Consider the following 69,496-nt stretch of genomic DNA (forward strand, 5'->3'; position numbering starts at 1 on the left):
TAGAGATGGGGTTTTGCCGTGTTAGCCAGGATGGTCTCGATCTCCTGACCTCGTGATCCACCCACCTCGGCCTCCCAAAGTGCTGGGATTACAAGCGTGAGCCACCGCACCCAGTTGGTCCCTTCTTTATTTTTCCTTTTCTTCCTTTCCTTTCTCTTCCTTTCCCTCCCTTTGGCTGCCTGCCTGCCTGCCTCCCTCCTCCCCACTTTCCCTTTTCTTTCTTTCCTTACTTTCCTTCTCTTTCTCTTTTTCTCTCTTTCCTTTTTTTTTTTTTTTTTTTTTTTTTTTTTTTTGAGACAGGGTCTCACTTTGTTGCCCAGGCTACAGTGCAGTGGCGCAGACATGGCTCACTGCAGCCTCACACTCCTGAACTCAAGCAGTCCACCCACCTGGACCTCCCAAAGTGCTGGGATTACAGGCCACCTCGCCCAGCCCATTTTCTTTTACATTGTGCATGCACTTAGATGAAAACTGGCTTTTTCTTAGTTTTCTCCACCCCACAAAAGCCTTTTTTAAGTGTTTCCCTGGCACTAGAACCTTTTTTAGTCAAGACTGGTATAAGTGGTTGATATTCAGGCCCCTCTGAATATTTCCAGACCAATTTCTCAGATGGGCTTAGAAATAGGGAAATGAGATGGGATCGTATTGTCAGGGTTACTATTCATGAAGCAATTCCTTCATTGTTGCCATATTTGACTTAGTAAATGTAAGGAGAAAAGCTCAATGATTAGGACTAAGTAAGCCTTTAAGGCCTTTGTCCTCTGACTGAATGTATAATACAGTCACCAACCAGCTTTGCTCATTCTGTGTCTACTCCTGGTCTGGGTAAGGCAGAAGCAGACATTTTTGTGATGAGCAGTCACTTTTCATTAAATTAAATTATTTGTGGATCTTTATCTGATCAGAAACACAGTGTAATCTGCCTCTTAGCAGATGTAAAACTATATGAATACCTTAGTGCCAAGACAGCAGCTTAATAGTTTTCTTTGATTGAGTGGTGGTTTGTTTGTATGTTTGTTCTTAACGTCCTGTGTAAGTTGTTATTGGTAGAAGGGTTTTTTCCAGAGCCGAGGAGCCTGATTGGCCAACATTGTACTCTGAAAGCAAATGGTTGATCCCATTTGGAAAAGCCAAGAAGAGGCCATCGAGTGTCCAGCCCAGGCCTCCTGTGAACTGCTCTACAGGAAAGAGCAGCAGCAGCCTTGGTGAATGTACCATGTTCCTTTCCCAACTTCTAAGGATGCAAGGAGTGACAACTGCCATTTTGCCAGGCACACCTCTCCCTGCCCTGAGCCACCTGTTCTTGATTCTTTTTAAACTTCCTTTTTAGTACTTAAAAATCTTAAATCTTAAAAAGATGTTTCCCTTCCGTAAACTTTAGAGCCTCTAGAAAATGTAAGTGGGGAGGGTTTGGTTTTTTGACTTAAAACCTAGTCTTCAAATTGCCAGCTTTCTTGGGTTTAAAGTTCTCCATAGAAAATGAGATTGCTTTACAAGCTCCAAAGCTCCTGGGCCCTCTGACTTGGAGGTTTCTAGAAACACCCCACAAATACAATCTGACATTTGGGATGCAGAGCCAGCACTATCTTGGGTAAGAGAAATGTTCCATGTTTGAGGTAGTTGGCAAATGCTAAGCTGCCTATGTGGCGACAGTTGTCTAGAGCTTTCCCCATCTGATTAAGGGGCAATACTGATTTGGTGGTTGTGGGCAGTTTCTCCTTCTAGCCAGCATCACTGCCATCTTGGAAGGTGTGGCTACCTACCTTTGTTGCACAAAGAGTTGAGGGGAGCTGGCCTTGTTTGAGAGGGCACTCGATACTTTCAGTCACCTGCTGCAGAGTGACAGGAGGAACAAAGGAAACCAAGGTTTTCCCAAACTTGCCAGAGAAGTTGAGCTTTTTGGAAGGATGGTTCCAGGTGACCTCAGCTTAGTCCTCCTTTGGAGGAAGTAAGGCAAGTTGGGGAGGCTGTGGTGCATAACAAGTTATAGGGCAGGTACTATTTCCTGGATTCAACCTCCAAGCTGCATAAAAAAGGGCACTTCCAGCTGGGCGTGGTGGCTCATGCCTGTAATCCCAGCACTGTAGAAGGCTGAGGCAGGTGGATCACCTGAGGTCAGGAGTTCAAGACCAGCCTGAGCAACATGGACAAACCCCGACCCTACTAAAAATATAAAATTAACTGGGTGTGGTGGCGCATGCCTGTAATCCCAGCTACTTGGGAGTCGGAGGCAGGAGAATCTCTTGAACCAGGGATGTGGAGGTTGCAGTGAGCCAAGATCACGCCATTGCACTCCAGTCTGGGCAACAGGAGTGAAACTCCGACTCAAAAAAAAAGGACGGGGCGGGGTCACTTCCTTTTGAAGTTTCAGATGTATATTAGAGGGAGCAGAATTCCTTTGTGATTTCTCCCTTGATACATTGTGTCCCTGAGGTGGTCCCTGTTCTTCCTGTCTCCTGTCAGCCCCCTAGCTCAGAGGACAGCTGAGTGGAGTTGCATTTCAGTGCCCACAGATGACGGTGATGACTGAAGTGTGTTTGCTTACATGGGGAGTGAGATGATGGCTTTGGTGTCTGAGTGGATGCTAGTGCCTTGAGTGGCCAGCAGAGGGCAGTGGTTACCCATAGCTGTGACAACCATGAGGTGTGTGGTCAGTGCATCTGCATGGGCAGAACCCGAGTGGGGCTTTTGTTGGAGTGGGGAGATTCTTTTGGACTTAAGCTTTGTTCGTGGTGTATCCAGAACCAGATGGGCCAGTGCCAAGTTCAGTCAGGTTCTCAGCCTTGCAGTGAAGGAAAAGGCTAGTGACTTGTATTTCAGCCCAAAGCCTACCTGAAGTGTCAAGCTGCCAGCTCCCGTCTGCCCTCCCTGCTGCTACGTTAGCCATATCTCTGTGTGTGAACAGGTGAACCAGGCTCCAGGTTAGGACCTCTGCCCACCTGGCTCCAGGTTACATGGAGGCAAAGACCTGTCCATTGTTTCACGTGAACAAGGAGATCCCACATTTCTAGCAGCTCTCTGGTGCCCACCTGTTACCATTTCACAGAGGCAGCAGTCCCTGTGCTCCCATTCAGCTAGTCCAGTATCACTTGCTTGCCCATCTACCCTGGGCAACCAGCACATGGCTCCTTAGACCTTGAAGATGGAGGCCTGGGGACAGAAGGAACAGAGTTGGGGGCTAGTGATAGGGCCTGGGAAATGTTCTCATCTGTTCCAATCTATCTAATATTTTGGGGCCCTGGTCTCCCCAGTCTTCCAGCCCAACAGCTGTGAGCCTCCAGGACCACCACCTAGAAGCCAGCTGCCTCTTCATGGGGAAATCTTTGAAATTCAAGGCTTGGCCATCTGGGTATGCAAATATCTCCAGATTTGCTGAGCCCACCAAGTGGCTGCACCCCAGGCAGGGCTGTGAGAATTAACTATCACTACCCCTAGATGGGGAAAGCTGCCTGGGTGCTGTTGGTACCTAGAACTCAAGCTTTTGCCCACTGATAGACTAAAGAGAAGGGTGTATTGAGCGCTCCACGAGTCCTGCTGTAGTGCCTAATCATGTGAGGGATTTTGCTGGATCCAAAGGAATCTCAACTAAGAAAGTTCCTGGAATAAGGAGGGAAGCCTTGGGTCTAGCCTCTCTAGAGGGTGGGAACTACCTGCAGGGAAAGCTGCTGACTTATTATTATGTCAAACCCGGGGAAAGAACTGGAGCATAGGCAGTGGGCCCCCAGAATTGCTTATTCTCCCCCAGGCCTCCCTCTAGGGCTGGTTATCGTTCTGTAGCAGGAGGAATGTGTTCTCTGAGTGGGAAAGGAGGCGGGTCAGGGTCAGGGCCGAAACCTGGGAATTTAGATTCCCTGCCTGCCCGTCCCTGTTAGAAGGAGGGAGCCACGGAGAATGTGGCTGACAGGCCCGAGGCATGGAAGAGCTTAGGCCAGCTTGTATGTGTGTGCAGAAGGGGACTGCACATGTGTTCAGGAGCTTGAGAGTGAGAATTGTGAGCATGTACACTCCTCAGTGTTTATGCATCAGGGTGTGACGCATAAACACGAAGGCTCTGTAGCCTTTGAAAAAGCAGGATCAGGTCTGGGTTTGAATCACAAGACCATGGGTTTTCAGTTGGGCAATAAACTTATCTGTCTTTTGCCTTGATTTTCTCATCTAGAAAATGGGCACTTGGTCCCCAGCCTGACTCATAGGCAATGCTTGGTGGAAAATGGCCTTATCAAATTAAAAGGTTGTGACTGTGGGTGCTTATGGTTCAGGGAGGTAGGCCTGGACAATGAGACATCTTTCTTGGATTCCTGTACAAGCTAGAGGTTCGCCCTTCTTTGAGATGGGCTAGCTCCTGGGACAACCAGGGACCTGGGGCAGACTGGCTGGGCCCTTTTGCAGCCTATGGCTCACATGCCCACTTGTTAAGGCCTGCAACAGTGTGCCCACAAACAGGGTGAACAGGCAGATGGATGGACATGCCTAGCCAGCCTGTGTGTCCTTGCCCAGTATCTGTCTGTCCTTCTGCTTACCTTGGGGGACAAAAGGGAGTCCAGTTGTCCTGCCTGGTGAATAAAACCCTGGAGTTGGGGGAGGATTTGCCTCCGCCATGGAGGAGGGGATATGCTGTGGAAGGAGTCCAGATCTCCCCCAGCTGTTTCCCAGCCCTGTTTGAAGGGGAAGGGAGAGGGATAAATGACGGAGTGATTGTGGCACCTCCTACAGCCAGCATCTTTGCTCTCACATTCTAGGTCACAGGCCCACACCTCTCTCCCTAGTCAAAGAGAGCCTCTGTGAGGGGGTTGAAGGGTGTCTCGGATCTGTAGGCAGAACTTGGGATCTGGGCACAGAGAGGTTGGGGAATTAACAAAGGTCACACAGCCAGGCAGAACTAGGGAATGCGGGGAGTCATTCTAGACAGGACCTTTAGGGGGAGCTCCTTGGCTACAAGAGATTTCCTGGAAGCCCCTGGGTGGGCCCAGGCCTGAACTGAGGAAGTGAGGGCTACAGCCCAGCTGGCCTTACACTGGAACCACAGGAGTGGCCTTTAAGGGTGTGCTGAAGGACTGACGAATCTTGGCCCTGCTCCCACACACATGCACCGCTGGGAATGGGAGTGGGGAGATTGCTGAGTTCTGGGGCCAGCCATGCTTCCTGCTTTGGATTTGGAATGGGGAGAGCCTTTCTGGGGACTGTGAAACTGATGCTTCAGCTTCTCTAGGGGGAAATGGGGGAATGAAGAGGGGGACTGACAAGGGATAGTCTTTAAGGAGCTTATTTGGGAGGTTCTGGGACCCTTTGTAACTAGGTGAGTGACCTTTGGGAGGGAGGTGCTTTGTGTTCTACAGCTTTGTGAGAGTGGCAGGAAATGGGGCCGGTAGCTGTGCACACTAGTTGGGTTGCACCTGGTGAGAGACTGGGGGGGTTTCCCCACCAAGGTCTCTGAGCCAGAGCTTTCAGCTGTTTGAGCACAGCCTGCTGCCCCTGTGGAGGGGATTCTGGGGTAGGTGTGGTTGTACATTGGGGGAAGTGAGAATGTGGCCTCTCTGTGGGTGAGTGCAGTGCTGTGAATTGTGTTTGTAACACTTGAGTTGTGTTTCCCAGGTGTATGTGATGGCAGAACTAGTTCTGCTGCTGGGGTGAATCAGGTTCCTGGAGGGACTAGACTAACATGGAGAGAATGATGCTAAGTAGTTGCAGTCATTATTATATAGATATGACTTAGTAGTATAGAACCATTAGCAATGACCAAGACCACCTGTGTGTCAAGTGCTTACCATGTGCCTGGTGCTGTGCTAAGCACGTCACCTGTAGTGGTTCATTTAGTCCTGTCAGAACCCTGCAAGTTTATGCTGGTTTGCCTGGTGTTTGTTTATTGTGCCATGTTGGGTGGGTATAATTATATTCATGTTGGGGGAGGCAAAACAGCTTTATCCCTCTCTTACTGGGGTGCAACTTATGGCAGCATTTGCCATACTATACTTGGGCTCCTGGTCCCATCGTGTTGCCAGTATGGGCACCATTGTGTTGTACAGTGTAGAGACCCAATTTGACAATGTTCTTTGAGGTAGTGGTGATGGATGATATATTACTTTTTTGCTTTATTGTTTGACTGTTGTGCACCCAAAGTATGTAACTCCCTTCTGCTGTGTGGTTGAGACCAGCTAGTGTGTGACTCATTTTGTGTCCCGGTGATATTGTGGGTGTCTAATGTAGGGACATCTGTTGTGGTATGGTGAACTGGTTGTGAATAGTGTGACTGTATGTCATATCATTAGGTGTGTCTGACCCTGTTGTGTCCTGTTCTGACTTGTGTCAGAGACTGTTGTCGTGTAACTCTGTGTGGTGAGCGTCCCTCCTTTGTGGTGTGGGTGGCCTATGGTGGTACTTGGTACCTCCTTGTACAAATTGTGTGTCCGTGTGACAACCCCCCCAGCCGCTGTGCCCCTTTGCGGGTCTGTGTTGTTTGACCTCGGCCGCGGGTGCCCCTACCCCTGCCGGCCCCGCCGCCCCTCCCCCGCGCCGTCCGCCCGCGCCGCGCGGCGATCGATCGCCATTGATTGTCCCTGACGAGCTGCTCCACTTTCCAGCCAATGTCAGGAGGGGGGATCTCCGCCGCCCTGGCGGTGTCATTTCCACACACTCCCTGGGCTGCCGCCAGCGCGGGCGCCTGGAAGAGCCGGCCTGGATCGCCCGGAGCTCGGGCCGGACCGCCCAAACCGCGCTAGGAAGCCCCCTATGGCGTGGCCCGACCCCCGTCTGCCTGCCTGCCAGCCCTGGGCCTCTGCACCCAGGCCCCTCTTCCCAGCGCGGGTGGATGTAGTCGCCACAGGAGTTTAAGCTGGGCCGGGTATGGGGAGGGACGCTGTGTCGGGTGAGCCCAGCGCCTGCCCTGGTGGGGGCGCGGGGCTGTTTCCGGCGGGCGGAGGCGCCGGCAGGCCAACTTTGCCGCGGCCCAAACAGATGCTAATGATTTTCCGGGAGGCGCCGGTTATCTCTGGCCCCAGCCGGCCAGTGTGCTGGGACTGGGCCCCCGGCACAGACACCTCCTCGCCCCCCACCCTCACTCTCGTGAGCCCCACCTAATAACCACTTGGCCCCGAGTAGATGGGCTGGAGGGGCGTCGCGGGGAGTGCACAGGCTGCCCCGGGTGTCCTGGAACTTGCTGTGTGGGATTATTTGCGCCACCTCCACCCAGGATGCTACTGTCTTTCTGCGCACTTCCCAAAGCCACACACACACCCCAGCACGGGAAACAGGTTCACAGAAGCTCGGCCCAAGGTCATGCCGACCCATTCCCTGCTCAGCTGAGTGGGTCACCCTCTCTGAGAGCCATCCCGTCGGAGGCCGCAGCCCCCTCGCCCCCTTCTTGCTCAGGGGCCTGAGCCAGTTTCCAGACTCCCCGGTTGGAAGTGCTGACGTGGCTCTCTGGGCAGCTGTCTGGGGCCGGGAAGCGGGGCAGATGTCACGCAGCCCAGGGGAGGAGGCGGCTCCGCGGGGAGGACAGGCTGGGCCTCAGGCCTGGTGAGACTGCCTCCTCCCCCTAGGGCCTGGCTCTGCCCGCCTGGGGCTGGGGCACAGCCATGGGCCAGGCTGACCTGCTTCCAAGTCTAGCTCCAACTCTTCAGTGTGGCTACCTGCAAGTGCTAGAGCCTTTCTGAGCCCCTTTCTCTCCTGCTAGAGAATAACAGCACCTGCTTTGAGTGGGTGTGATCCTCTAGTGAAAGTAGAGATGTGCAAAGCCCAGCCCAGTGCCGGGCACACTGTTCCTGCTCAATAAATGTCAGCTGCTATTACTGTTGTTGTCTCTGCAAGTGAGAACTTGGTGTGTCTAAATGCAAAACTGAATCCTGAGGGTGCAAGCCAGCTTCAGAGGTCATTCCAGCCAGCCTCCTGCCTTACTGCCCGTGGCCCTATGCATTTCTCATGCCTGTCTAGCTTTGTGCCTTCTTGCTGCGCTGTCAGCCCCTCTTGGTTTGCTTACTGCCAAGCTGACCCCCCCCTCCGTCTCTAATCCATGTGGTTCCCTCCTATCTGGCGGCCACATTGGGTCCCTCGAGCAGCACAGCCCCCTGGGAACAGCAATCGATGGGGCGGAACAGCCTCCCTGACAGATGGACCCACGGAGGCTGGGCTGCTTCAGCAGAGCTCCCTAGGAAACCGGAGACAGGAGCCGAGCCACCATGGCTGCCTCCTAAATAGAAATGAAAGGGGGTGGGGAGATGAGGAGGAGGAGGAGGCCAGAGCTTCCAACCAGCCCCCTGGAGGGGCTGGACGGCCCCCCACCCTTTTCCATAGCCCTAAAATCCCCATATGGGCAGGGGTCTGTAGAGTTTGCCTAGAGATGGGACTTGTGAGCCCCACTCCATGCTCAGGTGAAGAGCTTTGCCAGGCTCTCCATCGTGGACACCTTTTCTAATAAGCCCAAAGGCTGGTGTGTGGGTAGGGGGGATAGGGGGTGCAGGCAGGCAGTTTACCACATTCCTAGGGCCACAAAGGGCCTTGGAAGCCAGAATGGCAGAAGGGCCTTCTCTGCCTGTGGGGGTGGGAGATGATCCCTGGCCCCTGCATGTGTGGTGGGGGATGGAGAATGCCTCCTGCTGGCTTCCATATTCCCAGATCAGCCAGGGAATTCCTTCCAGGGTTTAACCTGGGATTTCTCAACCTCACACTATTGACATTTTGGGCCATTTAATTCTTTATCTTTTGCATTATAGGATGTCAGTAATGGTAGTGACAACCAAAAATGTCTCCAGACATTGCCAAATATCCCCTGGGACGTTCTCTAGTTTAGAACCACCAGTCTAACCTCAGGACCAGTCCCCTGGAGGGAGTAGCGAGGACCCCCATGAGGATGCCAAAGATCTGCCATAATGGGGGAGAGAGGTCTTCCAAAACAGCCTTGTCCCCTGCTGTCTCAGGCCCAGAAGGGTGGGAGATGCGGCCCCCCCCGCACTACCATGGTCCCAACTGCCAGGTTGGAGCAAACCATGCTTGCCTGAGATGGCAGGGCTGTTGGCGTCACTGCTCAGCTGCGCCAGGCCTGGTGCCAACACCTCACTGCTGAGGCTACGAGTCATGGGGGCAGGGAAGCAGGCATGGTCAGTGGGCACTCGGGCTGCCTAGATGTCCTTCTGTCTAGTCAGCTTGAGATAGGGGTAGCCAGCACAGATGACCAGCCTTCTCCCTTCCCGTGGCACCCTGGCAGTGTCTCTGCTTCCTCCCTCTCAGTCAGTTTTGGGCTGGTGTTGGGGCTGGCAGAGCTAGTGGGGGCTACTGCTACTGCCGAGCAAGAGAAAGGATTGTGGACACAGGTCCTGCCGGCCCAGCCAGCTGACAGCTGGGCCACCTGAACACTGAGCAACTGCCCCCTCCTGGAAGGTGGGAGGGAGGAAGGCACTATGGGTTGGCTAAATGGTACAGAGTCCCCTAACTCACAGCCTTTAAACCAGGGGGTTGGGGAGGGGGCTCCCTCTGGAGACATTTTCTTCTTCTTCCTGCCCAGGAAGACAGGAGGGAAAGCACTCTAGTGCACAGTCTCACTGCCGGGAAGTTCCTGCATCTGTCTAACCTACTTCCTTTCTTCCTATAGCATCAGCCCTATAATGGCCTGCAAGCTCTGACCCCAACAGAAACTGGGCCCAGCATTGCAGGCTTTCTGGCCAGGGTGTACCCTCATTCCTGGGGAATATAACTCATCCATGGGAGAAATCTCAGTCAGAATACAGCTCGATGGATTCCTGTGTGTGGGGAGGAATGAGGGTACCTCAGTGGACAGGGCTGGGGGATGAAGAGGAGCATTGGTGCCAGTTGACAGACTGCCCCAAGACACACTGAATCCTGTACCAGCCTAGGGGGTCCCAGGGCAGGGAGGAAGAAGTGACTGGGAGGTGGGCAGTGGCTTTGTAATCGGAGATGGCCTGGCGGGCTAAGGCGGCAGCTTGGGGCTGGGGTTTAAAATAGTGCCTTGGCCTGGCTAGGACCTGGCCAGGACCTGGCCAGGATCGGGTTCGGGTCACCCGCAAGGCAGCGTGGCCACCACCATCCGGCTCAGGTTTCTTGCCTTCCCGGATGATTTGGCGGTGGAGGAGAGGGCTCACCTAGGCAGATGGATCTAAGGAAAGGAGTCCAGGTGTGGCCACTAGAGCCCCCACAGCAGGCCCTGGTCCATCTCTTTTTCCTGTGCCCTACCCCCCCGACATGGGACAGACTTGGTCCTGCCGCATCCCAATGCCGTCCCTAAACATTTAGCACCAACTGGGACCAGGCTCTGGACGGCATGGAGATGGGTAAGGCCTTATCCCTCTCCTGAGCCCCAGGAGTGCACAGAAGGAGAGAGAGATCAGTCTGCATTGTGACCCTGTCGCTCCCATGTTTCACTGATGTCCCAGACTCACTCTGAAAGCCCCTAGGCCCGAGGAAAAAAAAAAAACCCTCCCAGGCTGCAGCAAGAGCGGAAGGTGGAGCTTCCGGTAAGCCTTCCACCTGAGAAAATGGCTGCAGTGGGAGGGGAAGATGTCCTCAAAAGCTAGTGATCATCCTAGAACATTTCCTAGGATGGTTCACTCCCCTAGTGTTCCCTGGAGGGAGTGACCAAACAGAGTGATCTCCCCTACCCCTTGCCCCTCCCACAAAGATCTCAGGCATAGGTCTGAGAGTGCATTCTGGTAATTCTGTCTCCAAGTAGGGTGCCCACTTCCTCAGGCCAACTCAAGGAACAGGGAAAGGGATCAGGGGATATGAAGGGGGTGTCCCCTCTTTAGTGTTTCAAGGGAAGTAGATAGTTATAGCCCTACCATTCTCCATTATGCCATTTGAAAGAGGAAAAAAGTTACTTGCAACGATAAACAGTTCCATCTAACCACAGCCCCAGTGCTTCACTCTCCCTTGCTATAGTCTCTGGGCCCCTGGACACAGTTGCAGTCTCTGGGCAGTGGTCTCTGGGGCCTGGCAGGTAGGGATTCTCTTCACTTTCTCCTCTTTCCCCTGGATTGAGTGGGTGACACAGGAGGCCAGCCAGCTCAGGGCCAGATCCCCTCTCTCTAGCTGAAGCAATAGCCAGCCCTCCTGACAGAGCTCACATGTATCTAAAACATCGTCTTGTATATCTTAATGATTTCTCAACAGCCCCTGATTGAAGCATGCCCAATTTAGCAATGCCGTAAGTAACTTTTTATATTTCCTTAGGGAATCATTTCACTTATGAATCTTTTCTGAATCTGCAATCTCGATTAAAAGTTGATGTTGTTTTTTCTCATCTCCTCGGCTTCTGAGATGCCTCCCTAGCGAAAAGGGTGGTAGCACCATCAATCCTCCTCATTAGTCTGTCTGGAGAATTTTTCTTGAGGGTGGAGTAGGGGACAGCAACCAAGTCTCCTCTGTGGTGGCACCTGGGGGGTATGACCCGGGGGAGGGCTGCCTTCGGGGAGGGGCTTGGAGAGGTTGCGGGGGGAGGGGGCATTGACTGTCTCCTGCCCACACACACTCCCCCATGGGCCCCCATCTCAGGGACCTCTGACAGTGTTTCCGTTGGAGAGAGGGGTTGTCCAGCCCATTCTGCCTTTAGGGTGTGTCCTCACACCTGTAGCTTAGGAATTTGAGGAGAGGGCTGAACCCCATTCAAGGCTCAGCTTGATAGCAAAAAACTGGACCAAATCCAGGCCCTTTCCTGTACAACTGCCATAGCCTGGGTGAATCAGTCACTCCCCTCTCAAAGCCTCAGTTTCCTTATTTGCAAAATGGGAATGAGATTTCTAAACAGATGACCTAGCATGCTGGTGAAGGGTTCACTTAACACAGTTCCTCTACAAAGGGTCCTATCCCAGTTCTGAACAGTAGTTCTTTTCCTCATCTCATTCACCTTCTAGTCCTGGTGACGCCTTTAAGGTGGAGTGAGTGGGACTGGCATAATTATCTCCAGGAGGAGAAGGGACTGGTGGGATTGGGACTTGCCCAGGGGTTGCCCCAGGAAGCCCACCCAGAGGCCTGACTCTCCTGAGAGGCAAAGGTCAGGGATGCAGGAAGGCTGGGGGGCAGACGAGGATGATTCTGAATCTGCAATCTTGATTAAAAGTTGATCTCAAAAGAAGGCCCTCCTGCTCCCCTCCCTGTTGCTAGCTGGGGGAAGGACTTGCCCAGGTGCTGGGACCTCTGGCTCTGACCTCTAACCTTTGGCTTCTGGGCTGGGATGGGCCTTCTCAGGACCAGAGTCACGACTGGGGGTGGGGCCCAGGGCATCCAGCAGCGGCTGGGCTCTGGGAGTTAACGATTTACGAGGGGCCCTTTCTTGAGGCCTCCCTCCTCCCAGGCCTGGCGGGCAACCCGTGACTGCCCAGGCGGCTAGACACAGAACCAGTCTCACCAGTTCAAAGAGCAGTTCATCCCGGGCCCACCCCCAAGCACTGTCTGAGCACCCCATTCCTTGGAGTCTGAAGGGGAGGGCAGAGTAGGGGGTGATAGCTGGGGTCTTGGGGCCCCAGGTCTGAAGAGAAAGAGACTGGGCCATTTTTGGAAGTCTCAGTGCAGGCCATTTCTGACCCCGCACTGCCCTCCAGGACCAGATTTGTAGAGAGGAGGCTGAGCCCCACCCTGCCTCCTCCAGCAGGCCTCCTCCACACCACCACACCCTAGCCTGCAGGCTTTGGGTCGGGCAGGGCACTTTCAGGGCAGGCTGGCTTCTCCTGCCCAGGGCACCCCTCCTCCAGGTGTAGGGCTCCAGATTGGGACACTGTGCCCTCTGCCTCCCCTAAAGCCCCATTCAGTTACCTCCTCACCTCTCAGCAATGCTCTCCCTCCCTTTTCCTGAAATGGGGCAGGGAGGCTGGAGCCACAGCTTTGGCCTCTGGGAGCACTCAGTCCCACTCCCATAGGACAGAGTTGAACCATGATTATGCCTAGAGAAGCCAAGGATTATTGTCAGGGGCACGAGAGCCCCCAAACTGTCCCTCTCCCCATCAATATCCCATATACAGGCTGAGTTCCCTGTGCCTGCCTGAGAACAGGGCTGTTTTTGGTTGTCTGTGGCACACGTGTAGCTGTGTCTGGGCAATGGGAAATATGACTTGCTTCCTGCTCTCTCAGCCTCTGTCCCCAGAGTCATTTTGTTCTGGGGCTGGAGTCTCCCTTCTGTCCTCATCCTTTCCACTCTGTTTACACAGGTCACGGCCAGGCATCAGCCACCAAACTGTATTCTCAGAAGTGGGCAAGCCTGGGTTACTTGAGAGACCTGGCTTTTTGAATTTTCATTTCACAGCTCTCTGCTCCTTCGGAGGTCATGGGGGTGGGGTGGGGAGGACCTAAAGTCCAGCGGTCAGTGCATAAGGGCTCAGACCCAAAGGCCAGGGGCCACAGTCTGGTGTGGTTAGGCTCCTCCCTGCCTCTGCCCGTGTGTGCACCCCCAAGCCTGCCCTGGGATTTTGGCTGAGGTCACAGTCCAGCATGACCCCACTGAACACTATCCTGTGCCCTGCCCCAGCAGGCAGGGTTTCTTTTTTTTTTTTTTTTTGAGACGGAGTCTTGCTCTGTCACCCAGGCTGGAGTGCAGTGGCCGGATCTCAGGTCACTGCAAGCTCCGCCTCCTGGGTTCACGCCATTCTCCTGCCTCAGCCTCCCAAGTAGCTGGGACTACAGGCGCCTGCCACCTCGCCCGGCTAGTTTTTTGTATTTTTTTAGTAGAGACGGGGTTTCACCGTGTTAGCCAGGATGGTCTCGATCTCCTGACCTTGTGATCCGCCCGTCTTGGCCTCCCAAAGTGCTGGGATTACAGGCTTGAGCCACAAATGCCCTTGCTCCCATCCTTTGTGATACAGGTGACAGAACTGGTACCCAAAGAAGGGTAAACCTTAGACCGAGTTCCAGATTGGCCATCTTTATTGGAGACCCTAACTCCCACACTGTTCTCCATGTGGCCATTTCCAGTCACTGGATGTTTAATCAATGACAGATATTAGCAGATAAATGGCAGTCATGGAAAATGCCTCAGAAAAGGCATGGATTGAAATCCTGGTTTTGCTACTTTGTAACCTCACACAGGTGTCCAAGCCTGTGGATTTAATAAGCCTATGTTCAAAAAGCAATTACAATTGTTATTACTGGTATCTCTTTGGAGGCCAAGCTTCGGGCCCAAGGCAGGTAGGGGACTCCTCCTTACCTTCAAAGGATTTTCATGGCGGGAGGTGGTGGCAAGGGGACGAGTGGTGAGATGAGCAAATAAAAGCTATTTCTGTGCACTGTGGTCACTGTGGCCATAGGAGAGGTCCCAAAGCCAGATGAGGGACCCAAAGCCAGGCCACAGAGTATAGCTGTGCAGTACATGCACTGCAAAAAGGCACCTAGCAAAGGGAGCTAGGAAGCTGAAAGGCAGTCTGTGACCTCCTTCAGGTTTCTTGTATCTGCCAAAAGTGGGTACCTTTTTCTGATTTGCACAAAGGCTAGTGGTGGCCCTGTAGGTATGGCCCGAACTCAGGCTGGAAGTGGCAGTCTGAGATGCTTCCCAGGTGATATGTGCTCCTGGTCTTCCATGAGGAGTTCATGAGCTGAGCTTGATGAGGCCTATCTTAGCAGAGGGAATGGTACATGCAAAGCTCTGGGAACCTGGAGAGGAGTCTTAGGGTGTCAGGGAACTGCCAGTGTTCGATGGCATTGGTCAGCAGGGCCTGGTGGGGAAGAGGGCCAATTAGGGAAGCCAGGCTGAGTAGGGTAGTCTGTGAGGAACCACTGCAGTATGTGAAGCAGATGAGCCTCACTGGAGGCTGTGGAAAGCCTCCCTAGAACAGCACATGGCCTCAGGGGTTCGAGAACAGCTCTGATGCCAATTTCATTTCAGTTTCCTCATCTGAATAAAGGGGATGACATTATTGCAGGGGCTGCTATAAGGACTAAATGAGATAATGTACCTTAACTGTTTAGCACAATGCCCTGCTCAGGGTAAGGGCTGCACAAATACCAGCCATGGGTGTTATCAGCAGGATCCAGGAGAGCACAATCCAGGATCCCGGGTGGACACACCCCTCCCTAGAAGACAAGGCCGGCGATGCAGGGGCCATCTCCCCCAGCGGTGCTGGAGACTGAAGGAACTTCTTCCTGACTTGAAGGCTGATTGTTTCAAAAAACTCAGCAAAAAGTTTAATAGCAAGGTGAGACTTCAATACTCCTTTTTGAGGTAGGGAGAGGTGGGAGAATAGTGAACCAGGCTTCCCTTCTTCTTGGAGAAGGGGGCTGTGTTGGGGACAGTCTCACCCAAGGGCAGAGACCCTCATCCCATCCTTCCTGAATGTCCCCCACTTGTCTCATTGGCATCTGTGGTGGAGAGTTCTTTGTGGATGGCTTGCACGTGACATTTTCTGTTTCTGTAACACTTTCTGTGTGGACAATTCTGCCCTTTTCCTCTGTGGCTCCCACATGGGTTGGATAGGTGAGAGTCTAGGTCTCCCTCCTGAGATGTTAATTTCCAGCAAGGGAAAACTCCAAGATCCACCGTCTAAACTGGGCCAGACATGTCAACACCCCTTCCCTGCGGAAGCCATCACCACTGGGACCACCTGGCCTTCCTCAATTGCAGCCTGTGGCTCCTTGACCTTTGCCCGCCTGAGTTGGGGGTGGGGGTGGGGGCATGAGTATCAAAAAAAAGTGGGTAATAGCAATTCCCTAAAGTGGAATTACTACCCACCCTCCCCCATGGACCCCAGCATAAAGCTTTTTGGGGGGTGTGCATGACCTGACTCCTGTACTGACCTTAGGCTTCAGGAGATCTGTGGCATAGAGTTTCACTTCATGGATCCTAACCCTCTGAGACCTGCTGCTGACTCCCAGGGAACAGGTCCTCCCTCACAGTCTGTGCCTCAGCTTCCCCAGAAAAGGTAGATGGAGGTGGGTTAAATGCTTGGAGATCCTACACCTGGGATTTTGCTTCCTTTTTCCTTGCACGGTCAGTGCCCAGCGCAGTGCCTGATACTCACACTCAGGCCCAGAATACCCATCTTTAAGCAGTTTAGAAGTAATCTTCTGGGGGTGATGGGCATCTTAAAACGGTTTCCATAGCAGGCACCTTACTTTTACTCACATGGCATGTTTGTTTGGAGGGAGGCATTAAAAGGGCTGCTGGTGAGAAGAAGAGAAACTAAACACCTCCCCAAGGGAGCCATTTCTTGGCATAGTAGTTAAGGGAGACCACTTCTCAGCATTCGGAAGGAACTGGTTGGGAGCAGGTGTCCACGATGTCTGGGGAAGGGTCACTTCGTGTGGTCTTGGATATCAGGAGTGGGAGAGAGGCGACACATTCCAGATGAGCTCTGCCCTTTGACACCTCCCCCCTCCACACCACTCCGGCTGGGTCAAGGCCCCAAGGCCACATATAGAAGGCGTGGAAGGTGGGCACCAGCTGCTGCTGCCAGGAGATCCATGCTCCACAGCCCTCGCGCCAGCCTCGGAGACAGCCAGGCTGCGCAGAGCAGAGGAGAGGAAGCAGTGAGGTGGGAGACAGTTTCGCTTCTCCCACCGAGGCCGCGCCTGTGGCTGCAGGCGCCCGGATCGCCTCAGTTAACTCCCTGTTATCTGGGCCCCAATCGATCTCAGGCTGTAACGTTTAACCCTAGGCTGACTTCCCCAACTTGTCCTCCCCCTCTCCCTCCCCTGCTCGGGTCTGGGGACCGCGTTTTCTTCGCCTCGCAGATGAAAGTCGGCCTTGCACAAACACGCCCCCACGAATCCCAAAGAATTGGAGAAAACTTCCACTTTGGGATTATATGCAGTTGGGATTATATGAGCCCGGGGCTTGCACCATGGGTACGTGAGGTGAAGACATCTGCAGCAGCAGGATTAGCCCAAGATGAGCAGATGAAGGGGGGTCAATGATGGAGTGAAAGCGGGATATGTGGGTCCAACTCTGTCCCCACTGGGCGCCGACTCTGGCAAGGCTGAGTTTTCCTTCTGTCTTTCAACCAGTACCTATTGAGCGCTGCTGTTCCAAGCATTGTTTCGGGTTTTGAGTGCGTAGGCCATGGTCTCAAGGTACCAAATATAGGTAGTCATTTTAGCCCCGGCACTCAAGAGTTGAGGCTGGTGCCTGTCTAAGAGACAAACTATCCTTTCTCAGATCAGTTTCCTCATCTGAGAAATGGGAACGGGAATCTCCGCCCCTTTTCTCCCGGGGCCCTAGTGCCCACTGAATCCATTAAGGTGCTCTTGGAAGGGTGGGGTCTTGGAACACGCGACTCCTTCCCAAGAGCCCTAGGCTAGGAATCTCTGGCCCGCCGCGCACCTGAGCTGGGGGGCGCGGCCAAATTCTCCCTCCCGGTCCTCGAAGCTTCTGGCCCCGCTGAAGAGGGCACAGAAAGATAGCAGATTTCCCCGGAGGTGCGTCTCTAAACCCAGACCGCCTCACCAAAGCGGGGAGGTCGTCCTTTTTTTTTTTTTTTTTTTTTTGTAAAGTTGGGGGAAATAGGCGAAGACAGGGCGCGCCAGGGAGCTGAGCCTGGGTGGACCGCGTCAGGGCGCGGGGAGCTCGAGGCGCAGCGGCTGCAGCTCCGGCCTCAGAGCCCGCGGCGTCCAAGTGGCCCAAGCTGCGCTGGGAGGGAGGCGGCGGGAGGAGGGAAGTGAGCCGAGGTGGAAGGCGGGTTGGCGGGGGGGGGGGGGGGAGCGGCGAGTCCGGTCCGGGTTTTGCCGGCAGCCCCCGGGCAGCGTTCATAGCTCCTGCTCGGGCGGGCGCGCGGCGGCGGCGGCAGAGGCGGCTGAGCCTGAGCGGGGATGTAGAGGCGGCGGCAGCAGAGGCGGCACTGGCGGCAAGAGCAGGCGCCCGAGCTGAGCGAGAAGAGCGGCAGAGCCTCACCCCCTGAAGCCGGGCCCCGCGTCCCAGTCCTTCCCAGCCCGCGCCCAGCCATGCGCGCCGCCTGCTGAGTCCGGGCGCCGCACGCTGAGCCCTCCGCCCGCCGAGCCGCGCTCCGCTCGGGGGTGATTAGTTGCTTTTTGTTGTTTTTTAATTTGGGCCGCGGGGAGGGGGAGGAGGGGCAGGTGCTGCAGGCTCCCCCCCCTCCCCGCCTCGGGCCAGCAGCGGCGGCGCGACTCCGGCTCCGGACCCGGGCACTGCTGGCTGCTGGAGCGGAGCGCACCGCGGCGGCGGTGCCCAGAGCGGAGCGCGGCTCCCTGCCCCGCCCCTCCCCCTCGGCCTCGCGGCGACGGCGGCGGTGGCGGCTTGGACGACTCGGAGAGCCGGTAGGTGTCGGGCCACGGCCCTCCCTCGACCCCCCCGGAGGCCGGCCCCCTCCCCTTCCCCGCCTACCTCCCTCTCCTCCCCCGGGGTTCGGTGCGCGGCCGGGGCCGGAGTTCGCTGCAAGTCGGCGGAAAGTTTGGCTGCGCGGGTTCCCCCTAAGTTCAGGTGCGGAGAGCCGGGGACGGGGAAGGAGGGGTCCGTGTTTGGGAGGGGCGAGGGGGCGCCCGCAGCATGAGCCGCGGTGCTTGGGAGCCTGGGAGACCTAGCGCCGGTGATCGCTCGGTGGCCGCTGCTATACCCAAGCCTCCCTAAGCCGCAGTATGCTCGGTCGCAGATCACTGAGTTCAGACAAAAAGAGGGGTTTTAGGGTCTGGGACAGCGGCTTGGGCGCCGTGGAGTGGGGCTGGGACGCTCCCTGCGTGGTGCCGCCCCCCCTCCCCCGCCACTACTCCAGCTCTCCGGCGCTGGGGCGGCGGGCGCCCGGGGTCCTCACCTCTTGGCGTTGGGCGGGCGCTCAGCCTGCGGGGGAGGCTGCTTGTAGATCTCTGGCGCGCACTCCCCTCATCAGACCCCACTCGCAGCCCTGTGTTGAGGGGCGACGTTAACTGCTCTGGGCGCCCTCGACCACGCGTGACTGAGCCTCCCCCACCAGTTGGAAGAGGCGGCGGCTACTTCTGCATTTCTCCTCCGGCTCCTCGCCCCCGCTGCCCGCGGGGTGCCCGGCAGGCTGATGAAGTTTGACCTTTTTTTTCCATCAAAGTACCCCACCACCAGGGTGCCCCGCGGCCCCTCCCTCCCTTCCCTGCCTTGGGGAGTCTTTGGGGCTGTCTCCCGAGCCCCGCGTGGGCCAAGCAGCGTGCAGAGCCTGGAAGGGAGAATGGGGGTGTTCCTCTAGCTGCGGAACTGTGGGGGGGGGGCGTACGTCCCAGGCGCCTGCCACGCTGCTCCGGCCCCAAATTTACCCATGAAGTTCCGCCTGAGCCCCCCTCCCCTTCGCATCCCCGGAGCGGAGTGAGGGGCTGAACCGCCGCGAGAGGAATGTGTTAATTTTCTGGCTGGGGGAAGTTGTCCTCGCCCGTAATGGGCTGCTTTCCGGCGGGGAGCGCGGGGTGCGCCTGGCTTTGTTTATTTGTAGGATCGACGGAAAGTGAGTGACCCCGGTTTTTAAATGAGGGGCCACCTTCGGGACCTGTCAGAAGAGCTGAAGTGCCCAAAGTGGGAGCAAGATCTCTTTTTGTTCTTTATTCCCCCCCGGGAATCGGAAGGGGTGTGCGGAGTTGGACTGGTGCCTCCGGCTCCAAGGAAGCACCAGTAAATTTGGGGGATTCTGTAGTGCCTCATTCGGAAAGACCCGCTCCCTGAAGTCTCCCGCGACAGGGGTCTGAAGGTTTGGCAACCGCGCCCTACTTTGCCCCCTGGACCTTGGGTGGTCTGAGAGAGTCGCGTCTTCGGATCGGGGTTGGGGGGAGGGGAGCTAAGGGGGTGGCCGGCGGACCAGACTCCTGACCCCCGCCTTTCCCCGCGCGGCGGGCGCTATTTGGAGCCCTTGGATTTGTGGTGGGCCCTGTCCCCGCCCTCCGCATTTTCTTTGGAAGTGTTGGGGAGGGGGCGAGTGTGCGATCGCTCGGCCCTCGCCCCCGCCGGAGCCGCCCCAGGGCCGCCGGCAAACAGAGTCCCTTTCAAGTTTTCCGCTGGGGCCGCCTGGCGGGGGCTGCGAGCGCAGTCGCTGCGGACTTGTTTGGAGCGCGATTTGAACGCCCGGCGCCACCTCAGCTGCCCCAGCCCGTGGGGTGGGGGGCGTCTGTCCTTTGCAGTTGGGAGTATTTAAATTGGACGTTTTGGGGGGACTCTGGCCTAAGCATCACCTGGTCGCCCTCCTGAAAGACGCCCGTGCCTTGGTTTCCAACCGTCACTAGAAAACCGGGACCTGAGACCGAAGCCCCCTCTAAACCCCTTTCTGAGAGCCGTGCGGGGAGACTCAGGCCGGCAGGCTACCTACCCGTAACTGCGTATTGTTGATTTAGCAGTTTCCCTAGATGAGAGTCAGGCTGGAGCTTGGGGGGGTGGGGAGTGGCTCGCTCTGCAGCTGTCACCCCCCTCCCAGAACGGAAATTGTCCTCTCCTTGGGGAGGAGGGAGAGGGGGTGACGGTTTGATTTTTGCCCTGGGAAGAGATGGGAACAGCTGAGGGAGGTTGGCCTCTGAGTTCCCAGCCAGCCCCCGGAACTTGGGTAGAACCCCCCTACCCCTCATCCTCGCAGGAGCTGGGTCTCTCCCAGGGACGTCCCTAGTCAGCCTTGGCCTCCCTCTCCATGCCACCTCCCTTTCCAAGGTGAGCCTCTGCAGAAGACAGACCCTTGGCAGGCTGGCTGTCGGGTTGGTGCCTTATTTATGTGTGTATCTGGTCCTGGCTGTTTTCGCCGCTCAGCAGGTGACCCTGGCCAGGGCCTCCTATCTCTCCCGCGACAGAGCCTGTTGACTTACCCGAGGGCCAGTGGCCTCGTCTTTATCACGTGAGGCCTGGAATGTCCACCCGGCTGGGCTGGGCTGGGCTGGGCTGGGGTGGGTGGGGGAAGGGGAGGGGAGGATTCTACATCCAGGGCCCCGGCCAGCAAAGGCCCATGTTCCAAGGGTTCCCACTGTGACCCTAAACTCTTGCTGCCCCTTTCCAGCTCTGCCTGCCTCCTACCCATTTGGCACATGTGAAACTGAGACCCATAGGAGTGTGGGGGCAGGCTTGTATCTGGGTGAAGAAACAAGTCCAGGGGAATTAAATACCCTGCCTTCTTTAGGAGTGACTGCACCTTGTTGTTTATGGGAGGATGGAATGGAGGGGGTCTTGCCAGGAGGGAGAGAGGGATGTGGGCTGGGCTGACTTTCCAGGTTGCAGGATAGGGTGGAGAAATGAGGGAATACGGGTGAGCCAGACCCAAGCCTGGGTTCCTAGAGCCCCTGTCTGGTGGCTTGACGATTTAGTCCGAATTAACAAGCATGATGCTCTGGGGCATGCTCTAATTGAACAACGGTGGGGGTTCACACATTGTTATTACTGTTATTATTGCCCACTCTTTATATGTTATTCATTTGTTGGCCCAATATGTTTGTATTGAGCACCTACTGTGTATCAAACCCCACCCTTCTGGTGGTGCACAAATGAATCACTGCTCCAGCTCTGGAGGCAGGCCCAGGATAGAAGCTCCGCCCCCTTTCCCCGCCCTCTGGGGCCCTGATTGGGGCTTTCCCTCTTTTCTTTTTTCTGGGGCTCTCCCTCTCTTACCCCCACCACCTGGTCCCATCCTAGCTGCGTGCGTGTGTGTGTGTGTGTGTGTGTGTGTGTGTGTGTGTGTGTGTGTGTGGCGCTGTGTGTGTGGCTGTGTATGTGTGTGTGAAGTGTCCTTGATTAAGTGTATTAATAGTTAAACTCTCACTCATAGCTGGAACTCACCAGACCACAAAAAACCTCCCCCGTTACTCACGCGCTACTGCCCAACAAGAATATCCCACTAAAGTTTTTTCCTGCTTTCTCTTACTCCCCCTCACCTCCCCCCAACACTGAGCCCACCCTTCCTGGATTCGAGCAATGAGAAAGGACTGCCCCCTCAAAGACCCAGGAATCTCCAACCCTCCACCTGCCCCCTAAAGCCAGAGGCAGTGTCAGCTGACAGAGATGAGGCTGTGTGGCACTAGTCTGTTGCTCTGGGATGTGGGAATCTGGGTGATGTGTGCTTATGACTCAGGACATGTGTGTCTCTAAGTCGTGTGTCTGTATTTGTGAATCTCTGTGTTGAATGTCTTTCTCAGGGTGACTTCTCAGAGTCTGAACATACATGGATTTATGAATCAGGGCATGTCTGTCTGTCCTGATCTAGAAGTATGTGGATCTGTAGTGTATGTGTACATGTGTGTTTCTGAATCTGAGATTGTATTTCTGAAGATTGGCTATGTCCCTGTGAATCTGGGAATGAATATATTCTGTGAGTTGTGTGTGCTTGGAATTTTGGAGAGTTTGGATTTGTGATTTGTGTGTATCTGTGTGCTTTGTATATGCTTATAAATCTGGGGGATCTGACTGATTAGAGTGTGTCTGAATTGTGAATGTGGGAGTGGGCCTGTCTGTGCTGTATGGACAGTGGTTTCTGTCTGTCTGTGGTGGTGGTGGCTGGCTATGTTTTCCTTTCTCTTTCTGTATCTCTGTCTTACTGAATCTCCCCCTCTGGTTGTTTGAGGCCCTGAATGTGTGTGTGTAGAATTGAACCTCTCACACCCAGTCCTTTCCCCTGCAATCCCTACAACCCTTCCCTCCCCAGCAGTAACTGGGCAGCCTCCCCGTCTACCTGCCTGCTGGGAGTTTTGGAAGCCACAGAGGGAGACAGGGCCGGGGTGACAGCGTATATCCACGGCAATGGTAGCATGTGATTACGGGAATAAAAGGATTTTAAGGTGATGGGTGGGTTTTCTTGAGGGAGGGGTTGTGCCCCCACAACCCACCATTTGGTGGAGCCAGTGGCAGCAAAGGGCTGGCCTGTGTGTCTCCAGGCTGGGAAACCTGCCCCTATGCAGGTGAATGTGGATATATGGGGCTTACCTGGGAGTGTAAGCACATGCTTGCACACGTATGAATGGAGCCTGTGAGAGCATGTGAGTCTGGCTGCCAGATCCCCAGATGAGAAGCCATAGACTTGTTCCCTGGGGTAGGATTCCCAGGAAAACTTCTTGCTTCTGGGTATCACGTGGAGCTGGAACCTTGCGGTCCTCTATATGTTGAGAAGCAGTCTGGTCCCAACCTTTGCCTGTACCCATACTCCCAACTCCAAGTCTCGTGTCTCTGGCCAGAGACCGGCTGGGCCAAGTCACCTGGGCCAGGCCACATCTTGGGGTGTCAGTGCCCCTGGCCCCGCTCCAGCCCCTGTAATTGCATTCTGCCGCCTAATCCCCCGCCAGCTCAATTAGATCGCAAATTCTTCTTCATTTCCTGCCTCTGATGCTGGCCTCCCTCTGGGCTCACAGGGCCTAGGAGGGAGGGAGGGGATCCTGTCCTGTCTTCCACAGCACTGGGGGCTCTGAAGAGGTGATTAGTTCCAGGCACTCTGGCCCCGGAGCACAGGTTAGAACCCTGGGGACCAACAACACAGGGCTGCATTGGCCCTTTTTAGGTCAGCCTCAGTATCCTCACACTGGGGCAGGGCCGGTGTTACCTGGTTCAGGGGCTCTGGGTAGACCAAGCAGATTACTCTAGCCAGGACCCTAGCTTGTACCCTCACCTGGAGCTCCTACAGGCTCTGTGCCTCTCCCATCCTTAAAACAGTTGCCATTTCCCCAACCCCCACAGCAGTTGTGACCTTGTTTTTGACCTTTTCTGGGTATCCCTTGTTGGAGCCAATTGAACCACTGAGCTCCACTCCTACCAGGTCCTCCTAACCCCCACCCAGACAAGTGTGTATGAGCAGTGGCTCTAGAGTCCATCAGATCTGACTCCAAATCCTGGCCATGTCACGGCCTAGCTGGATGTATGACATTTGGGCCAGTTGCGTTATCTCTACAAACCTCAGTTTCCTAATCTCTGAAATTGGACAGTAAGAGAATGCCTGCCTCACAAGGTCATTTTCAGATGGACACAGATGGTTGCATAGTGCCTGGCAGGGGGAGGTGCTCACCTACAATCTGTATTCAGTAAACACCGGCTTTTATAGAGACAAGGAATGCACATCCCCCGTGAATCCTAAGAAAATAACATGTGGCTCACACCTAGCACTTCTGTCTCCATTCTGCTGATTACCAGGTGTGTGACCGTGGGTGCATCACTTTGTCTGACTTTCTCTTCCCCATCTGTAAAATGGGACTGATAATAGGACAGACCCCATGGGGCACATGGTACCCTTCTCTGGGATGATGCGTGCAGATTCTTGGCCTCAGTATGTTTTCAAGGTGTTATTTGCCTTCTTTCTTTTCTCACACCAAGCCTAGGGTGGAGTGGAGCTGGTGAAGACACAGGCTCAGGACAAGGGGACTGACCAAGGTCATGAAGCTAGTAATGACGCCAGGCTGGGGAAGGGTGGGAGGGCTGGGGGGTGACCTGCTGGCTCAGCTGAGCTGTGAGGCCCAGTCGTCCCTCCCCGCAGGTCTCTGTGGAAAGTGGTGGCTTGGCTGATTTTTCCTGGGAAGGAGAAGCTGGATGTCTCCCGCTCCTTCCCCAGGAGGTGCCATGGCAGCGGCTGTGTTGACAGGCCTCCTGGCTTTCTTGATAGGGTGGCTGGCAGCTCTGGAAGGCCGGCTGTGCCCAGATCAGCCTGAGGGAAGAGGGAACCGCAGAGGTCTCCCTGCCATCACTAATCCCCACAGCCCCTCCCACCCTCAGCCTGTCCCTCCATCGCAGGAGACTGGCTATGATGGAGGTGGTGGAGAGACAGGCCAGAGGTGGGGCAGCCCTCCGCCTCAGGGTCCCCCATCGCTCCTCGGCTAGTCTCCTGCTTCCTATGACCTCTGTCACTCACTGGCCTAGCTCTTTAATATTTCATGGACCTTCAAGCCGGCCCCCTGCCCCAGCCCACACAGCCCCCTTTGTCTCTGCCTGCCACCCGCCCCCTGGGGCATCCCTGCTGCTGAATTACTGACCCAGAGGCTGCCTCTGCCCTAACTGTCCCCCACTGTGCCCGCCCCTGACACTTTCCCTGTCCCTCCTGACCTACCTCCCCCACACCTCTCCTTGTGACACCCTTCATCTCTTCGGGATTCTCTCCCCTTCGCTGACATCTCTGACCATCTCCCTGCCCTTTTCCTCCATTTTCCTCTTTTGTTGGCCTTCTCCTTCCCAGTGGAACAGAAACCGCGGCAACTGGTCCGCCTGCCTGTCCACCCCCCCCACCCCTGTCCATCCCTTCCTGCCCCCTCCCCCACCGGCTGTGCCGGCCGGCCGTGAGAGCTGGTTTTATTTATTTTTCTGTTTGTTTGGGAAGAGGGCAGTGGCGGCTCTGGGCCCTGGCTGCTGCGCTCTGCTTAGAGCAGCGGGCAGGCGGGCCTCACTGGCCTCCCAGGAATGTGGCCGGGACGCCCCAGCTATATTTACTCCCCTCCAGCTGCCGGCCCCAGCAGGGCAGAGCCAGGCCTGCCTGGTGGCCCCCGGGGAGCCCTGTACCCACCTTCCCCTGTCTGGCAGACCCCACATCGCCCTTGGACCCAGCACTCCCTCCCTCGCCTGTGACCTTTTCTGACCTCCTCAGACGTGCCCAGCCTGCCAGCAGGAACACTTGTGTGCCATGCCAGTACGGGCGTAATGTTTGGGCACTGGGGGCCTGGGTTCCTGTGGGGCAACACCTAGTGGCCCCTATACCCCCAAGTAGGGGCCTAGGCTGGGCCTGAAATCCAATGGCCAGAACTATGCAAAGCATCTTTCCAGGCCTCTCTCCATGGACCTGGCCCCTGCTCTTGCCACAGTCCCTTCAGCTCTGCTGTGATCACTGGCAGGGGTGATGTCAGGTGGGGGCCTGAGTGGGCTTGAGTGGCTGTGCTCCTGGCATCACTGGATCCCCAGGTCTCTCACACAGGCATACATACGTATGTGTAACACACCTGCTTATACACACACACGTGTGTGCAGAAAGACACACTCACCCATGAAAACATGCTGGCTTATACCTTCCTTGGAGGCAGGGCTATGCCTCCTGTCATTGATCCCCTCATTCATCAGATGCTTATTGGGGCTTTTTGAGCCTGCTCCTTGCCAGCCTTGCAATGGGATATGGCAGTGATTCTTCTTGTACCCCCAGTGCCTGGCATCAAATAAGCGTTTGAAGAACTTTAGCTGCTGCTGTAATCAGTTGCGGCCCCCAACTGTTAACTGCTATTTTTTTTGTCGTTTTTTTTTTTTTTCTTGAGATGGAGTCTCACTCTGTCACCCAGGCTGGAGTACAATGGCACCATCTCGGCTCACTGCAACCCCTGCTTCCTGGGTTCAGGCAGTTCTCCTGCCTCAGCCTCCGGAGTAGCTGGGATTACAGGCGCGCGCCACCACACCCGCCTAATTTTTGTATTTTTAGTAGACACAGGGTTTCTCCACGTTGGCCAGGCTGGTCTCGAACTCCTGACCTCAAGTGATTTACCTGCCTCGGCCTCCCGAAGTGCTAGGATTACAGGCGTGAGCCACTGCGCAGGCCAACTGCTATTGTTAGAATAGATTGTAACAAAGTCAGTGATAATGAGTAGCCCAACAAAAGTTCTGTCTGTGGCAGGCACCATGTTAACAGCTTTCTGACTTTCACCTTTTTTCATACCCATAGTAGCCTCGGGTGACATGAGCCCGTACCTGGGACAGATGTGTGTTGTTAGCATCCCCATATACAGATGAGGAAACTGAGGCCTTGGGAGTTTGTGGCTTGCCACTGCCTAGTGGGATGGAGTCCTGGCAGAGCCCTTGACAGGCTGTTGGCCTTTGTATGCTGCTTCCTGAACCTTCCACACTACCTGGCACACAGAAGGGACTCCTTAAATGCTTGCTGGGCACAGGCCTTGCTCTTTCCTCTTTGAGGCCCCCATAACCCTTGGCAATGGGCCAGATGTGGTGGGGAGATGGGCTGATAGGCTAGTTGGGTGGATAAAAGTGGATGAATGAATGACTGGGTGACTGGTGGTGAGGATGAGTACTGTCAGGGGACACTGGGATGGGGGTGTGCTGGTGGACAGGCTGGCATGTGGAGACCCACTGGCCCTGTGGAGGATTCTGGGAAGCAAGGTGGGGGCAAGGCGGAGAGATGTGGCCAGAGAGCAACAGGCTGCTGAGCCAAGCCAGTGGGGCAGGTCCTATCTTCTTCATGGACCACAATTTTTCCATCTGTCAGATGGGCTTGGGAGCCTTTGCCCTGGCTGGCTGCCAGCTGGCCTGGGCTGGAACTGGCCTGGGAGGTGAGGGGACTGTGGCGGGAAGGAGGAAGCAGTGGGTGGTGAAGACAGGAAGATAAAGCGTGGAGCTTGGCTTGGAACCTGAGAAGCAGAGAGACCAGCCCTGACCTGACGCCCGCCCTCCCTCCCTCCTAGCCGCAGGATGGGGTGCAGGTATGCAAACCCCCCGCCACCCACTCTCTCACTTTCTCTGGTGCGGGCTGACTTCCTGACATCTGTGGCATTAGTGGCTGTGTGTGCCAGGAGGAGGTGGCCTGTCCCCTAGGACTAGACCAGTTTCTCTCCAGGCCAGGGGCCCCACACAGCTTCATGCCAGTTCCTGCTGACTCTGATGAGAGAGACCCAGCCCCTCTCCTGCCTGGCCCACCTCCCCCAGAGCTAGATGGGAAATTAGTTAACTGGGCTCATAGCAGTAGGCAGAAGTGGACCTGGCCCTCTTTCTTCCTGGGGGTGTCAGATCTTGGTGACCTAGAACTTCTTAGTCATGGGAGTCTAGAATTATAGAATGCTTGGAATGGAGGCATTTTTCAAGTCAGGATTCTTGTTGGGATTCTGGAGTCACAGAACCATGGATTTTGCTGCTAGAAGGAAGTGTAAATGGTCATGTTTCAGTCTCCTTGTTTGATGCCAGGGGACATTAAAGCTCTAGGGGTCAGGCTGCCCTGAGGTCACAGGGCCTGGTGCCCTCAGGTGACATGAGCCCATACCTGGGACAGAAATGCCTGTTCTGCCCCTAGCCAGCCCCTCTCTGCCCCTAGCCAGCCCCTCTCTGGAACTCTAGCCGGCGTGGAGAGTGGGCTGTGGGCCCAGTCAGGCAGTGAGGGGATGTGGCTGGCCCACAGGCACAGGAGGGGTCCTCTCGGCGGTGCCCGCCGCCCGCTGCCCACGCTTCCCGAGGCACCAGCGTGAGGAGGAAATGCAGGCTGTTGCTTCCAGCAACAGCCGGCAGGGCCGGGCGGCTTCCCAGCTCCCCCTCTGACTCATGGCCGCCTGCAGCTCCCCCTCCCTTGGGGTCCTCAGCAGCCCCATCTGTGCAATGGGGAGAGGAGGCTTTATTCAAGGTCTAACGTCACCATGACAATACCTTGGGATTGTTTTCAGGACCACTGCTGAGCTGTGGGAGAGTTGGGATCGTCATCTAGAGCAGCCTAACTGGGCATTTGAACCCAGAACACTGAGAGGTTCTGTTTGGAGTCATCCTAATGCCTCCAGAAGCCTGGGAGGGCTCAATTGGCTCCCGAGGCAGAAAGTGTGTTGGGAGGCAAAGGAATAGTGAGGGGACCTGCAGTGAGCCCCTTTCAGGAAGAGCACAGTGTGGGAGGCCTGGCTCTCTGGGCTCTCCCCTGACCTTGGTTTGCCCATCTGCAGAATGGAGGTTGTTACCCATGAGGTCATTCATTCAGTGCCTGTGCTGTGCCTAGATGCTGGGGCTAGTGGCAGATTGGCCGGGAGGGGAGGATTCCTCTGCTGTAGACGTGGGGTGGGGGTGTGATTTGGTGACTCCCAGGGAAGGACTGAGGTGGGGGGAGGTAAGGAGCCAGCCAGTGAGGCGTAGTGTCCAGCAGAGAATCCCAGCTGTTGTCAGGAAGTGTTTCCTCCACTGGTTTCCTGGGAGGGAGACGAGGCTAGCAGGAAGGAGGGCAGTGGGGACAAATAAGGCCCCCAGCCAGTCCAAGTGGAGACATCCCAAGCTTGGCAGCTGGGCGGGTGTGCCCTGCACACTGCAGGAGGGCTGGAATGCACCCCTCATGCTCTGAGGCTGGGCCTATGCTGGGGGGCTGGGACTGCCAAGAGGGGCTGGGCCCTGGTCCAGATTTCAAAGCCTTCCCTAGGGGCCTTGTGTGCCCTCCGCCCTGTCCTGAGCTGCCGCCGCGGGGGTGGCAGATGCTGTTTCATCAGCCGAGGCAAGTGGGAGGCCTCCGGAAGGTCCTCCTGGGAAGTTCCGGGGGGCAACAGGGGTGTCGGGGGGCAGCGGGGGTGTCGGCAGCTGCTGCCCCGCCTGGGCTGGCTCTCTGTGGCCTCCCAGGTCCCTCAGGCCCCGGGGGATGGGGGTGGTGCTGCTGCATTGAGGCTGGTCCCTCCTGCCCTTGCTTTCTCCCACTGCCCACTGAGCTTCTTGGCTCTGGCCCCCTCCCATCTCTGGCTGCGTCTGCAGAGCCCCCCGGGAAGGCAGGGAAGGCAGGGAGGAGGCGCAGCAGGCTCAGAACAGCGGGTGCCCGCGCAGCCAAGTATTTGCGCGAGCTGTCAGAGACAGACAGGCATGTGGGGAATTTGGTGCGTGTGGGGCTGGGGGAAGCAGCCGGGTGGGCAGGCAGGCAGGAGGAGGGAAGCTGGGGCTGCCTCTCAGTCTGTGGAACCCTGCAGAGACCACCTCTCCCCAGTCCTAGAGGCGAGCTGCATTCACGCACCTTCCTCCTGCCTGTGCCAGTGCAGTGAGGGGAGTGGGATGATCCTGTAGGGTCTGATAATAGCTCTGACACGGGGAAGGGGGTGCCTTGTGGAGGGCCTGCAGCCTGGAAGAGGCTCTGGTGGAGTGTGGAGCCAGGCAGGAATCCGGGTTGTGCCCGACCGTGGCCTCCAGGAAATAGCAGCTGTCATGCTCCCGCCCCTCCACCCCAAGCCTGGCACAACTTGTTTCCTGGCCAGGATCCGGCCAGGGCAGATTGGAGGAGCCTGGTATTGCCCGGCCTGGGCAAAGAATGGGCAGGATGGAGGGGCTGTGTTTATAAGCCTAAAGGCGCTTGGGGTTCTCTGGGGAGGGGACCTCAGCCCTTATCTCTTATGCGAAGACCCCAACCCAGTCACCTTTGTGGTCTATACTCCAAAAGCACCCATTAGGTAGGGCAGGGCCCAGAGCTGAGAAATGCTTGTTTTTTTGTAGCTTGAGAGCCCAGAGAGGGGGATCCGCTGCCCCAAGCTCACACAGTGGGCTCCTCAGCCTTCCCCTCTGGTTGGGGTAGGGGGGGGTATGTGGGTGGAGCCTCATGTGGGTGGGGCCGCTGGGAATTGGTGAACATGGGGGGTTTGCTGGGGTGGGGGGCCTATATTTAGTCAGCCCTGCAGAGCCAGGGCGCCTCTGGGAGCAGCTGCTGGGGTGGGGGGGGGGGTACACAGACAGAGGCCTAGAGCTGCATTTAGTCTGGACAGAAATATCCTCCCCCCACCCAACCACCCACTGGCTGGGAGGCCAGGCTGCGGGCCTGTCCCCTGAGGGGCAGCTTGCCTGGGCCTGGTGGCCGGCGGGACAGGCAAGATGACCCGATAGGCTTTTCCCAGCTCAGGTTTCGATGAAACAGGAACCCCGGAGCCGCAGCCTGGGCCGAGGGGGCCAGGGCAGCCGGAGCCTAGGGGGCCAGGACAGCCTCCCCCACCTCCGCCCTCATGCTCCTCCCCATGCTGCAGCCTCCCCTTCTCAGAGGCCTGGGGAAGCAGCAGGTTATTTATCAAGCCAGCCTCCCCGCCGCGGCTGCCCGCGCCACCCCCCCACCTCTTGTGCTGGCGGCCATCAGCCCAGCAGAGCAGGGTGAGCTGGGCGGGCGGGCGGCAGGATTAGCTCAGGAGACGTGAGTCACCCCATCCCCAGCAGCCCCAAGAGGCCCTGCGGCCTGGCAGGGAGAGTGCACACTCACGCACCCCACACGCGGCACACCCGGGCACACACTTAGGACAGACACAGTCACTTGCAGCACACGTAGTTCCACACGACTCAGCACACCCAGCCGACACGCATGGTACAGACTCGGTCACATGCACCATGCACACACAGCTCCCATGTGGCGCTCCAGAAGCACACTCATGGTTCCAGCCACAGCCCAGCCTCTGGCGCACACACACACCAGCACATACCTAGGCGAATGCACATACACAGGCACACACAGGTGTGCCCCCTGCGAGGAGGCCACTCTCACCCCATTGGCCCCACACGCTGGGGTCTGATCATTCTCAGGCCATAGCTTACCCCCAGATGATGCCATTGGGTGGGCCAGGGCACTGGCACACACAGGCACACCTGCTGTGGTCAGGGCTCTGCTCCCCCAGACGCCCTGTGTTTAGGCTTACACAGAAGAGGCCTGGCCTTCAGCCATGTTGTGTCCACCGGGTTCTACAAGGTGTGGGTCGGGAGGTGGAGATGGTTTTTTCCCATAGCAAACCTGGCTCTGCCCTCTCTGGGGAGGAGGCCCAAGTATCAGGCATGAGAGTGTTAAACCCACCTGCCCTCAGGCAGAGTGGGTTGGGTACATGGGGGAGGGATATAGGGGAGCTGGGAAAAGGAAAGGCTGGAGAGGGAGTGCCAGGGAAAGTCGATTTCCCCAGGACCACTAAGTGGCCGGATGGTTCCCAGACCCAGGGCATGGGGTCCTTGGGAGGTGGCAGGGGTGTGCCAGAGATGGGGGAAGAATGATACCTCTGATCAAATGGACCCAGGAGTCTTTCTGCCCACCTTCCCTGCTTACCGCACACCTGCTTCTCTCTGTTCCCTTAGTTGCCAAGGCCCTCATTATCCAGTGTCCCCACTTAGATTTTGGCCATGGCCCTGGTTCTTAAGTCTACAGCCCTGCAAAATGGGTAGAGAGCTGGCTTGTGTATAAGGGAGTCCTGGGGTGCTGAGAGCTGAGGATATGCCCTCAGGGAGCCTTTTTAAGCCTCTGCCCCACTTTGGGGTTGGGACCTACCTTCCTCGAACTGGGCAGAAATAAGGGTATACCCATTTTCCATATGCTGCCAAAAAAGCGACTTTTCAGGTGACAGAAGTGAGTCTGATGGGAATGGCTTCATAGTCATGAAGGGCTTTGGACACAGTCTCCTAACACCCAGACTACAGGTCATTCTGGGCCTACAGTACTGAGACAGCCTAGCAGTGGTCAAAGGGCATATGACTATAAGGACTCAGGCCCAGTTGGGCTCCCTCCTCCTGGCCACACAGGTCTCCATAAAGGACTGGGCCGTGGTTGAGGAGGAGAGAGGGACCCAAGCATCCTGAGGGACACAAATAGCAGTGGCCAGTCAGGAAACTGGATGCCCCTGTGCCGCGGACTCTGGAGTTGGACAGGCCTGGGCTCCACACCTGGATTGGTCACTGCCTGCTGTGTAATCATGGGCAAGTCTGCTCACCTCTCTGACCTCATGTTTGTCACCTGTGAGATCGGTATGACTCTCATCTCTGTCTCAAAGCTGCAGGACCTGAAGTAGAGGGTGGGGTGTGTTGTCATCAGTTCTCATTATGTCACACGTGGATCTCCAAGCGATTGTGCCCCTCCACCTGCTCCACTAGAGCTGGCATTTTTCTGGGGGTGGCATCCCATAACAAGGGCTCCTTAATTAGGTCTTGGCTTTAGCCTTCTCTAGGGCTGTTCTCAGATGGGGATGATGAGGTACCCGAGTGAAGAGGCTGAGCTGGGGGCCAGGGGTTGCGGGGAGGGATGGGAATGGGTTGGACCTAGGGCAGAGGAACCCATGGTCCTTGGGTGGAAAATCCTGGAGGCTTCCTAATATCAGAGGGAACAGAGAGCCGACTAGTTTCAAGGATTTCTCTGTCTCCCACCCCCTACACTCACACAGCAAGTCTACAAGTTAGACTTGAGCAGGGACTTCCAGGTGGCAAATGGAGCCTTTGCAGGGTAGCGAGAGGCTTGGGATGTGCCTTTGTGAGGGCTGACAGGGCTGTGGGAGATTAAGAAGAGCCAACATGAGCAGGCAGGGCTGAGGGCCAGGGAGGTAGGAGGAAAGGCTGTCCAGAAGTGTAGGTAGGCCTTCTTCCTTTGGGCAGAAGAGGAGATGCAAGCCTGACCAGTGGGGTGCTACCCTCATTGTAACCTTCAGGCTTCTACCACATGTCCATCTCCCCATGGTCCTGCAGGCTAGAGGGGGAATGCTCTGTATTTGGGGCTGGGGAAACTGAGGCATGAAGGATTGCCTCAGAGCTCAAAAGCAAACGGTGAGAGAACCGGGGCCATGACCTGGCTTACCCAACATGCCTGGCCTGACTTGTCCGTGACGTTCACGCTTATGCTGGCAGATGATGACAGTAAAAACAACACAGCTATCCTTAGTTGAGCACCTACTGCATGTGGACCCTACACTGACCCCTTCACATAGGTTCTCTCCAGGACCTGACGAGGTGGGGGCTGTCAGCAGCTGCATTTCAGTGGCTAGGGGTTGGGCTCAGCGAGGGTCAGCAACCTGTCTAAGGTCACCTAGGCTGGAGACAGCAGAGCTAGGACAGGAATCCCTACTCCAAAGCCTACTTGGACCCTGGCATGGCCTGAGCCTGTGTCTCTGAGATGAGGGGCTCCCCTTGCCCCATTACACACAAGATGCGTAGTGTTCTAGTTGAGCCAGCCCCCTCCCCCATGCCCAGCGCCTTAACTCTCCTAGGACCCTCTGGTATCTCAAGGCACTTTCCGGTTTGAACCTAAGAGCCTTGGAACTGCTAACCTAACCCCTTAACTCCAGGGGAGACGGTGGGTGGGTGGGCGGGGGACCCCCTGGGGAGCAGATGGATGCCCCTTGGGGTTTCTGGGTTCTTCTGTAGACACGTTCTGGGAAACTCCATGGTTAGGTCCGGGGAAGCTGCCTCAGGGCCTGGTCAGGGTTGCTTACCTTCTCCACCCCCTCCCCAGGGGCTCCATTTCCCTCTCCTGGGCACCCTTCAGGGAGGAGTTGAGCAAGTGCCCTTGAGCTGGCACTTCCTCTTTGGTATACAGGGACATAGCCACAATGACCCCCTATCCCGTGGTCCGTGTGTCACTTAGCACCAGGCGCTGCATGGCCCTGGGTCAGGGCTCACTAAAGTTCACTTCGTTGGGTTGACTTTACTACAGGCTGGTCCCAGCCTCAGGTCATTTCCCCTTTCTGGTCTCAGTTTCTTCATCTGTGAAATGACTGTGCAAGTCTGCCCTGCACATTCTCTGAAGCAGGGGTAAGTCCATTCCCTGCAGACAGACACACTTAGGAGCTTTGTGACTGGTGTTCCAGTTCCCCAGGCCCAGAGCTCCTGTAGCCCTCACACCTGCACAGGGGTCCAGGGGAAGAAGGGTGGGCTGTAGAGTTGGGCCAGCCTGCATTTCAGCGTCACCTCCACTGTCCACACTTGCTTGACCTTGACCCACACCAGTGCCCCACTCAGCTCTGAGCCTCAGTGTCCTCATCTGCGAAACGGGAGAATCATGTTGCCTACTTCTGTGGGTTGCTGTGAGCATCAATCAAGATGATGTGGACAGAGCACCTGGCACAGAACCGACAGAGGGTGGTGACAGCGGAGCGCCTCCCCCCCAGACTATCCTCCTGGTCACTGTACCCCAGCCTTGGTCTTGAGGATTCTGGGAAGGAGACAGTGCCAATCTGCTGGCTCAGCCAGCTTGGCCACTGACCTTCAGAGCACCCAGGCTGTCAAGGCCGCCGACTGCCTGCCGGGCGGGCAGGGGGGAGTGCCAGCCAGCTCCTCGCCTGACGCTGCCCGCTCCTGCTCCCACTCTCCTCTCCCTCTCTGCGCCTGTGTGTGAGCTAATTAATCTCAGCCCCTTTGGGAAATTAGAACGCCGCAGCCGCGGCCTTCTCAGCCTCGCGGTGCCTGTGCTGCTACTGGGCCATGCCAAGACCCGCTGTGGTTTAGGGGCAATGGGGTGGGGGATGGGGCATCCCGATGAGCTGGGCTGACCATGGGTCTCCCTGAGCGCCCACCTTCTTGCTGGAATGCTCTAATCTCTCAGCCCCCTCCCTTCCCAGATAGGATCCATAAGGATGCCAGGCCAGTGCCCAACTGTAGTGAAACCTAACCCCCAGTGGCCTCTCTGACCTGGCCCCAGGGCTGGTATGGCCACCCCCTTACACCACATTCCATCTCATTGCAGGGTCCTCTTGCCTGCCCAGCTTGGACTGATGGAGACAGATGTAATTATGGAATTTTGCTTGGGAAATTAATTTGAAAAAGTTAATTAATTGGCGGTTCCGGAGGTGGCGGGCTCCACGCCCGGCCAGTCTTGCTGACGTCAGTGCTGACCCACTGGAGGTGTACAGCTTCCGGGCAGGCTGGGGAGAGGGACCCCAGTGACCTGGCTGGGCAGCCCTGAGACAGGTAGATGGACAGCGAGGAGCAAAGGGCAGACCAGTGTCCTGGCCCAGAGTCGGCACCTGGGAAGGGTTTGTTGACCAGACCTGCTGAGGATAAGAACTTGGCCACTTGTTTGTGTGTTCAACAAGCCATTTTCAGGCTGCTATGGTACACTGACCCCAGTGTCCAAAGTGCCCCCAGCCGAAAATAGACCAGTTCTTCCAAACCCCTTTTCTCAAGGAAAACCTCTAAACCTATTCTCAAAAACTTTTTCAAAGCGCTCAAAGGACATTATCGGGCCAGTGTGCAGATGAAGCCACTGAGGCTCGGAGAGGGTGAGCCTTGCCCGGCTCCTCAGCAGTGTCCTCCAGCACGGTGGAGCAGGGGCAGGTAGAACTTGGTCTCATTTCCAGAGGATGTGTGCCCCAGCTTCAGAATCCCATGGGCGGCCTCCTCCCAAGTATGGGTGATAGGGGCCTTGAAGTTGACTCTTCCCAGGAAGGAAGCCACAGAATATGGCCAGCCCCCTCACCCCCATCACCCCCATCCCTGTGTGTGCCTGTGGGAGCTTCCCCTACTACCCCATCCAAGCCTCAGAAGACCCCCATGCCCCAGGGGTCTCAGGGTACACAGACACCCCCACTACCTCCTGGACCTCCTGTGGGTCTTCTGACCACAAGCCTCGGCCGGATCAAGTCCTAGTTTCTGGAGGAGCGTGGGCTTTGGTGTGGTCTTTGTCTAGACAGGAGAAGGGTCAGGGTTGGGGCAAGAATGGCCAGGCCTGGGACAGGTCAAGGATACTGAGCCACAAAGAGGCCAGCAAGATGAGGAACGTGGGCCCTCCTGAGCTATGTGGTGTTGGGCAGGTCCCTTAGCTTCTCTAAGCCTCATTTTGCTCATCCGGGAAATGGGGATGATCATAGATGCCATTCAGAGAGCTGCGGAGAGGTGCAGGGATGCATAACCACTTGAAGTGGTGCTGGCCCTGGCACGGGCTGCCCACTGGAGGCAGGCTGGGTGGGAGAGCAGCGAGCTGACTGGGACTGTGCTGTGGCTGGGGCCTGAGGACCAGGTTTTGAGAGGGGAGCCTGGTGCATGTGTCAGAGGAACTGAAGGATACAAGAGATGGTATTTGTGAGACCCTGAGCCCTGCTCCAAGGGAGTCAGGCCACCCAGCATTTACCTTCCGACTTGTTTCATGTGTTCCCTCACCTTCAGGATTTCCAGGGGCCAGATGGGCCCTGCTCAGTTTAGTATGCCTCACCTCCCATAGCTGTTCAGGATCAAAGGGAGCATCATGGGCAGGCTGAGCTGGGCACTTTGCATCCCTGTCACTCCGATGTGGTCTGTAGTTCTGGGTTTCTTCAAGGTCCAACCCCAGTCTTGGGTTTAAGTGGACTACACCCACTCCTGAGCATCCTGTGTGGGCTGGTTATGGGGTCAGAGGAGAGGCATTTCCTCCTCCCACCTCACCTCCTCCAAGAAGCCCTCCGGGTACTGCTCCCCAGCACTTTACCCATTGACTGAGCGCTCAGGGTTCTCTGCACAGACTTTGTTAAACCATGGGGTCCATGGTATCTCCTGTCTATCCTAGTGCCTGGCACTGGGTTAGCACTCAATGTGGGGGCATAGGGCTAATGTGCTCCTATTTTACAGAAGGGTCAGTTAAGACCCTGCGAGGTCGCACAGCCTGTTGAGGGGCAGAGCCAGCCTGGCTCAGGTGGGTGTGGGGCCACTTGGTACCGACTGGGGTCTTTTTTCAGGCCTCAGGACCATTCCCAGGCTTCCTTAGGCCCTGCAGCTCCTGACCCTCCTGGCAGGCACTATTCCTGGAGGGTGAATAGTCAGTCCCATGCTCTTGAGAGCTTGGGGGGTTGGGGGCTAAGGGATTGTGGCATCAGACTGAGGGTCAGAGGGCAGGCCTTTGAGCCTCAGTTTCTTCATCTGTAAAACAGACACTAGTGTTTGGGGGAGCAGGGGTGGCTGAAAGAGATCACGTATATGTTGTTCTCGCCATCCTTATTATTACTACTGACACTGTTATTTTGTTATCATCACATTATTATTCATGCTCCCAGGGCCCCAGCAGCTGCGGTGGCTTCAGGCCTGGATGCAGAGCTCTGGTGTGCTGAAAAGAAGTTGCAGTTCCTAATTAGTCGGCGCTCCAAGGAGAGGGCCTGGGTTTTAATTTTTGCTGCAGGGTCCCACCTGCCCGAGGCTTCCCAGCCCCTCTCATCCCTTCCTGGGCTGGGGCTGCGGCACCCTCCCCAACCTCAGGTAGGGAGCCTGGCCCCAGGCAAAAGCCTCCCCAAATTTCCCCTGCCACTCCCTCTGCCTCCCAGACCTCTGGGGCCATGAATCATTTATGAGGCAAAAATGAAACCAATTAAGGACAAACTTTGAAAGCCTCTAATTGCTGCGCCTGGTGGCACCGAGGAATGAGGGGAGGCCGGCCTTCTCGGTGCGGAATCTCCTTGGCCCAGGCCTTCCCAGGCTGCCCGTCCCGCCGCGGCTCAGGGCGCCTCCCGGCTCCCTGCCGCCTCCCAGCCGGACGCGGACGTGCCTGCGCGGCTCTGGCGGCCGCGTCTGCCGCCCCGGCGCCCGCCTGGGTCCCAGGCCGACTAATTAGGCCCGGCTCCCTCCCGCGCCGCCCACTGCCCGCTCCAGGCCCGCTGCCCGCTCCAGGCCCGAGGTGATGGCGGCTGTTCCTGCCGTTCTGGGGCCTGTGCCCCAGAGCTGGCCGCGTTTCTTGGGGCGGGAGCCAGGTCTGCTCGCCTGGCTTAACCCAGACGAGCCCAGGACGCCCTGTCCCTGAACCCCATCGTGGCGTGCAGGTCTGAGTAGGCTCTGGGCCATGCCGGGGTACCTGGGTTGGAGGCTCTCTTCAGTCTCCAGGAGAGATACGCTTATCCCAGGCGGAGCGGAGAAGGCTGGGGGATGACTGATGATAGGGGGAGTCACGAGGCGGTGTTGAGCCCTGAGGTGTTGCACTGAGCACAGATCTAGTTCCTCTTGGCTTTGCCACAAACACAGTGACCTTATGTAGATTCCTTAGCCTCAGTTTCCCCTTTTGTAAACCATCAGCACCAGCCCATTTTCTCCTGAATTTGGGATTTAGGGAGCTGGGCTTTGTATCCCCCGGCCAGTCTCCTCTCTTGGGGGGCTGCTGAGGGAGTGGAGGTAATGTCTGGACCCAGGAGGGCCTGCCTTACTTCCGTGAGTCCTGGGTGCCACTGGCCAGCCTGCTCGCTGTGCTGAGGGCCAGGCAGGCCCTGGGCACTCAGGCACGTTGTTTGCTGAAACCAAATTTCCGTGCTTGTGTTTTTCCATAATTATATTAGCAGGTGGGATTTTTCCTCGGGGAAGCAGTGGGAGGGGGAGTGCCATGGCAGTGTCCCCGCCCGCTCTGAGCGTGAGCTCACACTCAGCTCTGCCCGCCTGCCGTAATGATTTTTTAATTATGCAGCCAGTGCTCGGAATTGCTAATCCACCTCCAGCCCAGCATCCCCTCCTGCAACTCACCCCAGCCCCTGGCTGATGTCCCTAGAGTGGCGGTGCGCAGCCCCGTGCCCATCACTGAGTGCCTGGGACAACCGCTATAGTGGGAGAGAGGGTAGGTCAGGAAGGGCCGGAGGGGCGCCTCTCCCCCATCTGCAAGTGACAGGACTTGTGGCTCTCTTTGTCTCCCATCCTACCCCTAGACCCAGCACAGCTCGCACCCGCCAGGACAGCTGTGACTCTAAATGAGTTTGGGGAGTGATCAGTGCCAACACCGAGTGATGTGGCCACACCCATTTCAGGGACATGAGCCTGTCTTCCCAGCCTTGTGTGACCCCGAGGACACATGCACACAAGTACAATTTTTGTCACACCAACACTCACGCTTTACTTCCCTTCTCCACACACACAGCCCCACAGCCAAGCTACACACACACAATGGCAGGCTCTGCGTGCTTCTCACACATGTAGCCTTACCTGAGGGCAAGGGCACCCTCAGAAGACCCCACTGCTGCCTTTTGTGCCCTGCAGTGGCCCTGCTCCCACTCCCTTGCCTCCAGACACCTCTACCCCATCCCCCCTACTGGGAGGTGCTCCGAGTCCTTCTGGCTCCCACCTCATGGGGTGGCTGCCTCTGGCTGGGGCCAGCTTGAGCCTCCATCGACCCTGGCCTGGGGGAGGTGCTGGGGGGGTTCTGCAGCACTGTGGCGCAGCTCCTCTCCAGGCGCCCAGCTGTGGCATCTGTCAAGGTCAGATAGCGACTCCGGAACTAGCCGGCTTGGCCCCATGGCCCCTCTCGCCTCATTATTTTTGTGTTCCGGGGCTGCGGCGACACCTCCCTCCCTCCTCCTCAGCCTCCCGCCTCTTGCCTGCCTCCCCGACACCTCTGCAGGGAGGGCCTGCGGTCTGGGGGCTTTTGTTTTCCAGTTTTTTCCACGCTCAGGCCAGGCAGGCGGTAGACACTGGCCAGAGCTGTTGGACCTTGAACACAGACAAGGCAGGTGTCCCCCTTACAGCTGGGACAGATTCTCGGCTAGTGGAACCCTGGGTTGGTTTCATAGAGGCACAAACTGAACCTGGATGGAACCCAGCCCCCACCACAGCCCAGGTGCACCTGTGGGCAGCTTCCTGTTTCCATAGGGGCCCTAGCAGCTGGCACCAGTTCCTGTCTACACCATCCCCGTTCCATTAGGGCCCCAGACTCTCATACAGCCCAGAGCTCCTGACACAACTCACAGTGCATGTGAACACACACACACTGACATTCATGCGGCAAAGATAATGTTGACATGTACAGACCAGAAGAACCCACAAACATTCTCTCACCACATAAACCACCCTATTCGCACACGCGTGCACTTGGACATCCATATACATTCACAGACGTGGGTGGCACACACATGCCTCCACTTTACCCTCAGAGGTCACAGAGTCAAAGATCTCCCCCAGCACTGGTACATGATCCCCGTATATGCTTTAATGCTGTGGTCTGTAGAGGGCGACATCTGAGACTACACACTCAACTGGGCACATTCAGAGTCCACTGGACGCACTCACACACAGTTGTGCAGCACACCTCCCGGGTAGACACGCGAAAACACACTGTATGCAGTGCTTTTGTCACCATACACACTCCAGCCCCCTGAGCTCACTCTCAGGTGCCCAGCATCCTTGGGCAGTTATGCCACCCGAGGGGCTTTTGTCCCCCAAAATACTGGGAAGTGAGCTTGAGGCCTCAGCTTGCTGAGCCTTGTGTGTCCGGGGAGCCTCGGAGAGTGGGAAATGGTTTGACATGGACTGCCTGGCCCACTGCCCAGCTTCACTGTGTGCACCACTCTAGGCCCAAGAGCGCCAGGATGGCGTGGGATGGGTGGGGTTCCAGGTGTGTCGTGACAGGCTTGGTGGCTGCTGGCAGAGGCAGACTCTGGGGGGTGACCTCAACTCTGTCTCTGGGTCCCTCTTCCCACCTTCAGCCCCTGATTTGGGTGTGTAAATGTTGGAGGAATGGGGTGTGGGCAGACTCCAGGCCCCCAGGGTCTCTAGAGTGGCCTTGGCCATCCCCTCTCTTCCTCCTCCAGCTGTGGACTGCTGTGGCTGCCCCCAGGAGGGGAGCTAGATGGAGGCTTAGCAGTGGCTGGGCCCCCACCCCCCAGGAAACTCAAAACCCTGGGCCAGCCGCGGGTGGCGGGTTGGGGCAGGCACAAAGAGGGCCTCTGTGCGGCCGGCTGGGCTGCCCACAGGATTCTGGGGGAGGAGGCAGGAGCCGGTTTCCGTCCCGTTCTGCTTCCTGCGGAGGCCGCCGGAATGCCCGGAGCTCTGGCCCAGCCTGGCCCGTCTGGCCCACCCGCAGCCCCTTCCCCATCTTTTCCTGGGCCATGGGGTACAGCTGCAGACTTCTCTGCAACAGGGCCCTGAGAGCCACCCTCCAGGACCCAAGGGAAACCTAGGGGATTTCCCCAAGCTGAGAGCTGAACTGAACCTCACCCTTTAGCTGAAGTCTTCCCTCCATATGCTGTGGAGCCCTCAGCCAGCGTTGGAGCACCAGGCCCTGGAGTCGTACAGACCTGGATTTAAATCCTGGCTCTGCCACTTACTGACATTGTGACCTTAGGCAGGTGACTTTATGTCCCTGAACCTCAGTTGCCTCATCTGTAAAATGAGGATAATAATAATGGTAGTAGAATCTGGTGAGAAAATGCATGTGAAATGCTTAGCACAGTGCCTGGCAAACAGTGAGTGTGCGCTATTAGGACCTGCTGTTTATTTTTATTTACTTATTTATTTATTTGTTTATTCATTCATTCAAGGTGGAGTTTTGCTCTTGCTGCCCAGGCTGGAGTGCAGTGGTGTGATCTTGGCTCACTGCAACCTCTGCCTCCCAGGTTCCAGCAATTCTCCTGCCTCAGCCTCCCGAGTAGCTGGGATTACAGGCATGCGCCACCGTGCCCGACTAATTTTTGTGTTATTAGTAAAGATGGGGTTTCTCTATGTTGGTCAGGCTGGTCTCAAACTCCCGACCTCAGATGATCCACCCGCCTCGGCTTCCCAAAGCGCTGGGATTACAGGCGTGAGCCACCGCACCTGGCCAGGACCTGCTGTTTATTTTAATGTCCTCTGGGGAACTTAAGAGTAGAAGGGACTGGATGCTCCTTGCCCCAGTGGGTCTCACCTCTTCTAGGGTTCAGTCTCAGCCCTGCGTCCTGCTCAAAACCCTTCTCTCAAATCAGTTTCCTACCTGCAGATCGTATCAGTGACTGATCGGGGCCTCTGGGGCCTTCCTCCTGAGGTCTGGAGGGTGGAGGGGATCACTGTCTGGAATCCTTTTTTTATTCCCTCTGTATCTCTGCCTCCTTCCCCATAGTATGCCCTGGGATCGTGACTCCTCCAGTAGTTTGGGGTGAGGAGCAAGAGCCATTTGTTTCCATTTTACAAATGGGAGATAGGCTTAGTAGGGGAAAGAGCTTGGTAAAAGTCACTAGTCAGGGAGGGACAGGGTGGAGCCACAAACCTAGACCTCAGGACTCCAGTTCCCTAGCCAGTCCTATGCACATATGCCTCCCCAAACCCCAGACACGCAAACACACCTCACATAGGAGCCCCAGAAGAACAGTGCCCCATCTCTGATTTCTTGGCTCATGTATCCCTGGGCTAGCCTTCCCTGGCTTGTCCCATGGTGAGGCCCATCAGGAGGGAGGTCCTGAGGGGGTACATGGGCCCTAATTTCTGATTGGTGTCAGCTCAGAGATCACCACATTGGGAAATGTTTACTACAAGATTCAGGGGATCCCAGATAGGCAGGGCGTCATCACACCTGCTTAATAAAATTGCCTGCTCTAAATGGGGCAATAATAGGACTTCCTTTAGAGATGGGGTATGAGGATAACGTGAGATAAAGCATGGACAGTGTGGCACGTAGGAAGAGCCCCGTACCTGTTAGCTGTGGTTGGTCCTATGTGACAAATGGGAAAACTGTCTCGGAGGCCAGTTTTTTCCCATGGTCAAAAAATGAGGAAGGGTCTTCCTGAACTTTGACTCTTCCAGGAAAGGAACCTGGCCTGAGAGAGGTGCCTATTGAGGAAAGGGCCTGTCTTTATCAGAGGCATACCAGGCATCTCACTCCCTAGAGCCCCAGGTCAGAACATACATCCTGGCCGGGCGCGGTGCCTCATGCCTGTAATCCCAGCACTTTGGGAGGCTGAGGCGGGTGGATCACAAGGTCAAGAGATCGAGACCATCCTGGCTAACACGGTGAAACCCCGTCTCTACTAAAAATGCAAAAAATTAGCCGGGCGTGGCAGCAGGCGCCTGTAGTCCCAGCTACTTGGGAGGCTGAGGCAGGAGAATGGCGTGAACCCTGGAGGTGGAGCTTGCAGTGAGCCGAGATCGCACCACTGCACTCCAGCCTGGGCGACAGAGCGAGACTCTGTCTCAAAAAAAAAAAAAAAAAAAAAAAAAGAACATACATCCTGCCCGGGGCCTCAGTGTTGCTGTTCATGAATGGGCTGATCCCCTCCTCCAGCTGTGTTGGGGAGCCGTGTAAAACAGAACAGAGTCTGGCTGGGTGCGGTGGCTCACACCTGTAATCCCAGTACTTTGAGAGGCTGAGGTAGGTGGATCACCTGAGGTCAGGAGTTAAAGACCAGCCTGGCCAACATGATGAAACCCCATCTCTACTAAAAATACAAAAATTAGCCAGGTGTGGTGGTGTGCGCCCGTAATCCAAGCCACTCTGGAGGCTGAGGCAGGAGAATTGCTTGAACCCGGGAGGTGGAGGTTATAGTGAGCCGAGATCAGGCATTTGCACTCCAGCCTGGGTGACAGAGCAAGACTCCGTCAAAAAAAAAAAAAAAAAGAGGGAGAAAACAGAGCTGTACGTACTCCAGGTTTGCTCAAACCCTTGTGTCCCAGCACAAACCCTTTAGTCCTCGGGCCAAGGCATGGTTGGTACCTGCCCCGGGAGGAGCAGTGTAAGAGGGTCAGGGGTGTGGAGTCAGGGACATAGAAATGCTGTCCCTTGTTCTGTCTTTGGCAGTCAGTCTTGGGGTGACTCTGGTGGGGTTGAGGCCATGTCTCACCCCAGTCAACCCACTGGGTGCTCACAGTGGCCAGTGTGTGGGGGTGTGTGTGTCCATCCATAGCTGGATGTGTGCCCTGTGCTCTCCGCCTGGGGCTGCATTTCTCCCTGCCTCCAAGACCAGTCTCCCTGGGCTTGAGCAGGACTTCTTTTTTTCCCTCTGGAAACTCCCCAGGCTGAATCATGGAAATCAGAGACGGAACACCCTCCCTTCCACCCCGCTGCCCGGCTTGGTTCAACCACCATAGCCTGTGGTCTGCTTTGCGCACCATCAGCCTGTCTGCCTATTTTGCCTCACTTGGAGGCCAAGGAGACCAGCCCACCAAGGTGGTGGGGAGGGGGCAAGTCGGGGGTGTCAAGTGCTGCATGGAAGCGTGGAAAGTGGTGCATTGAGCCAGGATGTGCAGCTCGGCTGGGCTGGTGTTGGTGGTCCTGAAACACAGCCTCTTCCACAAGCCTCCCTGGGTAGGCAGGATGGCTGCAAGGCTGGTCAGCCAGCAAGGAATAGAGGGGGGATGGTACCTTGGTCAAACCCTGCCCTTGATAGTGGTGATGGTTGCATAACTCTGTAGATTTACTAAAAGTCATTAAATTATATGTATACTTTAATGTGGTAGAATTTTATAGTATGTAAACTATACCTCGATAAAACCATTTTTTAAGAATCCTGCCAGCCAGGCGCAGTGGCTCACGCCTATAATCCCAGCAGTTTGGGAGGCCCAGGTAAGAGGATTGCGTGATCCTCATAGGAAGACCCCATCCCTACTAAAAAATTTAAAAAATAATAATAATAAAAATCCTGCCCTTGGTCTCAAGGCTCTGCACAGTTGGGACCCTGTCAGCCTCACAGACATACCTCACGCCCACTTCCCCGCCTGCCTAGGCTCTCTTTCATGCCTTTGTCCCCTCTCGTTGCTTCTCCTTATCCTTAACTCTCAGCCTAGCAGTCCCTTCCTCCAGGAAGGCCCCAGATAGTTCACTGTGTCCCCTTCCGGCTCTTGTTTCACACTGGTTCATGTGACTATGGGCCCAGCTCCTGTGTGCTCCTGGAAGACAGTGCTGGAGTCTGAGTCTGTGCTCTGCTGTCTCTCCGGTATCATAAGGTACAGGGCTGCTCTCCGGGTACGTGCAGGGAAGATGTGTGCAAATGAATATCTAGAACATCCAGCTGTGGGCCACCTGTGTACATGTCTGTATGCAGATGGCACCATCTCATCCCAGGATGTCCCCTCCTTCCCAGTGCTTTCTGGCCCAAAAGTTCAAGATTGAACCCTGCAGGGGGTGAAGTGAGGCTCTTCTAGGGCTGAGGGTTGAATAAGGGCACTGCCACCACCTCCAGTGACCTCACTGCCAGCTGGCATTATGATGTCACTGGCTTAGCATTCCGGGCCCTGGGCATCTCCAAGTCCCCCAGGTGGGGGCACTCTCCTGGGGTCTGTGACAGCTTGCCCCCAACCACGGAGAGGTGACAGGCACGGTAACAATCCTGGGGAGTAAGAGCAGCCTTAGGGGTACCTAGGTCACCTGCCGTGGGCCACTTTGTCAGTTGCCAAGGTGGCCACAGAGCAGGGTGACTAACACTTGGGCTCTGGGTTCAAGCTCCACCCCTGCTAGGCACCAGCTGTTTGACCTCAGACTGACAGCTTGAACCTCTCTGAGCCTAAATTTCCTCATGTCTGAAATTGGCAATTAGTTTTTGTCTCCCCAGGTTCTAGGGAGGCATTCAGGAGCTAAGACTTGTAAAGCATAAAAACACAGGGCATGGGACACAGTGGATACTCAGTAAATGCTAGTTGATAGGATCCATTGGTTAAGGAAACCGGAGTGGCAACACAGGTGGTGGGGGCTGGCTAGAAGGGGGCAGGCTCCCTGCCTTCTGGGGCTGGCCAGAGCCTTAGGGTAGAGGCACGGGGTGGCCTCTACTGCCAGGAGGGTGGCCCCAGGTATGACTCTCCCTCTCTTTCCAGCTCAGCCAGTGAGCTGGAGCCTACAGGAGGCATTGGGCCCTGCAGCCATGCTCTGGGGTCAAGAACCCATTGCCCCACCTCCTCCTCAGTCCTCACCAGTCCTCCTCCCCACCTCCTCCGCAGCCCTCCTCCCCAGCCTCCTCCCCACCTTCCCCCAAGCCCTCCTCCCCACCTCCCCCCTAGTCCTTCTCCCCACTCTCCTGCCCATCTCCTCCCCACCTCCTCTTCTCAGGCCTCGGGCTACACAGTGGGTCTGATCTGGTGTCCTCGGCACTTCTCCTCTACTCTTCCCTCTGCGTCCCTCTCCTATGGGCATGCCCAGCTGCCTTCTGGGACTCCCTCCTCAAGGCTGTTTACTTGTCTTTTAGACCCTTAAGTCCCTGAGCCTAGACAAGGTGTCCTGGGTCCCTGGGTCTCTGAACCCTGTTGCCCCAGACACTGCTTCCCATGACACTGTCTCCACTAACCTTGACCCTCTGCCCCCTCCTCTCGAGCTCTCCTTTTCTCTGACCCACCCCTCTAGTTCTCTGTCTCAAGATTCTGTCCCCACCACCTGTCTCTGTTCTGCCCCCACATGCCCCTCTGCCCCCCAGCTTTCCGTAACTTGTCCCCCCCCAGCCCCCCGTGCTCTGTCCCCGCCCGTCAGCCCCTGGTCCCAGCGCCCGGCTGGCCGGCTCCTGCATGGACAAAGGGGTCCTTTGTGGGCTGACCGCGGCTGGCGGGGCGGCGGGGCGCTGGCTCCGCATTGCTGATGAAACGGAGCCCTTTGTTGTCCCTCCTCAGGCGCAGTATTTCTTTTTGGGGGCTGGATGCGTTCCTGGCAGGGCCGATGATGGATGCGCCCGCCGCCGCCCGCCTGCCCGCCAGCTTTCCCTCCCGCTCATTCCCGCTCTGCTTCAACACAGCCCTGACTCCTCCCCTGCTGCCTGGGCACTGCCAGGCCCTTCCTGGCCTGGAAGGGGGTGGCTGTGCGCCCTAGAGTAGAAGGCTGGGACCTGGGAGAACATCCCCTCTATGTCCTCCCCTTCCATGAGTAGGGCAAATGGGATTTTTGGTCAGTGGTCCACTGGGACCAGGGCATCAGTTTTTCCTAAGATCTGAAGGAGAAGATGAGCCAGGTACCAGGGTCGATTTGGAACAAGCTTGAGGACCAGATGTTCATGTCTGTCCACTCTGGATTTGAAAACAGAGTTGTCCCTGTGAGCCAGTCCCCCTGTGTGCCCACCTCCCTCCTACTTCTGTGACTGAAAAACCATAGTGTTCTGCCTGCAGCACCTGTTTGGTGACATATCACATCCTCTGGTCCCAAGCTCAGCATGTCCCAGGACCTCAGAGGGTGGGGGTGGGTGGGCCCTGAGGAAGGACAGAATAGTGGAAGATCAGAGAAATTCCAAGAGAGGAACAGAACATGAGGTTTGGTCCCCACCAGGAGAGACTCAGGACAGAGACAAAAGCCGAGACACTCGGCCAGAGCGCCAGCCCTGAGCGCAGGCTGGCTGTGTTGGAGGGAGCTGACTTCTAATTGACCTGCCCACCCCGCACGCAGAGCCAGATCCTGGAGCTGGGAGGAGGGAGGGGGCGAGCGAGCAGAGCAGGAGCAGCGTTAATGCAGCTATCGATTTCTGCCACCAGCCAGCAGGCCGCAGAGGCGGGGGATGCACACAGGGTCTGGGGCACAGCCTGCCCTCCTCCCCATCACGCCAGCCCACAAGACACCTGCCTTCTGCCTTCTCCCCTCACCCAGTATCTGGGCTGCCGGCGTTGTCATCCGGGGCAGGGCAGATGTGCTTAGTTGAGCAGGAGCTGGATGAGCTGACTTGATGGTTTCTGTCTCTGATCTCACTGACCCTGGTCCCCAACACCTAGCCAGGGTCACTAATTCCTGTAGGGGTCACCAATCTCTGAGGAGAGGGGCTGAAAAGACCATCCTGGTCTTGGCCCTTATTAAGTGGGAAGGAACACAGCTATCTTTGGACACACATGGTCTTCTTGCTTCAGCTCTGACCTCTGATGCCCCCCAGCCCAGCATGGATTTTCTGCCAGGGCCCCCCGGCTCTGTCCTGGTGGAATCTGCCAGCTTGCCCAGCTCTTCCTCCCCACCCATTTCCCCCTGCAAGGAAGGAGCCCTAGGTGGTTCGGTGCCCACTGGGGAGGGAGAGGGAGTACCTGGCTGTTGATGCCAGCTACTCTTCTTACCCTAGAGACAGAGCTTTTCCTTTCCCCACACGCAGTCCTCTTTGGCCACTCCTTAGTCCTGGGGAAGCCTCCCTCTCCCCTACTTGGGGGCCTCAGTTTCCCCCTCTGTAAATGCAGAGGGTTGGACTAGATGCTCTCTTGGGACAGGCTTGAGTCCTGTGACTAGGGGGGTGGTGGGGTTGCCTGGGGACAAAGATCCAGTGTGTGCTGCCCTCAAGCCCAGGGCGCAATGGGGCCCGCCAGATGTGCGCCTCCCCCTTGAGCCACCAGCTGCTCTGGGGCTGGGCCCTGTCCTCCCACCCCTCTCCTGGGGGATGCTAGGCCACAGCAGGCAGACGGAAGGGAGGCTGGAGAGCCAGGACTGATGAGGAAACCGCCGCCCTGCTCCATCTGGCCCAGTTCCTTCAGCTGAGGAGGCAGCTCAGACGCCTTAACCTTGAGACCTGAGTAGAGCAGGCCCTGTCCCATGAAAGGCTGCCTCGGAAACATGGAGGTGGCCAGAGGACAGGTTCCTGCTGGGCTCCACTCCCTTGAGGGTCATGCCTACTCCTCAGTGCCAGCCTGCCCCAGCCAGAGGCCCCTCCTGGCAACAGCCCACCCCGGCTCTCTGGGTTCTCACTGAGGCCTCCACCCAGGCCCTACTCTGCAGGCCTTGTGAGGCCTCCGCCCCCCCCAATCTGGGAGCGAGGCCAGAGCACCACAGTGAGGCCTGAGTAGAGACAAGAATGGGGTCTGAGACGATAATGATTGTGGTTCGGGGGTTGAGGAGGAAGCGTGTGCCAGGGTGTGCACAAGCATGTCCTCTCACTGTGGCAGGGGACGGTTTGTCCTCTGGCCCTGTGCTGCTCGCCTTGTAGGAGGGGAGAAGATCCCTGAAATAAGTGTTCTGCACTCATTAGCAAACTCTGGGTTACACAAAGGCAACCAGGTTCCTTTGCCTGCAGGACATGTCAGAGCCTTGAAATAACTGATGTGTATTAGGAATCCCCAGATGAGGATTCAGGGGCCGCCTTCCAGACTGTATGATCTGTACCATTAAGCACTCTTCCCCTCGGACAGAGAAGGAAGATTAGGATGTAGAGGTAGTTTTTTTGTTTTTGTTTTTGTTTTTTGTTTTTTGTTTTTGACAGGGCTTCACTGTCCCCAAGCTGGAATGCAGTGGCATGATTATAACTCATTGCATCCTCAACCTCCTGGGCCCAAGCAGTCATCCCATCTCAGTCTCCTGAGTAGCTGGGACTACAGGCATGTACCACCACACCTGGTTAACTTTTGTATTTTTTGCAGAGATAAGAGCTTCACCATGTTGTCCAGGGTGGCCTCAAAACTCCTGAGCTCAAGCGATCTGCCTGCCTCTGCCTCCCAAAGTGCTGAGATTACAGGCGTGAGCCACTGCACCCAGCTAATAAGCATCTCCAACACTCTCCCACCCCAGCACGAGAAGGACTGCCTGCGTCCGGCAGGTTTTCCTAGACTCTAGCAGGGCAGATTTGGGCTGCGGTGGCCTGGACTAGGGCCTCCACCATGCCACTTGGTGTCTGTGTGTTCATAGAGTGGTAGTTCTCCTAAATCTTGTTTCCATCATCTATAAAGTAGAGAATTACCAGCCACTGCTTCTAGAATTCTTGTGGATCTTAACTGAGATAGTACAAATAAGAAATTTCTCACCAGGGTGGATCTGATGCTTAATAAATGCCTGGTCAAGCTCATGGTGGTCAGGATGACAGGACAGTTGATAGTGGCGGTGGTGGCGATGTTGAAGAGGGAGGTGTTCACTGCTGCCCTGACCCTATATCCTCTTGTTGTGACAGAGTGAAGACATTTCCACCTGGACACCTGACCATGTGCCTGCCCTGAGCAGCGAGGCCCACCAGGCATCTCTGTTGTGGGCAGCAGGGCCAGGTCCTGGTCTGTGGACCCTTGGCAGTTGGCAGGCTCCCTCTTCAGCAGGGTCTGGGCCTCGGCCCCACCATGTCGAGCCTCGGCGGTGGCTCCCAGGACACCGGCGGCAGTAGCAGCAGTAACACCAATGCCAGCGATGGCAGTGGCAGCAGTGGCCCAAAGGCAGGAGCAGCAGACAAGAGTGCAGCAGTGGCTGCCGCTGCACCAGCCTCCGTGGCAGATGATGCACCACCCCCCGAGCGTCGAAACAAGAGTGGTATCATCAGCGAGCCCCTCAACAAGAGCCTGCGCCGCTCCCGCCCGCTCTCCCACTACTCTTCTTTTGGCAGCAGTGGTGGCAGTGGCAGTGGCAGTGGCAGTGGCAGCATGATGGGCGGGGAGTCTGCTGACAAGGCCACTGCAGCTGCAGCTGCTGCCTCCCTGTTGGCCAATGGGCATGACCTGGCAGCGGCCATGGCAGTGGACAAAAGCAACCCTACCTCAAAGCACAAAAGTGGTGCTGTGGCCAGCCTGCTGAGCAAGGCAGAGCGGGCCACGGAGCTGGCAGCCGAGGGACAGCTGACGCTGCAGCAGTTTGCGCAGTCCACGGAGATGCTGAAGCGCGTGGTGCAGGAGCACCTCCCGTTGATGAGCGAGGCGGGTGCTGGCCTGCCTGACATGGAGGCTGTGGCAGGTGCCGAAGCCCTCAATGGCCAGTCCGACTTCCCCTACCTGGGCGCTTTCCCCATCAACCCAGGCCTCTTCATTATGACCCCGGCAGGTGTGTTCCTGGCCGAGAGCGCGCTGCACATGGCGGGCCTGGCCGAGTACCCCATGCAGGGAGAGCTGGCTTCTGCCATCAGCTCCGGCAAGAAGAAGCGGAAACGCTGCGGCATGTGCGCGCCCTGCCGGCGACGCATCAACTGCGAGCAGTGCAGCAGTTGTAGGAACCGAAAGACTGGCCATCAGATTTGCAAATTCAGAAAATGTGAGGAACTCAAAAAGAAGCCTTCCGCTGCTCTGGAGGTAACGGCGCCTTAGAGGGAGGTGTGTGGGCTCTTGTGTCTGTCTGGCAGTCCAAACCCACCCCCGTGCCCTGACCCCACCTTTCCTACCTGGGCAAGTGTCTGGGGGATGCCCCCCCGTCCTTGGGGTCTGGGGGTCTGGCTTCGAGACACCAGTTTACTGCCCCAAAAGTCAGAACCACATTCTGAGAATTCCATCAGGCCATAATTTGCAAGGCAAGCTTGAAATTCCAGGTAAGGACCTAGCATTCTCAGCCAGGCCCTGGAATTCTGATTCCTCTCCTGGGGTTCTGGGTCAGGTATTGATATTTCCATACAGGTCCTAAGTTTCATTTCTTTTTTTTTTTTTTTGATACGGAGTCTTGCTGTGTCGCCCAGGCTGGAGTGCAGTGGCCGGATCTCAGCTCACTGCAAGCTCCGCCTTCCGGGTTCACGCCATTCTCCTGCCTCAGCCTCCCGAGTAGCTGGGACTACAGGCGCCCGCCACCTCGCCCGGCTAGTTTTTTGTATTTTTTTTAGTAGAGACGGGGTTTCACCGTGTTAGCCAGGATGGTCTCGATCTCCTGACCTCGTGATCCGCCCGTCTCGGCCTCCCAAAGTGCTGGGATTACAGGCTTGAGCCACTGCGCCCGGCCAGGTCCTAAGTTTCTGATGCTCAGACATGGCCTAAAGCATCCAGTCCATGACTTAGAACTCTGCGTCTCTCCCCTGCCCTGTTTAAGGGATTCTGTTTCACAGGCTCTGTGCCCTTAAGCCCTTCATTTGCCCCTCCAGGGCCATTTTTCCCCCAAGGCCACCCAAGGATAGAGCTGCTCCAGTGCTGGGTGCCCTGCTCTGAGGCCTGGAAGAACCCTTGGTCTGGGCACCTACTTGACAGATTTTTGGGGCCGGGGTAAGGGAAGGTGACCATGAGCCCAGGTGGTCAAGGACCTAGCCACTGTGGGATTGGCTTGGAGAAGGCAAGGGGTTCCCATGCTGCTGTCTCTGCATCCCTGTGGCAGGGCCCGTCCCTGTGCCCCTGGATGCAGCAACCTAGCTGGAGTGCCAGGCCTGGGTACAAAAGCATCTTTTCAGCCTGCAGTCCCTGCCCCTATCCCCGCCCCTCTACGAGTGGGCTTGACGCAAATGTCCAGAATGGTTGGAAAACAACAGTGGTGTATCCCAGCCATGGCCTCCTGGTTACCCTCCCCAACCCAACCCAACCCCAACCCCAACCCCAACCCCAGCCCCAGCCCCAGCCCCAGCCCCAGCCCCAGCCCTTCCATTTCTGCTCTCCTATGTACACACAAAGGCACCCACTTTAGTCCAGTGTAGACACACATGCACACACACGTAGACACGGCTGCTTGAGAAATAGCCCAAATACCCACCTCCCACAGCTCCATACCGCACAGCTCAGCATAGCACGAGGCACACACCCATATGCACATCCGCCGCACGTGCTTGCACGCTCATTTACAGAAACATGCCACAGCCACCTGGTGCTGTTGCCTTTGGGCCAGGGGAAGGGTCTTCCTCTCTGGAAGGAGGGTTCCTGGGCACAGTGGCTCAGGAGGCCTCAGAGTCCTCCGGGCCTTCCAGCAGCCCAGCAGGTCGAGCTCCTCCTTTGGCCTGGCTGGGGTGGCAGGAGCTCCGAGGGGTGGCTGCTCTTCCTCCATGCCTGTCCCTCCGCCATGAGGCCATCCACGGGGGAACGTCTTTGCTCCAGGCCTACCCGGACCCTGACTGAACTCTCTCCTTGTTTTTGTCTCCTGCCCCCGCCAGAAGGTGATGCTTCCGACAGGAGCCGCCTTCCGGTGGTTTCAGTGACGGCGGCGGAACCCAAAGCTGCCCTCTCCGTGCAATGTCACTGCTCGTGTGGTCTCCAGCAAGGGATTCGGGCGAAGACAAACGGATGCACCCGTCTTTAGAACCAAAAATATTCTCTCACAGATTTCATTCCTGTTTTTATATATATATTTTTTGTTGTCGTTTTAACATCTCCACGTCCCTAGTATAAAAAGAAAAAGAAAAGAAAAAAATTTTTAACTGCTTTTTCGGAAGAACAACAACAAAAAAGAGGTAAAGACGAATCTATAAAGTACCGAGACTTCCTGGGCAAAGAATGGACAATCAGTTTCCTTCCTGTGTCGATGTCGATGTTGTCTGTGCAGGAGATGCAGTTTTTGTGTAGAGAATGTAAATTTTCTGTAACCTTTTGAAATCTAGTTACTAATAAGCACTACTGTAATTTAGCACAGTTTAACTCCACCCTCATTTAAACTTCCTTTGATTCTTTCCGACCATGAAATAGTGCATAGTTTGCCTGGAGAATCCACTCACGTTCATAAAGAGAATGTTGATGGCGCCGTGTAGAAGCCCCTCTGTATCCATCCACGCGTGCAGAGCTGCCAGCAGGGAGCTCGCAGAAGGGGAGGGAGCACCAGGCCAGCTGAGCTGCACCCACAGTCCCCAGACTGGGATCCCCTACCCCAACAGTGATGATTTTGGAAAAAAAAAAATGAAAGTTCTGTTCGTTTATCCTTTGCGATCTGGGGAGCCCCGTCTCGATATTTCCAATCCTGGCTACTTTTCTTAGAGAAAATAAGTCCTTTTTTTCTGGCCTCTCTAATGGCAACAGAAGAAAGGGCTTCTTTGCGTGGTCCCCTGCCGGTGGGGGTGGGTGCCCAGGGGGCCCCCTGCGGCCTGGGCCCCCCTGCCCACGGCCAGCTTCCTGCTGATGAACATGCTGTTTGTATTGTTTTAGGAAACCAGGCTGTTTTGTGAATAAAACGAATGCATGTTTGTGTCACGAAGCACCGCTGGCTTCTTGCTCTCCGGTTTTGGGGGGCTGACTTGGGGGCCGTTCTTGAGCAGGGGTTGTCTGGGACCACCTGGAGGAGGAAGAAGGATGGCCCAGGGACATTTAGAAAGGGAATTTCTTGGGGAATAGAGGCCTCTGGATCCAGAATGGGCAAGAGCAGGAGCAACCAGCCCAGCAGACAGGAGGGAAAGGCTCTTAATCTGAAAGTCACTGGTACCAGAGTACCTCATCTGCCTGGTTGCACCCCATGCCCCAGAACCTGGACCTCCAGGGACCTTCACTCACCTGGAGCCACCTCTGTATACCGAAGTTCATCAGGGCCCGATGAGTAAAGCAACCAGCAGCATAAGGTGGGTGGGGGTAAGGCTGAGCCGCCTGTTCAGCGTCTTCTTTCTTTCTTCTTACCTGGCAGGGATCTGGTGTTCCCGAAGCCACCAATGTCATTCTCCAGGGAATAGTTTCAGCTCAGCTTCGTGGGGACCTGGCTGTGCATACACGCCCATTTCTCTTTAGGCCTGAGGGCTGCTAGACTGAGTTATAGGGGTGTCCTTGGCTTTGACTGTCCCCACTCTCAGAGAGTTTGTGGTACAAGGTTGTCGGGGACCTCAGAGGTCAAATGTCTGGGGAAGTCACCACACAGCCACATGGTCTGGGCCAGGGCAGCCTGAACAGGAAGGGGTGGCAGTGGCATGCCCCTCCCTGTACATCACAGAGGCCAACCTGAAGGAGGAGGCTTAGCCATCCTCTGGGGGAGCGTTCTTGTCATCCAGCTGCTTTGAGCCTGGCTGAGATGGAGGCTAGACTTGAGGAAGGACTTCCTGACAGTGTTGGGCCCTGGCTTCAGGTGGGTGAGAGCTGGAGCGATTTCTGAGGCTGAGTGAGCAGTGAGGTGGGGGAGATGGGCTATCTCTGCCATTGTCCTGAGAGGAGAAAGCAGCGATGTTGGGTGGGGGTGGCGCTGACCCCCAACCCCTTCCCAGGTGTCACAAGCTCCCTTCGAGCACCAGGGCCTCAGCAGCCTGGCCTGGCACAGCGGGGGCAGGCAGGGGCGGTGGGAGGCAGCTTTCAACTTCAGCTCTGCCTGGGAAAAATTCCCTTTCATGTGGCCGCCTGTGATCTCTCCAGGCGGCTCTGCCGAAGGGGGGTGTCCAGCAGGGAGTAGGGGGAGGCGTTGCAGCTGGGGGGCACCCTCACCCCCAGCACAAGGCAAACGGCGGCACCTCCAGAACCTCGAGGAGGGTGGGGAGAGTCCTCCCGTGGGGAGTGGGGGGAGCCTGGCCAGCAGGGGGCACTGGGCAGGAGGCCCCTTCCTGCCCCCGCCCGCTGCTGGCAGCACACAGGCTGCAGATGGCCTCAGCCGGCCCTCGTTGGCACACCTACAGGTGTGGGGTGGATGGCTCTGGTGCCAGCCCCGAGGGGGTGCTGTGACTCAGCCGGCCTGTACCTTTCAGTGTGCCAACCCACAGCCCAACGCGTCTCCTGAGCCCACTCCCCAGCACACAGCCGAAGCTCAGAGCTCCTCACCTGTTCCAGTTTCACGCTGCTTTGTGGAAATGGTAAGCCAGCCCCTCTGTGTTTGGAGGCCAGGGGTGGGGACAGCTGTGAGGCTGGCTGAAAACATGCTGAGGACTCAGTTACCTCATCTGGGAAACGGGACAATAATTGTTTCCCCCATAAAGTTGCCTGAGGATGAAATGCGATCACACTTGGGAAGGACCTGGCTTGTAGTAAGCTCTGTCAATGGCAGCTGGTGTTGCTATTTTTAAACTATTATTCACCTAAATCTCACCAAGATGTCCCTCACCTTCTGCCCGGCTGTGTGTCCTCCCTGAAGCCCTGGCCACCCCCACCTCCATAGAGTGGCCAAGCCTCTGGCCCTTCCCCTATCTGGGTGCAGGCCGACCCCAGCCTGCACCAGCTTTGTCTGTCTCTGGCTCACTCTCTGCATGTCCTGAAGGTCTCTTTCAGTCCCTGACGCTCCTGTGTCTTTGGGTCTCCATCTTTCCTGATCTCTAAGCCTCTCTGTGTCTCTGCCCCTCCTGTCTCTCCATCTCTATATCTTGTCCTCTGTCTGTTGTAGGCTCACCCCTGCTGTTCCCTGGCTGATGGAGACATCCTTAGAGGCAGGCTCCCTGGCAGGGTTGTGTACCCAATTCCCCTCGCCTCAGGTGCCCCCACCTCTCCTCTGCTACAGTTGGGAAACTGACTTCCTGGTGACCCAGGAGCCTTTCCTCTGGGTGATCTGGCATTCAGAGCCAGCTCTGGACATAGAACGGTGGGGGTTTGAGAGGCTGCGTGCACACACTGGGCTGGAGACAAGTCCAGCCTCCAGGTAGCCCTGCATGGAGAGTGTGTGTGTGTGTGTGTGTGTGTGTGTGTGTGTGAGATGCTTTAAGGGCCTCACAATTGCGTGAGGCTTTGTGCAGTAATGTGGCTATGTGTGACATTGGGTATGATATGCAGATGGGTTTGTGACAGTGTATTGGAGACTCAGATGTGAGACCTGTGGCTATGGGTTGGTGTATGTCAGTGGCCACACTTTGGAATGTTCTGTGACATTGCATGTGTGATCTTGTGACATTGTACAGTTCTGTAACAGACCTGGTGTGATACCGGCTTGTACAACTGAATGTGTGACTTTGGGTGATTCTATATGAGTGTGTGACATTGGGTGATTCTATGTGAGTGTATAACTTTGGGTTTACAATACACATGGCATTGTGTGACCCTGTGGCAAAACTGGGTGATTCAATAAGTGTGTGACTTTGTGTCTGTGTGGCCATCATGGATGTGGGCTGGGACTGACCAGGGATTGTGTGTGTGTGATGTCTCTGTGTGACTATGGTGTGACCCTGTGATACTGCCTACATCACCCTGGGTGTGTGGTCATGGCTTTGTGTCAGTGTGGACCTGTGATCCTCTCAGTGATGCTGACACTATTGCCTTGTGTGTCTGCCTCCAGCATTTCCTGGGTCTCCACCCTGAAAGCCGTGCATCTCTGGGGAGAGAGTGGGGGATCTGACAGCCCCTCTCACCCGCAGCCTGCGCCCTCGCATGGCCCTGAGGCCCACTCTGGATGGGGGAGCTGGCGTGGGGGCAGCAGGCGCAGTTCCCACGGCTGCTGCGGCCCCTCTCCCAGCCCCATCACCACCGGCTTCAGCTCCACAGAATATCCTGGCAACCCCGGCCTCTTTGTTCTCTGAGGCCGCCAAAGGCCTCCCCCTACCCCAGCCTGCCCAGCGCCTGCCAGGCGCCCCCTCCCCCGACAGCAGCCAGTCAGCCTGACCTAGTCTCTAGCCGCCTTTATCCCCCACCCAGACTGAGGCCCCTGTCCCATGCCCTGGACTTGACTCAGGACTCCAGACGGGGCCTTTGACCCTCTGCTCTGAGCTTGCTGTGGTTGTGCTGTGCAGGAAGAAGGAAGCAGGATAGGTCCTGCGGCTATACTGGGTGATTGTGGGCCAGGAGCTGGGATGTCTGTATGGGTACTTCCCCTTGGCCCAAGGCTGGTTGGAGGCCCAGGGGTGGTTTCAGTTTGTCCAGTAAGTTTACTTCTTTAGCCCCCGGAGGTCATCAGGACAGGACTATTACCCATTTTACTGGTAAGAAACTGAAGCCTAGAGAGGGTATATGACTTCCCCAAGAACAAGAACAAGATGGTAGCAGGGACCTGATTAGAACCCAGGTTCCTGGCTACCTTGGGAGAAAGACCAGGTGCTTCCAAAAGAATGGAGAGGGGGCCTGGGAGTCTGGACACATGGGTCCCTGCTTATTTTTTGGTCACCATGTGTCAAAGCCATGTTTGTGTTTGTGTGTGTATGTGTGTGTCCTTGCTGAATGACCTTGGCCAAGTGCCCTTACCTCTCTGTGTTCCAAGAAAGAAGGACAACATAGCCAGGGGTTGTGGGGTGGTGAGCTTGACAGGGTGCTTTGCAGAGCAACAAGGTCACCTCACAGTTAGTGCCAAGACCCACACCATCTCCAACAGGGATAGATTCTGGCTCGGGGCCCCAGGCTCAGCCCAGCTCTGTGCTGCCACAAAAAAGGAGGCAGTGATGGCTACATGGCTCGGCTGTAGTCAAGGCCACTTGGGTCTGACCTGATTGCAGCACAGGCTCCCACCCGCTCCCAGGTGCCAGAGATGGATGGATGGAGGTCACTGCACAGCCTGGCCCCAGCCCCCCACTGCCCACCCACAGCCCTGGGCTAACCAGGGACTGCTGAAGACAGCCAGCCAGGGTTAGGGGAGGGATAGGCAGCCACCAGCATGGTAATAACCCATACCTTGGCCCTAACACCCTGCAGGCATGGCACAGAGAGGCCCAGCTGTCCCCTAGGGTCACAGAGCCCTGCAGGGAGTCCTGTCCCCAAAGGCCCACATCTCCCTTGAGGGCTGTTCCTGCCACACAGGAGTAGAGAATGGCTGGGGAGGGTGGTGGAGGTGCAAGAGGGTCCCCCAAGGCTGCCGGCCAGGCTGCCAGTGCAGACACTTTCATCTCTTTCTGCCTGTCGACGTGCCAACTCTCAGCGGCATTAAATTCCCCTCCTGCCAGAGAACAAGGGCTGCCTCAGATTCCAAGCAGCAGGGTGTGAAGATAGGGCAGTCCCAGAGGAGGTGAGCCGGGTCCTCCAGGGCTCCAGGCTTGGTTGGGTGCAAAGCGGCTGGACTCTCAGGGCACAGCTGAGGGGTTCAGGTGGCTGCCTACTGCAGCCTCCCAATGCTTCATCAGATGCTGCTTCGTTTCCTGTTGCCATCTCCCACCTGTATGATGCCTTCCTCCCGCCTTCGGAGCTTTCTTGTCCCTTGCAAACGGGGTCAAGTGTCCCTTGCCCCCTGCCCCCCACCCCCAGCCCATCACAACACTGGTCATTCTTGGTGACATCGCCTGGTCTCAGGGCTGTGGTCTGCAGCTCAGCAAGGGCAGCGCTGGCACCCGACGCATGGAAGGGGTAGGAAACATCTGTGGGCTGAGTAACACATTCTCTCCTCTTTCTGGACATTATTTTTCTATCACGCATTTCCAGCCTAATTGGGGGTCTGTCCACAGGTGAGGGAAGCTTACTACAAAGAGCCTCCTTTCTCCAGCCCCTGGAGCCTCTGTACCCTTTGGCTAGAGGCCTTAAACAAGATCCTCCTGCCTCAAGGTATAGAGCCTGTGGCCTGTGTGCCAGGGACTGGGCCATTCCATTGCACTGACAGGCTCACAGCAACCTATGAGGGGGGCTTTAGGCAGTTCTCTCCATTTGACAGATGAGAAAGTTAAGGCTCAGAGAGGTAGCGAGACATACATGGTCACATAGCCAGGTCTGTCTGCTTTCGGAAGCTAGCCCTTAAGCACCTGGCCATGCTGCAGGCTTTGGCTGGAAGGATCTCCTCCGTCATCCCACACGCTGCCTGTGATTGTGCCCAGATGTGGGATTAGGGTCGAATATTACTTACTTAAACTTGTCTGCACTTCTTTTTTTTTTTTTTTTTACCTTTGCTATTCAAATTGGAATACCTAATTTATTAATAAATTTATTTAAGTTATTTAACCAAATGTTCTCAAGCCCAGAAAGGTCACAGTCTGGAGCAAGGATAGGGGATTAGGGGGTAACCTAGGATCACCGCTTCCTCCCCTGCAATGACAGGGTGTGCGTATTTCGGGGGCCTGAAGTGGGTACAGCCTGAATCCACAAAGGCTCCTGCCTGCCGCTCTCCCTGGTGTCTTCCCACCAGGCTCCCAGTCCCTAGTCCCTCTTCCAGCTTTGAGGCCTGCCCGGGAGGGGCACCCTGTGTGGCTGAGGTTTGGCTCTGCAGCAGTGGGTCCATAGGCGACTGCTGGGAGTGAGGGTGAGCAGTGGCCGCTGCTGTTGATAAGGCGACGGAACCCTCAGGAGCAAGGACGCAATGAAGCCATGGAAACATGGCTGAGGTGTGAGGCTGGCTCAGCAGCTTCCCCCAGGTGGCCGCCTCCCAGGCCTGGCAGGGTCCTGTGAGACAGGTCCTGCCACTGGCTGCCTCGCTCCCTGCCCTCTTGGGGGCCAAGTCTGGGCTGCTGACTGGGCTGGCTTGGTGTCACCCAGCCATCTCCCCAGGGCCAGGCTGGGGTCAACCCTGGGTCTAAGTAGGGAGGGCTGAGGACAGAGGCAGGAGTGCTCTGAGTTCTCAGGCCCCAAAGCCCCCTTACCCTGATCAATCCCTCCCCTTCTGCCACCTCCTCCTTTCCTATAAATATGTGTGCATTATTTACCTTAAGCATTTTGATAAATCATAATAGCAGAGACATCTGCTGTCAAAACTGCAAACTGCATTTGGGGCTCAGCTGGTGAACGATGAGGGCTAGAGGCCAGGGGTACAAGAGCTCTGATGGTCTGGGGGAAAAATAGGGATGCCCCCACCCCTCATCCAGGGCTGGGCCTTGAAGGAGACCCAGGCCCCATCCTTTGAGACCCTTCCTCACCAGCCACTTAATCACAAAACCCTCCCAAGGAAGCTGCCCACCAGCCCCCAGCTGCGTCCCCTCCTTCCTGCCTCCCTCTGCCTAGAATTAATGCAGCAGTGACAGCGGCTGAGAAGTCCCCCAGAGCGGAGATTAACTCCCAGGGCAGCGCGGGCGGGGTTGGCCATGGGAGGCTTGGGGGTGGGGGGTCTGACGCACAGACCTCGCAAGATTAATCGCCCTGCAGCGGGCCTCATCACGAGGGCGCCCAGAGCTCCGGGCCCCCACCCCGAGGAGGGGTGCTGGGTCCCGTGTCAGGAGCCTGCTCTGCCTCCCGCAGCCCTCATGGCCCTCAGTCCAACTTGTGGGAGGATTTTGGGAGCTGAGTTTCCTTCTCTTCCCATTTTGGTGGCCCTCAGGGACCCTGAGGACTGAGCAGCAATCCTGTGGTCTCGTTCCCTCCCCCAGTTTCTGGCCTGGCTCAGCAGCCCTACCTCTTGCTGGCCCTACTGGCCCTGCTCCCATGGCTCTCCCAGCCTGCCAGTTCCCTAACATAGAGCTAGAGGTGGGGGGCACTGAAAGAGGTCCCTGGACCTGCCGTATTTATTTGGGGGACTCAAAGAGATGTGTGAGGGATCCGATGGCTCTGGGCCTGCTATCCAGCCAGCCCTCTTGAACTGTCCTGGGGGGCTTGTGGAGGTGGTGGAGAGAGAAGATCCTGGGCAGGTACAGAGTGAGGCTACTGGGTGATAAAGCACTGGGGTCAGTACCTGGGTACTGGCCTTTGTCAGCTAGTCACTCACTTAGAAAGTCTTTGAGGGGTTGCAGCAAGTGGAATTGAGCTTAGACATGGAATAAGGTTCCCCAGGCAGGTGGGACCTATGAGAGGTTGAGCTGTTTTGCATAGAAGACTCCTAAGGTCAGAGTTGGCCTTTACTCTGTAAGTCACAGCTGGAGTATCCTCTTCTATGCACCCACTGCCCTAAGTGCTCCCATCACAACCCTGCTGGCATCACACTGGATGAACTCACCTGTTCACTTGCTGATATTCTGAACTAGAAGGAGCACTCCGGGAGGGAGGGGCTTGTCTGCCTGGCAAATGCCAAATGCTCAATAATGTTGAATCAATGGATGAATTGGAGGAGGACATGGGTCAGCCTGTTGTATATGAGGGGCTGGGGAAAGAACTGTTAGGTCTGAGCTTGGGGAGCCCAGCTGCAGGGCCACAGGCTGGCAAATGCTAAGAGGGGGCCCCAAGAAGTTCCAAGAGAAAAGGGGGTCTGGATCCAGGCACCAAGTGGACATTCACAGGCTATGTGACCTATAAAGTCTCCTTTCTGGGCCTCAGTTTACTCATCAGCAAGTAACATTGCTTTTCGCCGGGCGCGGTGGCTCAAGCCTGTAATCCCAGCACTTTGGGAGGCCGAGACGGGCGGATCACGAGGTCAGGAGATCGAGACCATCCTGGCTAACACGGTGAAACCCCGTCTCTACTAAAAAATACAAAAAACTAGCCGGGCGAGGTGGCGGGCGCCTGTAGTCCCAGCTACTCGGGAGGCTGAGGCAGGAGAATGGCGTGAACCCGGGAGGCGGAGCTTGCAGTGAGCTGAGATCCGGCCACTGCACTCCAGCCTGGGCGACAGAGCGAGACTCCGTCTCAAAAAAAAAAAAACAAAAAAAAACAAAAAAAAACATTGCTTTGAGATATCCTATGAAGGTGGAATGAGAAATCCTGTGTGAGGTCCCTGTGAACTCTCTAGCCTTGTACCCCTTGGTAAGCAAGAGATTTCAATGCATGGGAAGAGCCAAGAAGGCTTCTTGGAGGAGGTGAGTGAAGCTGAGGCTCAAAGGACCATGCTGTCTACCTAGGAGGCTTGGAGCCTGGTACTTCTGGGGCAGTGAGGAGACCACACTGGAGAGAGCCCAAGGGACGATGGGCCTATCTCGAGATCCAAGACAAATGGGTATATATTGTCTTGGGGACAGTGGGAGCCAATGATGGTTCTGGAACCTTTGGCCTTTAGGCTTTGGAGGGGCTAACATGTATCTGGAGTGAAGCCTTTAGTCAATCTGGGTATGTGGGGCAACTTCCCAACCCCACTCTGGGTCCCTGAGACTGAGGTAGGAAGTAAGCCAGAGGCTGATCTCTCACATATCTCCTTCCAGAGGAACGAAAACATATCCCATGTTAAAAAGTGCAGGGCTGGGCCAGGCGCCGTGGCTCACGCGTGTATCCCAGCACTTTGGGAGGCCAAGGTGGGCAGATCACCTGATGTCAGGAGTTCTTGACCAGCCTGGCCAACATGGTGAAACCCCATATCTACTGAAAATACAAAACTTAGCTAGGTGTGCTAGTGCACGCCTGTAATCACAGCTACTCAGGAGGCTGAGGCAAGAGAATCTCTTGAACCCGAGGGGTGGAGGTTGCAGTGAGCCGAGATCATGCCACTGCACTCCAGCCTGGGTGACAGAGCAAGACTCTGTCTCAAAAAATAAAGTGAGGGGCTAGGCTTGATCACAAGTAATCTGTTAGTGTGAGGACCTTGAATACTCATTACAGGATGGGGAATCCAAGTCACAGAATGGCCAGGCCAGTCAGAGAGCTTCAGGACCCACACCTTTCCTGGAGGTGGGGATAAGGGGACATCTGACCTCATGCCTAGCCTAGAAGCAGCAGAGTCCCGGGCTGGGAGGCATGGGGATAGGATTTCCATCCAAGCCCTACCCATAACTGGATTCATGATCACATGACCAAAGGTATAGCCAGCCCTTCCTGAACCTAGCTTTCCCAATTAGTGCAATGGACCTTCCAGTATCAATCAGGCATGGTTCTAGACCTTTTCTGGGGGTTCAAGACTCAGGAGGGAACTGCAATTTGGGGGTCCTTCACTCTATCCCCTCCCCCACCCCCATGCTGGGCCCCTTCCCTTCTCCTGCTCTTCCACCCATACTCCTCTCACCCCTGACCCTGCGGCCAGCAGCCTCTGCTGCTGTCATCTGTTGTCATGGGAACCTTGCAGCGCTGACCTGATGCAGGCGAGAGCTGGCCCAGAGCTCCTAGCAAGGGAAGCTGAGGTTAGCAGGGGGCAGATGGGGGCAGCTGTCCCTGCCAGCTTAGCTGGGTGCTGACACACCCCCAAGGGAATGGGGCATTGGAAGGACGGCCTGGATGGGTGTGGGCAGGGGTGCAGGGGGTCAGGGCCTGACTGCCCCCAGTCATTGGGGTGCCTGCTCCTTTTCAGGCCCACCCCCACCCAACCCGGCTCCAGGCTGCTGGTGGGAGGGAGGGGTGGTGGGGACCTTCCCATTTCCCTCACTGTCGATGGGAGCTCAGAGCCCTGAGCTCAGCTCATTCTCAAGGCTAAAAATACCAGGGAGACAGCAGCAGCAGCTCCCCCAGCACACTGTCCACTGCCGCCCCACTCCCAGTAATAGACACACACAACTCACACACACACACACACACCAAGCCCAGCCTGGACCACACATCAAGGTGCTGCTTAACCATACTGTGCTGTGGTCCATGGAGGTTCCCAAAGTCCTGGCCCTATGTGAGACCCAGATGTGGGGTCGACTTCCACCTCTGACCCCAATTTGCCATGTGATTGTGGGGTAGTCCTCTGGATTCTCTGGGCCTGGTTTCCCCTTTGGTGTACTAAGGGAGCTACATGGAAGACGGGAGGCTCAGGAATGGAGTAGAGGGTCAGGGCCTTAGCTGCCCCATCTCATTTAGTTACTGGAGCAGTCCTGACAACTCCTTGAAGGATGTATTGAGTCAGAATCTGCTTTTTCTAGATGAGTACACTGAGGCCAGAGACAGTGGCTCAAGGGATGCTACTCCAGGCCTTTGAGTTCCAGGTGGCCCTCTCCTGCCTTGCGGTGGCCAACTGAGCTACTGAGACCTCCAGGCATTTGTTGAAAAATAGATCTGTGCCCCACAGTGGGGCAGCACGTTAGTGGCATCAAATCTCAGAGAAGTTCCCGGTTCTGTGAGCGTGACTGAGAATGGGGTGGGGAGGCCATACTGCCCTCTGCCCAGGGTCTGGGTGAAACTTGAAGTGAGGCCAGGCACGGTGGCTCAAGCCTGTAATCCCAGCACTTTGGGAGGCCGAGACGGGCGGATCACGAGGTCAGGAGATCGAGACCATCCTGGCTAACACGGTGAAACCCCGTCTCTACTAAAACATACAAAAAAACTAGCCGGGCGAGGTGGCGGGCGCCTGTAGTCCCAGCTACTCGGGAGGCTGAGGCAGGAGAATGGCGTAAACCCGGGAGGCGGAGCTTGCAGTGAGCTGAGATCCGGCCACTGCACTCCAGCCTGGGCGACAGAGCCAGACTCCATCTCAAAAAAAAAAAAAAAAAAAAGAAACTTGAGGTGAGTGTTGACAATACCTGTCTGCTAAGTGCTTGGCCAAGGCCAGGGTGAAGGTCCACACTGCCCATCCAGGATGGGTGTGGTTGAGATACAGAGGAGTATCCACACTGTCCATTTGGCCAAGGCCTGGCTCTGTGTGAGACCCATATTGTTCATCTATCTGGGCTTGACCAAGACTGGAGTGAGTGTCCATGCTACCTGCCTGCCCAGCCTGGCTGGGGCCGGGTTGAGTGTTTACACTGCTCTGTTGGAGCTAAGGTCAAGATGATTAAACACACCGTCCATTTGCCCTGGGCCTAAGTCTTCTTTCCACCAGTTCTGGGCTCAGGATTTCATTTTGGGTTTCATATTCTCTCTTCTTTCCTGGAAATTTAGAATCATCTTCTCTGCTTATTATTTCTGATTTAGAGGAGGCCTAGTTTCATCTAGGGGCCAATGGGAGAAAGATGGGAGCCCCTTGCCATTCCTGGGACCCTCCAGGAGGAACCAGGGAAAATCCATTATAGAAATCACAGCCACTGGGCACTGAGAAGCCTGGAAAGCTGGACGCTGGCCTCTGGGATGCCTGAGAGATCCACTGCTGTTTGATCTGAGTCACTGAGTTCTTATACTTCTCCCCACTAGCCCTGTCACCCAGTAACACTGACATCTTGAGAACAGCAAGGCATACTTCTCCCACGGACCCAAGGCCTCACAGTTTGAAGCCAGTATCTGCAGGACCAGAGTCTGGATTTTCTGAGGGGGCCAACCAATACTGTAGTGCAGACAGTGGACTTTGTGTCCCACACCCTAGTTTTGCAATGCCAGCTCTTCCCTTCAGCTGTCATGTGTGACCCTGGGCAAGACACTTCATTCTCCTGGTTCTCAGTGTTTCCATCTCTAAAACAGGTGTTTATACCTTACCTGTTTGTAAAGGTTGGGAAAAGGATTAAATGAGATAGTCCCATAAAGTGTCTGGCAGAGTAATAATTATTTCTGGAGGCTAGCAGGGAAGGGACATGCTCCAAAAGAATTCTGGGACATGTGGTTGGTTGGTTTTTTTTTTTTTCAGAGGCAGGGTCTTGCTCAGGCTGGAGTGCAAGTAGCATGCTCACTGCAGCCTAGACCTCTCAGGCTCAAGCAATCTTCCCACCTCAGCTTCCTGAGTAGCTGGGACTTCAGGCACGTGCCACCGTGCCCAGCCAATTTTTAAATTTCTGTAGATATGGAGTCTTGCTATGATGCTCAAGTTGGTCTTGAATTCCTGGGCTCAAGTGATTCTTCCGCTTCTGCCTCCATAAGTGCTGGGATTATAAGCATGAGCCACCATGACTGGGCATTTGTTTATTAATTAGTGCAGTGCAGGGAGTTGTGTTGGTTGCTGGGTCTCAGGGCCTAAAACCCCAGCTGGGATCCTCCACTCTGAACTAGGGGCCTCCAAAACAGAAGCAATGCCCATTAGTTTTGTGAATGTGTTTTCAGTCCATGAATGGATGCTCTTAGGTAAAACATTAATAAACTGCATCACGTTGTTGGGGAAAATTAAATGTAAATTAGATAATTAAAAACGAAGCTGATGCCCGCTGCTTGGTGCTATTACCTCTTATTAAAAGTTATGAGAGGTGGCCCTGGGTGGAGGCTGGTTGCAGGGTTCCAGTGAGGGTGGGGGCAGCAAGGGGCTGGCTATTGGAGCCCAGTGTGATCTTTGAAAGAGGCAGACAGACCTAGAAGCTACTCTGGTATGGGCTCTGGAGAGCTCTGGGTGTGCTGGGGTCACAGCCCTGTTGTCTCTTGTGGGTGCCTGGGTCAGTGCCTTCCCCTTGCCAAACCTCAGTATTTCCTTATCTGTACAGGAAGGATAGTAACAGAACCTACCTCATAGGACTGAGGCAGAGACTAGATGAGATGATATGTAGAAAGTACCCAGCCTAGTAGATCATCTGAGGTCAGGAGTTCAAGACCAGCCTGGCCAACATGGTGAAACCCCATCTCTACAAAAATTAGCTAGGTGTGGTAGCACGTGCGTGTAATCCCAGCTACTCAGGAGGCTGAGACAGGAGAATCGCTTGAACCTGGGAGGCAGAGGTTGCAGTGAGCCGAGATCGCATCATTGCACTCTAGCCTGGGTAACAGAGTGAGACTCAGTCTCAACAAAAAACAAGAAAGTACCCAACCTAGGGCCTGGTACATAATAGGTGTTCATTAAATAGCCTTGATTACCAGGGATATCATCAACACCATCATCATGACTGAGTCCCTTCCAGCAGCTGGCCCAGAGCTGAGGGCTTTAGAGATATCTGTCCCCATTAGCACATGGAGTAGATACTGTCGTCCCATTGTACAGAAAGCAAGACTCAGGCCAGGGGAATAAGGGTCCAGGGTCACACAGCCGTTGAGGTAGGTGGCCTTGCTGTATTTCAGTTTCCTAGAGGAAGAGCCCTAGGAACAGCATTCCCACACGGTGCTCTGCTTCTCACGCTGAAGAGGTTTCATTGACTCCTTTTTTCTGCACCTCCCCTGTGCTCCTGGCCTGGTCCCGTAGCGGGACGGGGGCGATCATTCTGGAGAGAAGAAGACAGCCCCGGGGAACTAAGTCCCAAAGGAGTGTTCTAACCACTTGTCAAGGATAGACGGGCCTCCTTGGGGGAGGGAGCTGTGACTGTTGGACTGCGCCGAGGTGCGAGCTGGTTCAGTGTTCTAAGAAACAGAGAATGGAGGATGGGCAAGGCAGGTAGCAGGACCCGCAGGAGCAGAACAGGGAGGCTGGAAAGCCTGGGGCCAGGCCTGTGGTGGGCAGGGGAGGGTGCATGATGAGGGGGTGGGAACACGGAGCGGGTGAGTCACCGTTTCTGGGCCAGGCAGGCGGCGGCTGCAGAGCGGGGGGCGCATTCCTGGCTGGCAGGGCGGCCGGCACTAATGTCTTTCCCACATGGCCCCGAATTCCCCGCTCGGCACGATCACACGGGCAAGACGCTCCCGCGGCCACCCCCGCCCCAGCTGCCTCCTTCCCACAGAGCAGGGAAGGGGGAGGGAGTGTGGTGGAGGCTGGCGGAACTGGCCCCTCCTGGGGCGGGGTGGGGGTCTCTGGCATGGCCTCCCTGGGGCCTGCGCCCACGGTGTCGGCACGCGATGAGCGACTCACAGGGCAGCTGCAGTCACAGTGAGAGCAGGGCCGCGCTTGTGAAGCGGGGAAGGAAGGAGGCCGGGAACCGCCATGGGTCCTTGGCCACGTCTCTGCTTCCCTGGCCCCCATTCACCCACCCCCGCCCTGGGTCCGGCTTTCCCTCGCGCAGCGGCTGTCGGAGGGCCGCGGCCGGATAGGGACAAGCGGCAGAGCAGCAGCAACTCCAGCCGCCTCCGATCCTACGCCTTCTGGCCCTCTCCTCCTTCCCGACCTCTGGGCCTGGCTGGCGGGGGACGGGGAGGGGGGGACTGTGCCGCTGCCGCTGCATCCGGCGAGGGCCTAGTGGGGTGGTTCCTGGAAGAGGCCACACCCAGTCCCTCCCTCCGTGAGGTGGAGGCCAGCCCTTGGTAAGGCGAAGGGAACTAGGAGCGCCGCTCTCCCACGCAGCCCCGGTCCCCAGGCCAGGCCCCGGAGAGGGGGGAAACTGAGGCTGCTGAGAGGGCGGCCCACCCAGAGCTCCCTGTGCTGGGAGAGGTTGGCCGCTGTCCTTCCCAGCTGGGCTCAGAGGCGCTAATGAGAGTTAAATGTAGGACATGAGTCACCTCTGAGAGGGGGCTGGGACCACCCCCAGATGTGGGTCCAGACGCTCAGCCTTTTCCCTACTCTGCTGTGTGTCATCCCCTACCCTTGGCAGAGTGGGGCATGAGTTCTGACCTTGCTGACCAGGCTCTGTCACCCTGGACCAGCCTCACTTAAATGGCTGGCTGCCTCAGGAGCGGGTGCTGTGGGACCACAGGAGACTCTAAATCCCAGGATAGGCCCAGCGCACCCTGAAGACTTAGGGGATGGACCAACACCTGGGGTCTCTAGTGGCCGTGAGCCCTGGGGTGTGGTTATGGGTCTTGGGATGTGGGTGGGCAAAGGGCCCAGGCCACCATGAAGATTCCCCCCACCCTACTGCCTACCTGGCTTTGCTCAGGCCACCAGGCTCTGACCACACAGGGTGCCTGTTCCCCCACTCCCCAAAGTCCCACTCTCTCTGACCTCCGGCCAGCACAAGGACCTCAGTCTAAAGTCCTCATGGCAGGGCAGGCAGTGAGTGTATGTGTGTGTGTGAGTGTGTGTGTGTACACACATGTGCCTCTGCGGCTGGGTCTATTTGTGCCGCTGTGTGTATTTATGACTGAATGTACAATTGTGTATATTTATGTGTGACTGGCTGTCTCTGAGTGGGTCTCAGTGTTGCAGGGGGCTTGACAGGGAATGTGCGTTTCTGCGTCTATATCTGTTTATTCCTTCTATATCTACGTGTGGTCTTTCTGTGTGACTGTGTTTGTGTCAGCCTGGCCCCTTCTATGGGGTCCCTGCCTCCTCCTCAAGCACCCCACCATCACCAGGAGCCACAGGCGTCTGGGAGGAGACTCGGGAGGTGAAGCGCCTGCTGTTCCCCAAATGGAATGGCTTAGCTGGGTGGGCAGCACCAGGGGGTGGGCGTGGGCAGTCACAGGAGACAGAAAAGTGGGGGCCGGGGAGGAGCCCTGTTCAGCAGTCCCCTCCCTGCTCCCTCTGCTCCCAGCTCTGCGCCTCCTGGCAAGAGCTTATTTGCATGGTATTTACATTTCATTTGCATCGTGTTCAATTAAAAACCTGACCAGCTCCCGCCTGCCTGGCGCTGCCCGCCCAGCCTGGTGAAAATGTTGGTTGGGCAAGACGGCCTTCCCACCCCCCCCCCCCACGCCCCCACGGACTGACCAATGTGGGAGGGGTCCTCCCCTCATTGAGATCGTGCAAGTCACCCACTCTGGGAGTGAGAGGGCTGGAAGTCCAAATGGAGAAACTGAGGTCCAGAAAGGGCTGCCTTGAGCTCCAGGCTAAGGGCCAGTCAAAGCTAGAAGAATACTAGTAGTAACAGTTGCCCTTTCATGGAAGAATCTCTTGTGCCAAGAGTGGTGCCAACACCTGGTGTGCAATATCTCTTTGGAACTTTGCCATTCCTTGAGGTCAGGCCTTCCTTGCAT

General features: G+C 56.3%; 1 protein-coding gene across 3 annotated transcripts; it reads left to right on the plus strand.

The window, feature by feature from the left end:
• The first annotated feature begins 17,601 nt into the window (after positions 1-17,601).
• Positions 17,602-53,570, plus strand: CXXC5 (CXXC finger protein 5). Of its 3 annotated transcripts, none has more exons than XM_003900186.4 (3): positions 17,602-18,195; positions 49,681-50,776; positions 52,540-53,570. In XM_003900186.4, exons 2-3 carry the CDS (start codon positions 49,841-49,843, stop codon positions 52,582-52,584), a joined length of 981 nt encoding a protein of 326 aa, XP_003900235.1. In that variant the 5' UTR covers positions 17,602-18,195; positions 49,681-49,840; the 3' UTR covers positions 52,585-53,570. The 3 variants fall into 3 exon arrangements, with proteins under 3 accessions (XP_003900235.1, XP_003900236.1, XP_017815430.1); XM_003900187.5 differs by lacking the exon at positions 17,602-18,195 and adding an exon at positions 18,250-18,358; XM_017959941.3 differs by lacking the exon at positions 17,602-18,195 and adding an exon at positions 45,093-45,183.
• The last annotated feature ends 15,926 nt before the right edge of the window (positions 53,571-69,496 follow it).

Source organism: Papio anubis, chromosome 5 (genome assembly GCF_008728515.1).
Source record: "Papio anubis isolate 15944 chromosome 5, Panubis1.0, whole genome shotgun sequence".
Classification (NCBI taxonomy): Eukaryota; Metazoa; Chordata; class Mammalia; order Primates; family Cercopithecidae; genus Papio; species Papio anubis.

Excerpts from the sequence above, each read along its gene's own strand:
- CXXC5 (XM_003900186.4), top strand. The coding sequence starts at position 49,841 with ATGTCGAGCCTCGGCGGTGGCTCCCAGGACACCGGCGGCAGTAGCAGC. Across the intron at positions 50,777-52,539 it reads AGCCTTCCGCTGCTCTGGAG|AAGGTGATGCTTCCGACAGG; the intron begins GTAACGGCGCCT and ends TGCCCCCGCCAG.